Source organism: Carcharhinus amblyrhynchos, chromosome 6 (genome assembly GCF_965287045.1).
Source record: "Carcharhinus amblyrhynchos chromosome 6, sCarAmb.v2.hapA, whole genome shotgun sequence".
In the NCBI taxonomy this organism is placed as follows: domain Eukaryota; kingdom Metazoa; phylum Chordata; class Chondrichthyes; order Carcharhiniformes; family Carcharhinidae; genus Carcharhinus; species Carcharhinus amblyrhynchos.
In genome coordinates, this window is record NC_137329.1 from 32,531,308 (window position 1) to 32,600,354 (window position 69,047).

General features: G+C 42.1%; 1 protein-coding gene across 1 annotated transcript; it reads left to right on the forward strand.

Annotated features, from left to right (window-relative positions):
- The first annotated feature begins 27,937 nt into the window (after positions 1-27,937).
- cyp2r1 (cytochrome P450, family 2, subfamily R, polypeptide 1) lies at positions 27,938-40,293 on the forward strand. Its single transcript, XM_080190158.1, is given in 4 exon segments — positions 27,938-28,024; positions 35,693-35,915; positions 37,464-37,793; positions 40,118-40,293. Coding segments are annotated over 4 exon segments (816 nt in total).
- The last annotated feature ends 28,754 nt before the right edge of the window (positions 40,294-69,047 follow it).

Here is a 69,047-nt window from a genome sequence, read left to right on the forward strand (position 1 = left end):
TTGGTGAACTATAGTGGATCCAGGCAATCTGGGAGACCAGGATTGATTCATGCTATGACTAGCCTTTTGAAGCACTTCATAATGATGGATGTTAGAGCCACTGGACGATAGTCATTAAGGCACTTTACCTGACTTTTCTTTGGTACGAGATGATGATCATTTACTTGAAGCAGATAGGGCCCTCAGATTATGTAAAGAGAGGTTAAAAATATGTGAGTACCCCTGCCAGCTGACCACGCAGGATCTGAGTACTCATCCAAGTACCAGGTACCCCAACCCGGCAAGTCACTTTCTGTGGGTTGACTTTCAAAAAAGGCTGCAAGGACGTCTGTGGTGGTGACTTCACCAATAGGTTCGTCCAAAATTTCTTGGATGGAGGACATGCTCTCTCTGACATCTTGCTCAAAACGGGCATAGAATGCATTGAATTCAGCAGGGAATGGTGAATTGGTGCCAGCAATTTTTATACTTTATGTTTATACAAAATCCATAAAAATATAGAAGCATATGTTTTTACCATTTCTCCTTTTGTTTTAGTAGTTAATAAATTTACTGTATCTTAACATTGTCTTAAAGTCTGGTTGAGCTGATTCCTTTTTATATTTAACTATTGGGTCTGGAAAAAGTACCCTAAGAGGAAAAGAACTTGGTTAAATGAAACTTTTGTTGCTACCAACAGAGGGTGGGTTGAATGGAGACACTCAGCCAGTCATCCTTCCTCACCAAGGTTTGTGACACTGAGGGGTATCTATCGCTGAACAGTGACAAATCAGGGGGTCTTGCTCAGATCAATAATGTTTGGGGAACCCCACCTGGGGCTGGTCACAACAGTGCAATACTTCGGAAGGCAAAGGAAGTGTAAACTCAAATGGTAAATTAACTTATGCCCATTCCTGTGCATGTTATAAATGATGTGGAGATGCCAGCGTTGGATTGGGGTAAGTACAGTAAGAAATCTCACAACACCAGATTAAAATCCAACAGTTTATTTGGTAGCACAAGCTTCTTCAGGTGACGTTGTGTTCACAAACAGGACATATGGACTCAATTTACAAAATAATGGTTAGAATGCAAGTATTTACAGGTAATCAAGTCTTAAAGGTACAGACAGTTTGAGTGGAGAAGGGGTTTAGCACAGATTAAAGAGATGTGTATTGTCTCCAGCCAGGACAGTTAGTGAGATTTTGCAAGCCCAGATAAGCCATGGGGGTTACAGATAGTGTGACGTGAACCCAAGATCCTGGTTGAGGCCATCCTCATGTGTGCGAAACTTGGCTATCATTTCTCTTTCTGCCAGGGAACACAAGCAGTCACAGGCATTCAGCCTCTGATCTTCTGGTTAGTGTTCTCCAAGGCAGCCTTCACGACACATGACAACACAGAATCGCTGAGCAAAAACTGATAGCCAAGTTTCGTACACATGAGGATGGCGTCATTTGGGATCTTGGGTTCAAGTCACATTATCTGTAACCCCCACGACTTGCCTGGGCTTGCAAAATTTAGCTAACTGTCCTGGCTGGAGACAATACACATCTCTTTAAATTGTGCTTAACCCTCTCTCACTCACATTGTCTGTACCTTTAAGACATGATTACCTGTAAAGATTTGCATTCCAACCATTATCTTGTAAATTGAATTTGTGTCTATATATACCATATTTGTGAACACAACTCCTTACTCACCTGAAGAAGGAGCAACACTCCGAAAGCATGTGCAACCAAACAAACATGTTTACTTTAACCTGGTGGTGTGAAACTTCTTACCATGTTGTAAATCCCATTGCAGAACAGTTGTGGCATGAAAAGCAGAGGTCACCTGAATATATATTCCATTGCAAAGTCAAGGACAACCCCAGTAATTCAATTTCTTCCACACTTTCATTTTATAAATATTGGTATCACACATCTTTTACTGTAATAGTTTTTTTTATTTTAAATATAACTAGTTAATCTAGTTGTGTATCGTTAAATGGCAGCTAATTTGACAATTGGTTATTTAAGTTAGAATTAGTACAAAGCAACTGACTTGGGAGGTACAACGGTTGCTTGTTTTTAGAATGGAACAGAATATATGGAATAAAATGTATCACTTTTGCATTATGGTTATGCATACTGTACTGATCAACATACTTTGCCCAGCAGATGACAAACTTGAAACTAACTATCTCCATCTTTTGTCTAGCTCTTTTTACCCAGCCAACATTCAACCCCTTGGTTTTGCTTCGCAACTCTGTTGACTTCTTCATTCCAGTTCTCTGAGGCCAAATCTCACTGGCTGATGCCCTTGTACAACAGTTTAGGAAGAGTAAGCACTAGAACACCTTACCCTATAAACGCAGGAAGTTTTAAGTTTAAGTTTATTTGTTTGTGTCACAAGTAGGCTTACATTAACACTGCAATTAAGTTACTGTGAAAATCCCCTCATCGCCACACTCCGGCACCTATTCAGGTATCCTGAGGGAGAATTTAGCATGGCCAATGTGCCGAACCAGCAAATCTTTCGGACTGTGGGAGGAAACCACAGCACCCAGAGGAAACCCATGCAGAAATGGGGTGAATGTGCAGAATTTGCACAGACAATGACCCAAGCAGGGAATAAAACCCAGGTTCCTGGCACTGTGAGGTGGGAGTGCTAACCACTATGCCACCTAAACTGGAACACCTGCCCATTTACCCACCTTTCCTACTAACTGTCTAAGGTCATTCCCGGTAAAAGGGCAATGTAGTTAGACTTCTGTCAATCCGAGATCATAGAACATAGAACACCACAGCACAAACAGGCCTTTCGGCCCACAAGTTGCACCGATCATATCCATACCTACCAGGCCTATCTATAACTCTCAATCCCATTAAATCCCATGTACTCATCCAGAAGTCTCTTAAAAGACCCCAGAAAGTTTGCCTCTACCACAACCGATGGCAATCGATTCCACTCACTGACCACCCTCTGAGTGAAAAATTTACCCCTGACATCTCCTCTGTACCTGCTCCCCAGCACCTTAAACCTGTGTCCTCTCGTAGCAAGACACATGTAGGCTGTATGTTGTATAATAGAGCCACTATTTAAAAAGTGTCCATTGCTACCAACCAGGTTTACATATTAGGGATGTCAAAATTGGATTATAATTTTAGGAAAGATTGTTTCAAGTGGCAAATAAGTTCCAACTTTTTTTTCTTTTCCCTGTCCCATCCACTTCCAAGGTATCAGAGTTTCCACGAAAGTAGTTCTACTTCCATTGTGGAATTGCTAATTCCCAAAAAATGTTCATGCACGTGTGGAACACAAGAGGAGTCATGTCGATTGAGTGGAGTTTGCACTTTCTCCCAGCACCTGCCTGAGTTTCCTCTGGGTCCTCTGGTTTCCTGCCACTGTACCAGGTTGTGTGGCTTAGGTCGATTGGCCATGCTAAATTGCCTCTTAATGTCAGGGGGACTAGCAGGGTAAATATGTGGAGTTAGGGGGATAGGGCATGGATGGGATTGTGGTCGGTGCAGGCTAAAGGGCCGAATGGCCTTTTTTGGCCATGCTCGTCCTAAAACTGGAAAATCCTGCCTGAGGTCAGACTTTTTACTGTGTTTACCCCAGTCCAACGCCGGCATATCCACATCAGGTCAACGAACCTTTGCATGTTCTGTCCCCTCGCCCGCTATGATTCCCAAATCGGGCGGGAATAGAAATTTTTTTTAAAGACATTTTAAAAGTTTTTATTGGAAGACATCCCATATCACTAAACCATGAAATGCAATCTGATTTCAATTTCTCAGGTGTTGAGAGGTGCGCCCCCCCCCCCCAAGAATGCATAAGTGAAGAATGAATGGGGTTGCTCTGCTCCTTCGAGCGCAGTGAGCACGCTGCGCTGCAATGAGCGCTCAGGGATGAAATTCACCTGCCGCTGCTGACATGATGGGCCGAATGGCCTCATTCTGCTCCCTGACTATCATTCCCCCGGGCGGTGGAGAGAGAGTGACAACAATCTCAACCAATCAGAAAAGGGGACGGAGGTATCAGTCCAATGCGAGAGGAGATGGAGCTGGGATTGACAGCCCGGGGGAGGGGGGAGACACAGGAAAATGATTGCAGTGTGAACTGCAGCCAGTGGCGAAGTGATGTCGGTGTTGACAGCCTGGGCGCCCTTGCAGGCGGTTGCCTTGTCGGACGTGTGTGTGGCGCTGGGCACTGCCGCCCTGCTCTTGCTGGCTCTGCTCCTGATCCGGCAACTCCTGAAGCAGAAGAGACCGCGAGGCTTCCCACCTGGTCCCACCGCTCTGCCTCTGATCGGGAACCTCCTGTCACTCATCAATGAGCCGCACGTCTTCCTGAAGAAGCAGGGAGAAATTTATGGACAGGTACCGAAATCAAACAGCTCAGTAAAGATTGTACTATGTGCTTGATGTTCCAATTCCAACCAGGGCTCTATGATCACAATACATTAGTTAACCCCCTCTCCCCCTTCCATTGTTAAAGTTTGTTTCTCATTTGTGATTTTTGACTTTAAACGTTGACACTAACCCTGAGGCACTTTCGTCCGCTCCGATTTCAGCTGCCGTTGAGAATCAGTGCCTTTTTAACCTAACCTAATTGTAAACTGTGGAAAAATACAGTCGAGACCTTTGTACTTTACTTATCCTGCTGGCATTAATGACCAAGTGCATGGCATCCGTGACCATATTGGTGTGAAAAGAAAGGAGGATTTCTTGTAATTACTTAGAGCCTGCGTTTATGTAGTGCCTTTGAGAAAAATGAGGCGCAAAAAATGAATAAAGAGATATTAGGCAGGTGACTAAAGATTTGGCCAAAGTATAAGTTGTAAGCAGGAGAGTGAAGGAATGTTGAGGTGATGAGGTTTGGGCAGGTTTTCCACCAGGCTGAAGGAAGTGGGAAATAAGGAAGGCACCACAACTGAAGCTACAGAGTTCTCGCTGGATTGAAGGGATGATCTGAACGCCAGTGTTTGAAATTAGGCACATGGGGTGACAGGAGACACCACAAGTCAGCGGACAGAGGGGTGATGGATAAACTGACGTTTTATGGAGGATTGGAAGTGGTCCAGATGAGATTTGTAATGCTCAAGACTAGAGTTGACAAAGGCAGTTGGAGACTGGCCAGTGAAGAGAGTGGAAAGCAGGAAAAGACTGCAGCAGAAAGACATTTTTAGTGCCCCCCTCCCCACCACCGCCCCCCAGCTGTAAATTGTGTGGAACTATTGATTGGACCTTCACCCCACTTAAATATCTGATATGCCCAATTTTCTACTATGTTCCACATGGCTGAGCAACACTCTCTATTTCTTTTTGTTCATTGGTGGGACATGGGCATCACTGGCTGGCTAGCATTTATTGCCTATCTTTGCTGTGGCTCTGGAGTCACATGTAGGCCAGACCAGGAAAGGATGGGAGATTTTCTTCCCTAAAGGTCATTAGTGAACCAGATGGGTTTTTCCAATAATCAGCAACGGTTTCATGGTCAACAGGAATTCTTAATTCCAGATAGTTTTTATTGAATTCAAATTCCACCAACTGGTGTGGTGGGATTCAAATGTGGGTTCCAGAACATTAGCTGAGTTTCTGGATTAATAGTCCAGCGATAATACCATCAGGGCATTGCCTCCCCATTCCATTCGTGGTAAAATGATAAAAAGGAAAGGAAAGATAGACTATGAAGACTATGAAGCTAAACTAGCACTAAATATAAAAAAGGACAGTAAAAGTTTTTACAAATATATAAAGAAGAAAAGGCTGGCTAGAGTGAATGTTGGACCCTTAGAGGATAAGAGGGGGGACTTAGCAGCAGGAGATGAGGAAATGGCTGAGGCTTTAAATAAGTTTTTTGCCTCGGTCTTCACGGAGGAGGACAGAAATAGTTTGACGGATATTAAAGATAGAAAGATGGTAGGAGTTGAGGGCCTGAATGCGATTACTGTCACTAGAGAGGTAGCGCTTGATAGACTAACGGGACTGAAGGTGGACAAGTTCCCCAGGACCAGATGGAAAGCATCCCAGGGTTCTGAAAGAAATGGAAGAGGTGATGGTTATTTACCTTAATAACTATTTTATATGCCTTAATAATTATTTACCAAAATTCGCTGGATTCCGGGAAAGTGCCGGAAGATTGGAAAACGGCAATGTTACGCCGCTGTTTAAAAAAGGTAGCAGACAAAAGGCAGGGAATTATAGGCCGGTTAGTTTAACGTCTGTAGTTGGAAAAATGCTAGAATCCGTCATCAAAGAAGAAATAGCGAGGCACCTAGAAAAGAATGGTTTGATTGAGCAGACGCAGCACGGATTCATTAAGGGGAAGTCGTGTTTGACGAATTTATTGGATTTCTATGAGGATATGACTAGTGCGGTAGATAGAGGGGAACCGGTGGATGTGGTGTTTTTAGATTTCCAAAAGGCGTTTGATGAGGTGCCTCATAAAAGGTTGCTACAGAAGGTTAGGGTGCATGGAGTTGGGTGTAAAGTGTTAGCATGGATAGAGGATTGGTTGTCTAATAGGAAGCAGAGAGTTGGTATCAATGGGTGCTATTCTGATTGGCAGTTGGTGACTAGTGGAGTGCCGCAGGGAGCGGAGGATGATCTGGAGGAGGGGGCTGAGTGTAGGGTGACGAAATTTGCTGATGACACGAAGATGAGTGGAAAAGCAAATTGCGTGGAGGGTATAGAAAGTCTGCAGAGGGATCTGGATAGGCTAAGTGAGTGGGCGAGGACCTGGCAGATGGAGTATAATGTTAGCAAGTGTGCGGTTATAAGAACATAAGAACATAAGAAATAGGAGCAGGAGTAGGCCATCTAGCCCTTCGAGCCTGCCCTGCCATTCAATAAGATCATGGCTGATCTGTCGTGGCTCAGTTCCACATTCCCGCCCTCTCCCCATAACCCTTAATCCCCTCTCTTATCAAAAACCCATCAACCCGCGTCTTAAAAATACTTAGCGAGGTAGCCTCCACCACTTCAACGGGCAGAGAATTCCAGAGATTCACCACCCTTTGAGTGAAGAAGTTCTTCCTCAACTCCGTTCTAAACTGCCCCCCCTTTATCTTGAGGCTGTGCCCCCTAGTCCTACTGTCCTTTCTAAGCGGGAAGAATCTCTCCACCTCTATCCTATCCATCCCATTCATCATCTTATATGTCAGAAATAATAGTAGGAGGGATTATTATTTAAAAGGCAAAAGCTGCAGCATGCTACGGTGCAGAGGGACCTGAGGGTCCTTGTGCACGAGTCGCAAAAACCCAGTCTGCAGGTGCAGCAGGTGATCAAGAAGGCAAATGGAATACTGGCCTTTATAGCGAGGGGGATAGAATATAAAAGTAGGGAGGTCTTGCTGCAACTGTACAGGGTACTGGTGAGGCTGCAGCTGGAGTACTGTGTGCAGTTTTGGTCACTGCACTTGTGCAAGGATATTTTGGCCTTGAAGGGAGTGCAGAGGAGGTTCACTAGGCTGATACCGGAGATGAGGGGGGTTGGACTATGAAGAGAGACTAAATAGACTGGGTCTATACTCATTGGAGTTTAGAAGGATGAGGGGAGATCTTATAGAGACGTATGAGATAATGAAGGGGATGGTAGGGTAGAGGTAGACATATTCTTCCCGCTTAGAAAGGATAGCAGGACTAGAGGGCACAGCCTCAAGATAAGGGGGGTGGGGGGGCGCAGTTTAGATCAGAGTTGAGGAGGAACTTCTTCACTCAAAGGGTGGTGAATCTCTGGAATTCTCTGCCCGTTGAAGTGGTGGAGGCTACCTCACTAAATATATTTAAGTCACGGGTAGATAGGTTTTTTGATAAACAAGGGAATTAAGGGTTATGGGGAGAAAGCGGGAAAGTGGAACTGATCCACTTCAGATCAGCCATGATCTTATTGAATGGTGGGGCAGGCTTGAGGGGCTAGATGGCCTACTCCTGCTCCTATTATGTTCTTGTGTTCTAAAAAATGGAATGTCACACCATGATTATTGTCTCAGTTGAATAAACTATCCCTATATGGGTGGGTGCTTTGGGTTGATGATAAAATATCACTGTCATGCACCATTTTCCATCTCCATTTGCTCCAATACTGGCCTACCCAATCCTGCTGTGGAGATGCTGGCATTGAACTGGGGTTCCTCCAGTTGTGGTGCCTTCCTTATTTCCCACTTCGTTCAGCCTGGCAGAAAACCTGCCCAAACCTCGTTACCTGACGAAGGAGCAGTGCTCCGAAAACTAGTGGCTTTTGCTACCAAATAAACCTGTTGGACTTTAACCTGGCATTGAGAGACTTCTTACTGTGCTCACAATCCTGCTGACAGTCTAATTCCACTTTCCTGTTCACTTCCCATATCATTGTTGATATTCCTCTTCATAATATTTTTGAAAGCATGAATGGACTCTGCATCATTAAAGATTTGTGGCATAATTTCTACATTGCCTCAAAAGGTAAAGCACTTTTTTGAACCCCTCTATTTTTTTTCTCGTGATGACCTTTCATGACTATTTTTCTGAGTAATTGAACTATCACTATTTACACCATCAGAGCAGACACACTTAGATTTTTGTGGCATTTTCCCAAGTTCAATTACATCAACTGATTTACTAGGATACAACCAGGACTTGATGAGGAGAGGCTGGATAGACTAGGACATTTTCCTTTGGAGCATAGGAGACTTAGGGGTGGTCTTATAGAGGTCTATAATGAGGGGTATAGATCAGCTAGATAGTCAATACCTTTTCCTAAAGATGGGGGAGTCTAACACTAGAGGGTATAGGTTTAAGGTGAGAGGGCAAAGATATAAAAGGGTCCAGAGGGGCAACTTTTTCACACAGAGGGTGCTGAGTGTCGGGAACAAGCTGCCAGAGGTAGTAGTTGAGGCAAGTACAATTTTGTATTTTAGAAGGCATTTAGACGTTTCGTGATTAAGATGACTATCGAGGGTATGGAGCAAACACGGGCAACTGGGACTAGCTTAGTTGTTTAAAAAAAAGCAGCATGGAGAAGTTGGGCTGAAGGACCTGTTTCCATGCTGTAAGCTTCAATGACTCTATGACTCAATAACTGCTCCAGTAAGTGCTGCAATGCATAAATGAAGTCCAACGTAAGCTGGAGGAGCAGTACTCAGGACTCAACATTGAATTCTTTAGACTGTGACATTTCTTCTCCCTCTTAAACCCTGCTTTTCTTTCCCTACAGAAGCTGCCAGAACTGTTGACTTTTTCTAGCATTCTCTGTGCCTGTAGGTGGGTCTCCCCTATGATCCAGTGTTTTTTTTTCTTGCTCTATATGAAGATAAACAGCAGGGTAATAACAGAAGCCTTACTCTGTTTCTGCAAGATTCTCTTCGCTTCAGGAGTGCACCACATAGTTATCCTCACGAACTGTGTTTATACTTTGAATCACTGTGATTGTATTTATGTCAGATAGATAAATGGTGTACCATATATATATTTCTCTACCTTCCTTAATACATAAAATAATAAAGTTACCATATACTTAAAAAAGTTACCATATATTTGGGACGGAATTTTAAATGCCAAAGAAAGGCACTGGCTTAAATCTCTGAAAAGTGGCATTGGGTCAGGACGATCCTGCCCACTTTCAGACTTGGCCTAGCTAGGTTTGCAAGCAAGTGCAGAACCTCTGTGCAGCAGTTGAGTAAGTCAGTAAAATATTCAAACACTAAACCTTTCAATTTAACCCTGCATTCTGGCTTTAGCACCAGAGCACAGGTTCCCCAAGCTCTGTGCATCTTGTCTGGATTACCCAAGCCAAACGTACTGTTAGAGAGTGATTGTTCAGTAAAAAGGTGAGGAAACCTTTAAAGACAGGAATTGCTAAGCTTGTGTCCAGCTTCAGTGAAAAGGCTTTGTTTGAAGGATTAGTTCTGGGACCCTGAAATCACTGCCTGTACTTTAAATAGCAACTTCAACTTTTTGAAATTGCTATTTAAATTGCCTCGGAGTATAGTCACCTCTTCCCAATCACCTTGCTGTCAGCCTTGCATTATAGCAGGGAGCCTTTTGCAGTCATACTCAGAGCCTCTGATCTACAACAGCAGAAGCAACCATAGCAGCAGCTGAAAGAAGAGCAGCAACATTAACAGCAGCTGCCCTCTTTGCAGCAACTTGCTGCTCCATGTGACGGAGGGATGGACACAGAGCTCCAGCTGTAAAGAGATGATGCTCCCAGCACAGGATGAGCAGACAGTGATTTCATAGAATCTTAGAGTACATACATACAGAAAGAGGTCATTTGGCCCATCGAGTCTGTACTGAACACAATCCCACCCAGGCCCTATTCCCGTAACCCAACCCAAGTGAACTTCCTCAATATGATAAAAGTACCCCGGGAGGCTTACACTTTCATAATGGGTTCATAATATCTCTACAGAACAGAAGGATGCCATTCAGCCCATTGAGTCTCCACCGACCACAAATCCACCTAGACCCTATTCTCATAACCCCATTGGTTTGCTCAATATGCAGGTTCAGTTGGCTGGACAGATTTGGAGACTCTTTTTAGTATGCTTTATCAAGGATGGTTAAGGTCTGTTGTGTCCTTCACAATTTAAAGAGGAATGGAGGTGTAACATGAGGGAGAAGCACACTAGCTGACATCTTCCTCTGAGGAAAAGCCAAATCCTGCAGCCAAACACCTCATTCCCAGGGAAGTCTGCAATGGGCTCATCCAGGTATGCTTCACTTAAAGTGTGTTTATGAAGCTATTTGAACATGCCAACAGAAACCCTGCATACAACTACCTGCCAACCCTTAGGGTAATCTGGATTATTACCTGAGTGACATGAAAATTGGCATAAAGTCAAGCAAATTAGAGAATGAGTGGCTCAGAAAATAATATTGTGGGATGAAGGGATTTTATTTCCTTGTTGAGCTATGAGGAGAGGCTGAATAAACTAGGCTTGTACTCGTTGGAGTTTAGAAGAATGAGGGGAGATCTCATTGAGACATATAAGATGATGAATGGGATGGATAGGATAGAGGTGGAGAGACTCTTCCCGCTCAAAAAAGACAGTAGGACTAGGGGGCACAGCCTCAAGATAAAGCGGGGGCGTTTTAGAACGGAGTTGAGGAAGAACTTCTTCACTCAAAGGGTGGTGAATCTCTGGAATTCTCTGCCCATTGAAGTGGCGGAGGCTGCCTCGCTAAATATTTTCAAGAAGCAGGTTGATGGGTTTTTGATAAGAGAGGGGATTAAGGGTTATGGGGAGAGGGCCGGAAAGTGGAACTGAGCCACGACAGATCAGCCATGATCTTATTGAATGGCGGGGCAGGCTCGAAGGGCCAGATGGCCTACTCCTGCTCCTATTTCTTATGTTCTTATGTTCAAACGTACCAGGAAATGAAGATTCTATTGCGTTGGGGTCAGCTCCACTTAAACCAGGTTGGGATTAGTGTTGTGTAGAACTATAGGGCTGTAGATGTTTTGTATTTATTTACCTAAGCTTCTGCCAACATGCTTTGATGGTCTTTGGTACTGTTGTTGATCATATTGAGGTTTTACTGATATCAAGTGGTCTTGGTATCCTAACCTTAATGAGGCTTTGCTTTCCTTTGGACAGTTTAGAAATTGTTGGTAAGGTTTAATCTTCAAACCTTTTACTGAGAACTATTATGCTCTTGGAGCACTTGGTTATCTGTCTACTGATGTCACAGTTACATCACTAATATCATCATGTTCTCATTAACATATTTATTAAGCCATTACTCTACATCTTCCCCCCCGCAACCAACTATCATTTCAAACTGTTAAATATTTTGTTAAACTGTTTTTATTACATTTTCCAACCATTTGTACTGTTACAGATTCTACCCAACACTTACCCTTCTCCAAGTCTCTGTCACAAAGGGTTCAATGTCCAACAATGTTCTCAGCTCTCTTGGAGGGCATTATGGACATATGTGGTTGCTTGTCTTTTCCATGGAAGACTAAGACATTGGTGGAATTGGATAGCAGCTTTCCACCAAAGCTGGGAACCAGGCTGTCATCTCTATGATGCCTGAACTGCAAGGATTGTTTTAATGAAAGTCTGAATGATTGAAGAGAGAAGACTTCAGGATGGATAATCGCACACTCTCAAACAGGAAGAGGACTAACTAACATCCTTGGGAACTTTCTGCTTTCTGTTTGCATACTGGAGAAAGACCTGAGAAAATGAAAAATCTCGCAGGTGTTTCATTGCTACTGAGATGAGGGATAAAATACAGCATTCAATATCTGAGATTTGAGTAAGCTTTTTTTAAGCTTATTTATTAGTCACAAGTAAGGCTTACATTAACATTGCAATGAAGTTACTGTGAAATTTCCCTAGTTGCCAGTGCCTGTTCAGGGCAATTCACCGAACCAGCATGTCTTTCAGACTGTGGGAGGAAACCAGAGCATCCAGAGGAAACCCACAAAGACACAGGGAGAATGTGAAAGCTCCACACAGACAGTGACCCAAGCCAAGAATTGAACCCAGATCCCTGGCAATGTGAGGCAGCAGTGCTAACTGCTGTGTCTCCATGCCAGCCATCTGAAAGATGAGAGTAACGATGAAAATCCTGAAGACATTGCAGGATATGAAGAAAATACAGCTTCCCTACTAGGCTGAGGGACTACTACACTAGGTATACTTTCTGTAGGTATTGGTAACATTGCCACACTTACTTCAGTGCAAGACTGCTCTGTTGTAGGTAATGGGACAATGGTGTCAGCATTGGGCTGCATCATGGAATGAATCTCCAGAACTGGATATAGTTGCAATTCCTGCATTGGACTCTTCAGCTGCAGGAGTTCTGTATTTTAGGCCTCTGCTTCTGCAGGATGATTCAGGTATTAGAATGACTTGTTGATGAGATTGAATCATGAGTGTTAACTTACCTTCACCCAAACAATTTGGCTCTGCATTCTCTCTTGTGCAGTCTGATGCAACTTGAAATCAAGCATTTCATTCCCTCTATGTTCGATTCCCGGCTTTGGGTCACTATGCGAAGTCTGCACATTCTTCCCTTGGGTTTTTTCCAGGGTGCTCCAGTTTCGTCCCACAGTCTGAAAGACGTGCTGGTTAATCAGCTGGCGATTTATAATGCATCTCAGTGCTGGGTTCAGTGGGGCAAGTATACAAATTCAGCTCTTCTACACAAACACAGCTGCCTGCTCAGAAAAAGCAACAGAGACTTCATGTGCCTTGACAGTGGGTTCAAAGGATGCAACATCCAGGACCTCATCTTCCAAATGATCATCCATTGCTGTGACAGCCTCTTGCTCATAACTGTTGTCTGGACAGAGCCAGTGTAGGTCTAGTATACCTAGTGTAGTAGTCCCTTAGCCTAGTAGGGAAGCTGTATTTTCTTCATATCCTGCGATGTCCTCAGGATTTTCATCATTCCTCTCATCTTTCAGATGGGTGGCATGGTGACACAGAGGTTAGCACTGCTGCCTCACATTGCCAGGGACCCGGGTTCAATTCTCAGCTTGGGTCACTGTCTGTGTGGAGCTTTCACATTCTCCCTGTGTCTGTGTGGGTTTCCTCTGGATGCTCTGGTTTCCTCTCACAGTCTGAAAGACGTGCTGGTTAGGTGAATTGCCCCGAACAGGCACCAGACTGTGGCAACTAGGGAAATTTCTGTGGCAGGTGGTCACTGTCTTCTTCAGTGCCTTCTATCCTGTTTTCACCCCTTCTATCCTGTCTGCGAAAAGAATTGAGAGATTTGCAATCTTCTCCAGTGGATGGTTCTTCTGCTCACTGACTCACTGTTCAAGGAATAAACTTCACCAGCTGTGGTTGAATCAATCTGTCGGTCTTCTAACATTCTTTGGGATTCCCCCTTGATTGTCCTGAACTGAGACCTCGCTGTAAGAAACCAAGTCTTAAACATGTTGACCTGCTGAGCAAAGGACTTGGCTGATTATGCAAAAAATAGACAGTTTTATTAATTTAATTCTCTTCATGACAAAGGGTGGTGTTGAATTGAGTCTTCACTTGAAGGTTTATGCCCTCTGGCCCCTATAGCTTTAAAGCAGATGGTTGAAGTTTGACTTCTTCTTTAAGTTAATTTAGAAGTCAGTCTAATCTGTCTGATAAGACAAAGACTCCTGCACTGGTGTCAAGCTAAAATTCCATTCTGTAGTCTCAGATTTCTCATTCCACTAATCAGAACTATTAATTAGTTTCTTTGTTCTCTCCTTGAGATCACCTGGTTGGAAGGGTGAATCCCCTTTTTCCTGGACTTTAAACCAGCAGGGTACATGTTCTAATTTTAGGAGTAGATAGCCGGCTTTGATTCCCGGCTTGGGTGACTGTGCAGAGTCTGCACATTCTCCCTGTGGGTTTTCTATGGTTCTCCAGTTTTCTCCCCCAGTCCGAAAGACATGCTGGTTAAATGTATTAGCCATGCTAAATTCCCCTGAGTGTACCCGAACAGGCACTAGAATGTGCCATCTAGGAGAATTTCACAATAACTTTATTGCAATGTTAATGTAAGCCTACTTGTGACAATAGTAAAAAATAAATGAACTTCAAGTATTCTTGATTTACAGAACTGTTTTAAATGACCAGTCCTGCCACAATGAGAACACTCAGCTCCCCCTGCTGGACATCTTCATAGTAAGAAGTCTCACAAGACTAGGTTAAAGTCCAACAGGTTTATTTGGCAGCACTAGTTTTCGGAGCTTCAAACTCCTTCTTCAGGTGACATTCACTCACCTAAAGAAGGAGCGACATTCCGAAAGCTTGTAATGCCAAATAAACCTGTTGGATTTTAATCTGGTCTTGTGAGACTACTTACTGTGCTTACCCAAGTCCAACGCTGGTATTTCCATATCATGGACATTTTCATGGCAGCATTGTCTATTTATACCACATCTTGAGCATCTAACTATAGGGTTTGTCAGGTCTTTTTCAGTGAGCTATTCAGTGAACAGAGCTTATGGCCTTTTGACAGGCCTTATCACAAGTTTTTCAGTGATGGGGGTTCATTACTTTGGGTCTACAAACAGGATTGAGTCTCCACATTGCCCCAAATAACTCCCCAGTTTCAGTGTCTCAAATCTGCCTTATTGTCTGGTGATCTTGTTGGCCTTCTGTAGGGTCAAATCCTGTTTTAACTGCAAATATACTAAAAGCTCATTATCGAGCATGCCATCAATGGTGTAATTGTGAACAAGTTTGTATTTTAAAATTCCGTAACCACAGGTACTTGCTAACCAATATAGATCATTAATGAAAGAATTAATGGATTCCTCTCACCTCTTGGTCTGCTGATAAATTTTGCTCTTTCTATAACTAAATTCTTTCTGGAAGTGAAGTACTTTTCAAAGATCGACATTATCTCTTTATACAATGCCGTGTTTTCCTCAAAAGCCTGCCACCCAACTAACATCGTCAGTTATGGCCCCCATAGCATATAAAAGTGTACAGATCTGGTGTTTCTGAGATTTCCCATGCACCCTGAATTAATCTGTACTTTTCCAACTCCAGAGGTTCTACCTTTGTTCCTGATGTGATGTTGGAAAGGCTGTTGAAGGGATGGTGGTTCATCAGTGGATAGGGACATTGTGTATCTTCCACTGGCCCCTCACTGCAGTACATCTTGGGTTTCTTTTTGCTGTGAAATTGATTTAACCTGCATCTTGGTTGTCTTGCTTGGGCCAATGACCTGTGACCGCAACTTGCTAGACTGTGGCATCCAACCCTGCTATCATGTTTTAGCAGAGATTTACCTAAGCTTCTGCCACTGTGCTGTGGTAGTCTTAGGTGTTGCAGTCGATCTTAAGACAGTTTCACGAATACCCTGCAGTTTTGGCTTACCTAACCGTGATGACAGTTCCACTTGAATAAAGAGATAGTCAGTATGATTTAACTTCAAAGCTTTTCGTAAGAACTATCTCCAAAGACCTTTTAGTGAGCATATGGTTTCCAGGAGACAGACTGTTCTGCTGTTAGCTCTCTTGGAGCATCTTGGTCATCTGACCACTGATATCCCAGTTTCATCATTTATATATTTATGGTCTTATTAATATTCATTACATCATTATTCTACAATAGAAGTAGCTTTAGACTAAAGTGGGAGGGATCAGGTGAAGGCTTTGAGAAACCTAAAGAGGGAAGTTGAGGTCAGCAAGCAGTGTAATGATTTGGGGAAGAGCAAGCAAAGTCATAGGGTAAAGAACAGGAAATTAACAGTAATAATCCAAGGATGTGTGGATTAGGTGGATTGGCCATGCTAAATTGACCCTAGTGTCAGGGGGATTAGCAGGGTAAATATGTGAGGTTACAAGGCCTGGGTGGGATTGTGGTCAGCACAGACTCAGTGGACCGAATGGCCTCCTCTGCACTGTAAGGATTCTATGATACATCAGCAAATACAGTCCATGAAAAGAATTAAAGGTTATTTATTTGAAAGCACAAAGGATTTGTAACAAGATAAACAAATGAGTGACACAAATAGAGATACATGGTTTGATCGAATTGCTTTTACAAAGACACATTTGTAAGGTGACCAAGTTTGGAGAATAAATGTTTCAGGAGACTTAACATTTCAAAGGTGGAATGGAAAAGCAGGAGGAGTAGCCCTGAAAACAAAGGATGACAAGGACAATAGTAAGAAAGGATCTTGGCTAAGAAAGTCAGGAAGCAGAATCAGTACAACTGGAGATTGGAAATAAAAGAGGTTGGAAAACACTGTGAGAGTATAGTTTACAGGCCCACTGGAGTTGATGCAGAGGAGAAAGATGCTATTCCTGGAGGGTGGCAGGAGAAGGAGTCCTTCCCACACTGAGAAGACCTGGATGGAGATAGCTGACACCCTCAGCAGAAGGAGTGTCGTTCACAGAAACTTGATCCAGTGCAGGCAGAGGTTCAGTGACCTCATTCTGACTAGGTGGGTGCAATCCCCTATCATCAGGATGAGCCTTTGGGTACTCTCCCTCCAGAAGCCAGCTCAGGAGCTTCAGGGTGCCTGCTGCTTCTGGTCATGGAATGAGTGTATGCCCACAGCTCTTACTGATCCTTCAGAATGGCTCGGAGCCAGAGCACTGCTCAGGACTTGCCAGCACTGAAACATGCAGTTTCTGATGAATAGGAGCAACTGGCAATGGCCAGAGAGACCAGCAGTATTTTATCTATCTCTCTTTTGTCCTTGCAGGGGATACAGGCTCAGAATGCTTGTGAGAGGACCCTGATGGGAGGAATTAACTTAGGAAGATAAGAAATAGAAGCAGGGGAAGGCCATTTACCCCTTGAGTCTGCTCTACCATTCAACTTCATTATGGCTGATCTCCTATCTCAGGAACTCCATGCCTACACATTATCACCACCATGGATGAAGGAATAATGGACATTTCCAGGATTACTGGCAACAAAGAAGTCAGGCAAGGTAAAATAGGTATCCTGATGGAGATGGGAAATATGTACTGGAAAGCATACATTAATGGGGTGCAGTACAGAACACCGAGTTACATTGGGAAGCCTCTGTACTGCAGAGGCTTTGCGTCTCCAAGGCTAGTTCTAATGGCCTCTTCTTGTGTTTCCCGCAGGTTGCAGTGTCCAGAAGTAATGACCAACCCACCACTGGGTCTAGCACAGCCTGAGCAAACTTTGACTCAGGCAACATCCCACTTTACAAGCACATCCCCCAGCACTGTATTAACACTCACCTTGGTGAGTTCTCACACACACTAAATAGAGTGGCATTTGATGATGACTATGGGAGGTCCAAGAGGCAGAGGCAGCTCTGGACAGACCCCTCCGAGGATTGATGACAGGCACAGTGCCACTTAACTGAGCGTGGACTAAGGACCTCAGGAGTCACGGAAAAGGAGGCCCATATGTCAGAGTTTCCTGAGGCAGCGCGGGATTATGGGCTGAGAAAGAAGGATCCACCTGGCTTGTGTGTACCACTACGGCCAGAACATTGAGCACACAATCTCCTCCAATCAAAATGGCCAAACTCACAGAGCCACATATGGCAGCACTCTGAGTGCATGTAGGAACTGTGCTGATGTACAGAAGATGCATGTCACACTGGTTTGGATTAGACAGTGCACTGATGGCATAGGGATGCCTTGAGTGGATGCCATTTAATCCCCAGCTGATGCTCCCCTCCAGCCAACCACTGAGACAGTCACCAAGGAGGACGTTCATCAGAGAGGCTCAGGAGTCCAATCCATTGAGGACTCCTGAGCCTCTCTGACTGATGAAGCATCAATGCAGCGGGGCCCAGTGACAGAGGTTTCCCCCTCACTGATCCCCGTAACCCTGTACATTTACCATGGCTAATCCACCCTAACCCACTCATCTTTGGACAATAAGGAGCTTTTACCTTGGGCCTAATGTTTAGAGTGTGGAGGAAACCGGAGCACCTGGAGGAAGCCCACACAGGCACGGGGAGAAGGTGCAAACTCCACACAGACCCAAGGCCAGAATTGAACCCAGGTTCCTGGTGCTATGAGGCAGCAGTGCTAACCACTGTGCCACTGTGCCACCCCATGATGAGGATGATCAAATATATATTTCTGCCTCAGACAGAAACAAGTGAACTTCCTGCCTTCTACCCTCACCTTCTGTGAGACCAGAGAACACTGTGTAGAAGTGGTCAGGAGCAGGGGGCAAGGTGTCAGGGAGGCTTCTGAGTGGATCACTGGAGTGTCTTCTTCCTGAAACTATTTTGATGAGAACCACGAAATATTAACATGTGAAGCCAGATATGTGAGCATCCTTTTATTATTGGTGGTACATATACGGAGGCACAAAGTGATGAAGGTGAGGAAGGGTCCATGGTGAAACCCCTGGATAGATCTGCATCCTTCATTGGCAGTAAGAGTTTACATGTTCTAGATTGTATCTTCAATGGAAGTGTTCTGGTGCAGAGTGAATTCCAGGTGATGTCATTACTCTTGTGTCAGTGGAGCTCAATTAAAGTACACCTGAATGAGTTGGATGATACCTGACTTTAATGGCACTCTGGCAAAACCCTCAAGCCCTGCACTAGACTTGGCCACCATCCTGTGCAACCAGGACACATCCACGTTCTGTATCTTATGCCTGCTCTTGCTCTTAAGTTTAAGTTTATTTATTATTGTCACAAGTCGGCTTATATTAACAATACAATGAAGTTACTGTGAAAATCCCCGAGTCGCCGCACTCTGGCGCCTGTTCTGGTACAAAGAACAAAGAACAACCCAGCACAGGAAACAGGCCCTTTGGCCCAACGAGCCCGTGCCGCCGCATCCTCCTACACCTACTCTACCCTGCATGTCTACAAGTGGAACCCCTAACTTAGCCAGATTCAGGGGAGAATAGTGTCAATTTGGTAAACCAATCAGCCTAAGAGCACATCTTTGGGGTGTGGGAGGAAACCGGAGCGCCCAGAGGAAACCCACGCAACCACAGGGAGAATGCGCAAACTCCCACAGACACAGGCCCAAATCCATGTATTTGCACAGCTAGCAGTGCTAGTCACTGAGCTGTTGCGGCGCCCGTCTACCGGTCCAGGATCAAGCACACACACTGACACGAAGTACTAGGCCACTCCCGGAACCTCCAAGAGCAGCCCACGCACGACCCACCGTGTGCATGCCCCTCGTTTGACAACAAGGTGGACCTCCACCTGCGGAATAAAAAGACAAAAACGTTAACATACAACTCTGCATTTCCGGTGTCTCCCGAGGCTCTGACCCTATTTAATACCCCCTACTATAACCCTCCATCCCCGTTTCGCTCATGTGTCTATCTAAGTAAACCTTAAACGAGTCCAACATTCCTGCCTCCACCACCCTACTCGGTAGCACGTTCCATACCCCCACGACCCTCTGCGTGAAGAACCTTCCTCTCACATCCAAATTATACTTCTCCCCCCTCACCCTTAGATCATGACCTCTCGTAATTGTACCCAGTCTAGGGAGCAGTCTCTCACTATTGACTCTATCTATTCCCTTCAGTATCTTATATACCTCTATCATGTCTCCCCTCAATCTCTATCTTTCCAAGGAGAAAAGTCCCAGTTTCTCCAACCTTTCCTCGTAACTCAGTCCCTCCATGCCAGGCAACATCCTGGTAAACCTCCTCTGCACCCTCTCCAGAGTCTCCACATCCTTCTGGTAGTAAGGTGACCAGAACTGGACGCAGTACTCCAAATGCGGTCTAACCAACGTTCTAAGAACATAAGAACATAAGAAATAGGAGCAGGAGTAGGCCAACTAGCCCTTCGAGCCTGCCCCGCCATTCAATAAGATCATGGCTGATCTGTCGTGGCTCAGTTCCAAATTCCCGCCCTCTCCCCATAACCCTTAATCCCCTCTCTTATCAAAAACCCATCAACCCGCATCTTAAAAATATTTAGCAAGGTAGCTTCCACCACTTCAACGGGCAGAGAATTCCAGAGATTCACCACCCTTTGAGTGAAGAAGTTCCTCCTCAACTCCGTTCTAAACCGCCCCCCCCCTTTATCTTGAGGCTGTGCCCCCTAGTCCTACTATCATTTCTGAGCGGGAAGAGTCTCTCCACCACTATCCTATCCATCCCATTCATCATCTTATACGTCTCAATGAGATCTCCCCTCATTCTTCTAAACTCTAACGAGTACAAGCCTAATTTATTCAGCCTCTCCTCATAGCTCAACCCCCTCAACTCTGGCATCAGCCTAGTAAACCTCCTCTGCACTCCCTCCAAGGCCAAAATATCCTTGCGTAAGTACGGCGCCCAAAACTGCACACAGTACTCCAGCTGCGGCCTCACCAATGCCCTATACAGCCGCAGCAAGGCCTCCCTACTTTTATATTCAATCCCCCTCGCTATGAAGGCCAGCATCCCATTCACCTTCCTGACCACCTGCTGCACCTGCAAGCTGGGTTTTTGTGACTCATGCACAAGGACCCCGAGGTCCCTCTGCACCGTCGCCTGCTGCAGTTTTTTCTGGCGGTTTATATTGCTTTTCCTGATTACTCCCAGCTGATTGTGTCCCTTTGCACTTCTCTGTTAAATTTCACCTGCCACATGTCTGCTCATTTTACTAATCTGTCCGTGCCTTTCTGGACTCTGTTGATATTCGCCTTATTCTAGAAGTACGACTTTTGGATCACGTACAGACTTTGAAAGTATGCCCTGTATTCCAAAGTCCAAGTCATATACTTCCCTTCAGTCTGAAAAACAACCATCCACCACTGTTTTCCTTTCCGCCCCTGAGCCAGTTTTCCTATCACTGCTGCCATTATCCTCTTTAACATCATGGTTTTCAGTTTTTCCAACGTCTGGTCGTTGTCAGCTGCCCCGCAGTTCGAGGATGACATCCACTCAGAGTCGCAGGTTTGTGCCATGGGTCTTCATGTGATGGAACAGCTGATTCACAACCCACATATCACTGAGCGTAGGCTGCCATTGGCCCCCACTATAAGGAGGTGGGATCTGCAGTAGAGGATTTTCCTTCCTTCTCTGCCTCTGCACTGCTTCGTCATTAAGCCATTGGGTGGAATCTTAACATTATTTTTCAAAGTGTCAGACTCGGACTGAAAACCAGCCTGTAGCTCTTCAGCTCTGAAGTAAAAGTAAAATGATGGGCGGGGTTAATGCCCTCGCTTTGGCAGGACAGGGCCTGACAGAACCGCTATGCCCGGCTCTAAAGAAATCAAGGCACCCTCTTGAAAGGGCACCCAATCAGTGCTAAAGTGGAAGAACCCCTCCCCCCACACGGCAGCATATCACTGGGGGCTTCCCCCCACTTCCCCACGAACCCCAGAAATATCGCCAGCATTTTTCCCTCCACCCACTGTCCACTCCCTCCCCCCCACACCCGGTCGGCAAGTCCCCCCCTCACTGCCCACCCTTTCTCGCCCTTCTCCCACCACACATAACTGGAACTATCTCCCTCCAACCCCCACCCCCTCCCCCCATGGATTTCCCACAAGGGCCTTCCATGCACTGTTCCTGGCGTACATTAGTATTGCCAGGTTTAACCTCGCACTGCAAGGGCATGTCCCTTACCCTGGGGACTGTACTTATCTTTGTGCCCCCAGTGGATTCCCTCAACTGAGTCTTGTCTTTCAAAACCTGTTTTAAACCTGTTTGAATATTCAGTGAGGGAGATCATGTGGCAGAGAGGGTGGAGGAATTGGCTAATTATATTTAAGTGCATTAAAATCCATTAAAATGATCTCGCACTTTGTGGATGTGAACCTTGTGATGTCACCAGTGAGGGGCGTGAAAAATCAGGAAACGAGATCCTTCCGGAGAGAATACACTTCCTGATTCTCTCTGGATTTTCCACCCGTGTCGGCATTCTCTCTGATGGTGAACGTGGGCTGAAAATCGCCCTTTGTAACTCAAAACATGATGCAATTTTGCACAAGTTGCTGCCATTTTGAACAACTGCTCGCAACTTCCTCCTAGTCATTAATGTCGATGCTGTCATGTTTCAAGGAGAGCTTCACAGTGTCTTCAAAGCATTTTCTTCATCCATCCTTGGAACATTGGAAGAGAAGAGCAGGAATAGGTCATTCAGCTCATCGAGCCTTCTCTGCCATTCGTTACAACCATGGTTGATCATTCACTTCAATGCCTTTTTCCCCATACTATCCTTTTATGTCACAGGTATTTAGAAGTCTATCATTCTCCACTTTAAACATATTCAATGATTAAGCTTCCACTGCCCTCTAGGCTACACAATTCTGAAGATTCACAATGCACTGAGTGAAAAAAATTCTCCTCATCCCGGTATTTTCGGACTTCTGTTGACTAATGGAGGTTGTCATTGTCAAACACACACTGCTAATTTGTCAAACTCTGAGCTGCCACAGCTGATACAGTGTCAGTCTCTTCATCAATAGTGGCCTTTTGAGAGAGGTAGTTGCCAAGATTTGGGAAGTAATCAACATGTTCCAGAGTCTCTCCTTCAACATAGCTGGCGGTGGAATATTTGGCTGACCAGATGTGGGTTGATATGAATTTTGTTTCGGCAAAATTCGAGAACAGGTCAAATTCCTGCATGCGGAATTTGAGAGATTAAGAGTGGCTTGTAAATCTGGTGCAGACTGTAAATCATGCCTGTCTATTGTGGTCATTTTAGTTTTGGTATGGAGGTGACTGAGGTTAAAGAGTTTTCCATCTCGGCAGTATTCAATACCAACGCCAGAGGGCAGTTAATCTTTGATGAGGTGCATAGCCCCAATCAGGTAGATTGTAAATAGTATGGAAGACTGTCACCAGCCTTGTTTGAAGCTTGCTTTCATAATGAGGCAATTGCAGGATTATGATGAAATTTCTTGGATATCCAAATCATTGGAGCATTGCAATTTATTGAGCCAAATGTTTTGGTCAGGCTGGTGAATGCAATGAAGAGCTCCCAGTGTTGTCCTTGCTTTTTTTTTGTAACAGAGGCTATATCAGAGGTTCCTCTGCAAAGTCTAAAGCCACACTGTGTCTTTGGGAGGATTTCCTCAGGTAGTAAGCGATTCAGGGGAGCGTGAATTTTCCTTGATGTGGACACGAGGGAAATACCTCGCTTGTTTCCACAGCCTGATTTATCTCCTTCTTTGAAGGTAGTTATAAGTGTCACATTCCTGAAGTTGGTGTGAGAGGAGTTGGTGGAACGGGGTGAAGATGGGGGATTCTTTGTCGTCCTATAATTGTAGGACGAGTGCATGAATACTCAATGTAAGCAAGAGCTCATTAGCTTTAAAGGTCTCAATTGGAATATCAACAGAGCTGCAGATTTATTGAGTTTCATTAATTGTTACAGTTCTCCCAACAATGGTAGTTCACCTATGGATTCTGCATGGGGTATTGGAGAGTATTAGTTGGATCAGTGGGTTCACAGCTCAGGAATTTGGTGGCTACAAGATATTCTTGCATGTCGTGATGGTCAGCATACTGTTGGATCTTTTGGGTTTTCTCTTCTGATGCCATATCCTTTACCTTCCGGTCTTGACTTTGGGTGCCAGCCTTGAGAAGATCGAATGCTGCATCACTGGCTTGTGGCATTGGATTTTTCTGCCAGATGGTTTCTTGTTTTTTTTCTCGAAGGTCACACATTTCGGCATCCTTTTTGCCGAACTAGTTCTGGCGACGACAATGCTTGAACCCAATGTCTAGACACAGGACTCTAAAGATGGATAGGTTAGGTGGATTGGCCATGATATATGTGTGGGATTACAGGGAAAAGGCAGAGGAGATGGCCTGGGTGGGATGTTCTTTCAGAAAGTTAATGCAGATTCAATGGGCTGAATGGCCTTTTTCTGCATTGTTGGGATTCTATTTGATCTCACTGTTCGGGAATTGAGTTGAATATGTGAAGATTTTCCTGGATTGGTTTGTGAGCTGCATCTGGAATTCCTCTCTTCTGTTGGAAGGTTTGAGGGTTGAGATATTGATATTCCTCTGGAACTTTTGGGCCAGTGATGTATCGGTGCTATCTGGACATTCGTCACTGATCAAACAAGTCTATCAGTCGTCCACATGAATTGATACAGACATCACTTAGATCTTTGACCCAAATTTGTCTTATTCTTTCATGAGATGACATGGGTGTTGCTGACAAGGCCAGCATCTTTTGCCCTTGACCTGAATAGCTTGCTAGGTCATTAGGAGGGTCAACCAAATTGCTGAATGGCAGATTCCCTTCCCTAAAGGATATTAGTGAACCAGATGGGTTTTTACCATAATCGATGATAGTTGTCAATGTAGTCATTACTGAGGCTAGCTTTCAATTCCAGATTTATTATTTGAATTTAAATTTTACCAGCTACTATGGTGAGATTGAACCCATATCAGCAGAGCATTCACTTGGTGTCTCTGGATTACTCGTCCAGTGACATTACCACTGTGCTACCAACTCCTCATAAACAATGATATGTTCCAGAAAGTGTCAGTGCTTTGAGCTAGGGTGCCTCCATGTCATTTTGGAATTGTCCTTCTGGTTGAAGGTGGTGTTTGTTATAATAAAGACATAATGAACACACTTTGCCAGCAGGAGTACTGACTGCATTGGGTTTTCCCATCCAGTTTTTCCCAATGGTTCCATCCAGATATCACAATCATGACCAATCCTGGCATTAAAGTCTCCCAGAGGGATGATCTTTTCTTCTTTTGGAGTAGCAGTGAGAACTTCATGGGGGTCAGAATAGAACTTTCCCTTAAAATCTTCGTCAGAGTTGAGGTTCTGCTAATGATGGTGGCATATTGGTTATAGCTGAGCTGTGGATGATGTCTTTCACTTGTCCAACAAGGATCCTATTCCAGCTAGTTAAACAAACTCTGTGGATGCACAGGCCACTGTGAATTCTCTTCTTTTCCTGTTGAAGCTGTATCCACCCCCCCAACCTTTTTCCTTCAGGTGGCCTCACCAGAGAGATGCGTCTCACTGAGAACAGCAAAGTCAATTTGGAGTCTTGATAGCTCCCATGGTACAACTGCAGGTGTTCATTTGTACAATTGCCGAGATAATCCATGAGTGTTCTAACACAACACCTCGTGAGTGTTCTAACATAATAACATCAAAGTTTTCTTTCTTTGGCTGCAAAGGCGATGATTCCACGAGATGTGGTTCCCTAGCCAGGAGAAACAACAGTAATTTGTACAGCATCTTTTCTACCTCCCTCCATTCTGGGGTGAGCAAAGGCCATCCTGAAGAAGACTGCTCAGTTAAAGGCAAGATGTTTGACTAACTTGATTTGAAGAAGGGAAAGATTAATAAGGCTAGTATGGTTAATGTTGTGTACATATTTGACAAAGTGCAACAAAGTGGGTGATGCTGCCCAAAGACACTTCTGTGCCCAAAACTGGTGTCTAAAAACCTTCACACACGTGTCGCCTGAGTGTAGATTCTTGACTGGTGATTCCCAGGTTCACAGCCCTGTCACCATTGCCAATTCTTCATCGCCATGGGACTCGGCAAATGGACCTTTGGAAACGCCTGTGACTTTGTTTAATGTGGAAACCGTAGGGTGCCAGCATTGTCCACATGATCTTGACTGGTTGCTGGTCCCATTTTGATGATGAGTCGAGCTACAATGACCATAAACTCCTTGTCACTGTAGCCTTTGTCAACGTTTGCAGCCAGTGAGGTGCACAGGCTTCCTTGTACCTCTTTAATTTGAAGGCTTTTTGGACCACACTTTGTCTGGTACTTCATCCCAACTTTGCCACCATGGGTCGTCCTACCAGGAACACTGTTCTCCCGATGGCATCTCTCAAGGGATCATAAAGCACATAAGCTTCTCCACAGTGTCAATGGGACGATCCATAAGTCTATTATGTGGTACTTTGTCAAACATCTTGTAGAAGTCCATGTACACAACATTAACCATACTAGCCTTATTAATCTTTCCCTTATTCAAATCAAGTTAGTCAAACACCTTGACTTTGATAAAAACAAAATGCTGCAGATGAAGTAAATCCAAAACCAACATGAAATTAAATTTATAGATATGCATTCTTTCATGGGCTATGGGCATCAGTGGCAAGGTCAGCATTTGTTGCACATCCCTAATCAACCCCTTGAACTGCGTGGTTTGCTAGGCCATTGCAGAGGGCACTTAAGAGTCAACCGCATCGCTGTAGGTCTGTAGCCACATATATGCTGGATGAGGTAAGGACAGCAGATCTTCTTCCCTAACAAATATTAGTGATCCAAATGGATTTTTATGAGAATCAATGATGATTTGATGGTCACCATTCCTGAGGATAGCTTTGAATTCCAGATTTGTGTACTGAATTTAAATTCTACCAGCTGCCTTGGTGGGAACATACTGTCCCCACAGCATCACCACTATGCCACCATGCAGGAAATACTCAGTGTCTGGCAGCATTGGTGGAGGGAGAGAGAGATTAACTTTTCAGATCAATGATTGTTCACCAGAATTGGAAAGGTTTGAAAGATAACAGATCTTGTGCAGATGAAGGGTGGGGGAAAACAAGAAGGAAGCTCTGTGATTGGGTGGAGAACAGGAGAGTTTTAATGACACAGGATTGTAGTGTATGGTCAATGAGACAAGTATAAAACTTTAGAGAAGGTGTGAATGGCAAGATCCCAAATAACTGCTGCCCTAAAGCAAAGAGAAAATAGGAAACTGAAACAGGAGAGACAATCAAACCAGCAAACAAAGATGAAATCGGATGGAAGCAGCAGTCACCAGCTAAAACTGTTGAATTCAACAATATGTCTGGAATGGTGTAAAGGGGCCGTTGAAAAGATGAGTTGCTGTTCTTCAAGCTTGTGGAGAGCTTCATTGGAATACTTCAGCAGGACAAAGAGAGGGAGCAAGATGCAGAATTAAATTGGCAGATGGCTGGAAGTTTGAAATTGCACTTGAAAATTTCAAATATAAATTTCAAACAGACTTGTTCCACAAGACAGTCACCCCATCTACATTTGGTCTCTCCAGCATAGAGGAGACTACATCATGAGCAATGAATACAGTGTTGTTGTTTTCCTGAGGATAGATCCTATCAAATGCATCAGGATTTGTTGCTGAAGTTAAAACAAGCATGCATCTGTATCTGCTATACAGAACCTGGGTGCCCACAGCAGAGTATTAATTCCCCAGCTTTCACATCCCTTGCCTTGATGAATATACAATATCTCAAATTATAAGGAACACAGACATTTCATTTTCTGAAGAAGAGATGTCAAACTTTCATGGTTTGTAAGTAGCCTTATATTATTGATGTCAGGTTACTTGGGGAGTACTAAATTTTTGACTGCTGAGCAAAATTACAAAATATTTGGTGATCAGCTTGTGGAATAGTCCAAGTACTTAATTATATAGTGGATAAGCAGATAATGATTGTGTCTGCCCATTGAAAAAAAATCCAGACATTTCAATTTAGTTATTCCATATATATTGTATTTTGTGGTGGAATTCTTTACTGGTATCTCAATTTCATTGTTAAATGTCACTTTTTTGTTTAACAGATTTACAGCCTTGATCTTGGTGGTATATCAACTGTTATCGTTAATGGGTACGATGCAATCAAAGAATGCCTTGTTCGCCAGAGTGATATTTTTGCAGATAGGCCATCTCTACCTCTCTTCAAAAAGCTGACAAACATGGGAGGTAACCCAATGTGATAAATACCATTCACCATACATTATAGTTGGATATATCTTTTGTAGCCCTTTACTTTTAGATTTCAAAGCCACAAGAAAAGAGAGTCCATTCATAGGAATAACACAATGAAAGCAACATGTTTAGGAATGCACAGTGCTGTGAATATCTGATTGTAAGTCATATGTTTTAGAATATAACTTTTATTTTTAGGAATTGCTGTTTCAACTGTAGTAAATGGAACCATATAGTTGAGAAATTGATATGTATAAAACTCTGATGTAACTGCAACTTAAACAAGCCTGGCTTTATTACACTTAAAAAATAGCTTGTGTTTGTCTTGCAAGCTCAGAGTTGATAGTGAAATAATTTCAATAATGAATGGACAGTGAAGAAGGTCATCTAGGATTGCAATGGGATCTTGATCAATTAGCTAGTGGGCTGACAAATGGCAGATGGAGTTTTTAGATAAATGCGAGGTGATGCATTTTGATAGATCGAATCTGTGCAGGACGTATTCAGTTAATGGTTGGGGAGAGTTATAGAACAAAGAGATCTCAGGGTACAGATTCATAGCTCCTTGAAAGTGGAGTCACAGGTGGACAGAGTGGTGAAGAAGGCATTCCACATGCTTGCTTTTATTGGTCAGAACATTGAATACAGGAGTTGGAACATCTTGTTGAAGTTGTACAAGACATTGGTCACACTTGGAATACTGTACACAGTTCTGGTCAATCTATTACGAAAGAATATTATTAGACTAGATAGAGTGCAGTAAAGATTTACTAGAACGGTACCGGGACTTGATGGTTTGAGTTAAAAGGAGAGGCTGGATAGACTGGGACATTTTCCTCTGGAGTGTAGGAGGCTTAGGGGTGATCTTATAGAGGCCTATAAAATAATAAGGGGCATAGATCAGCTAGATAGTCAACATCTTTTCCCAAAGGAAGGGGAGACTAAAGCTGGAGGGCATATGTTTAAGGTCAGAGGGAAGAGATACAAAAGGGTCCAGAGGGGCAATTCTTTCATACAGAGGATGGTGAGTGTCTGGAATAAGCTGCCAAAGGTAGCAGAAGAGACGGGTACAATTTTGTCTTTTAAAAAGCATTTAGACAGTTACATGGGCAAGATGGCTATCGAAGGATATGAGCCAAATGTGGGAACTTGGGACTAGTTTATTTGTTAAAAAAGGGCAGTATGGACTGAAGGACATGTTTCCATGCTGTAAACCTCTATGACTTTATGACTCTATCTCTAAGCTTGTAATGAAGCCAGGAAGTCGGGAGAGATGGCAGTTACATCAATTAGCTATATATTCATATGGGTGGCAGAACCAGAGTTACGTTGAAGGTAAAATAAATTGTTTGCATTTTTGTTTGAATCATACCAAACAAAGCATGTGGAGATGGGATATGGAGAGGGTGGGGTGGAATGGAAAGTTAATTTGTTTCATTTTCTGTGTGTTCATTGACAGAAGTAAGCATTTCAATTTGTGTTTCATGAGAAAAAGACAGCTGCAAGATTTGTTCCTGCTTACGGCTACTGGAAGAAATCTACAGTGGTCCTCATTGAGTCTTGTAGCAGAAATCAGGCAGCTTAAATAGTTAGCTTGGAAAGACATGCACAAAAGCTGTAAAAGCCTGTTATAAATAAACAGTCTATATATTTTCAAAACCAGGAGAAGAAGTTGAAGTGTCCACTGCCAGGTCTTTCAATAAAAATTGAGAGTTGTACATTAAGGAGTAGCTGGATGAAAGGAGAGTCAAAGTAAATTCCAGAGGACTGTGACATATCTTTGGACTGGTCCCAGGAAAAGGGAATGAGCCTTCAAGATTTCCTAAGATAAGGGAAGCAGTAAAAAATAGAACTGACTTTATAGCATGAGTGTTAAGTTTGTGGTGCTTGCTTTGTTTAATTTCTTTTTGATATATATTAAAGTTTGTTCTTGTTTAAAATCTTGAATTCTTGTGGTGTAGCTCTGTTGGTTTTTGGATTTCTTCTTTAAACATCAATGATCTCTGATTGGATTGTAGTCATAGCTTTTTGTTTTCGAAAAAAAACAATTTGGGGAGATGATTTTGCCATTTGCAGGGCAGTATAGTACTTACATGTGAAGTCTAGCAATGAGTTCATTGCTGACTGAAAATTAGTGAATGCACGTTGCAAAATCCACTTACCCCTTTCTTTTAAAAATGTTATAATCAATTAGTATTTTTAAATAAGTTATTGTCAGCATCACAAGTATGGCTGAAACTACAAACTTTAATATGTTCTTTTGTTCCCTCTGATATTTGCCTACACTGATATGGGTGTGTCTTATTTAGCTGTATAGAAATTGCAGCTAGCTGTAAAATAAGTTTGCATTTTGCCACAATATAACACATTGATCATTAACATTTCAACATGTGTTGTGCCCACATAGAATGAACATAGAATCCCTACAGTGCAGAAGGAGGCCATTCGGCCCATCAAGCCTGAACCAAAACAACCCCACCCAGATCCTATGGCAGTAAATCCACATATTTACCCTGCTAATCCCTCTGAAACTAAGGGGCAATTTAGCATGGCGAATCCACCCAACCCATATTTTAATAGACTGTGGAAGAAAACTGAAGCATCCGGAGGAAACCCACGCAGACACAGGGAGAATGTGCAAACTCCACACAGATGGTGACCAGAGACCGGAATTGAACCAAGGTCCCTGACGTTGTGAGGCACCTGTGCTAACCACTGTGCCACCGTGCCGTCCCATGATTGAGTATGTTGCTTAAATATTATTTATTCAGCCTTCACTTTGCTTAATTGCTGTTGGAAATATCTCTCAGGCAATTTTCCTTTGTAAGCATGTATTTAAGAGGAAAACCTATATTAAATACAGAGTTCATAGAAATTCTTTGAGTTTAGCCCCCTCTACTGGTGCATTCTTAGAATTACAATGCACTGCACCACTCGCAGCGAGTTTGATGACTGCTTCTGTAGAACATGATTGTATTGATTAAAACTATTTTTTTAAATTACATATATTGAATTATCCTGAATAATTATTTTTGTGCTGTAAGGATCAGCTCAGTTTGCAGCCTTGGAAGTCTCTGATGTAAATCAAATTGCAGTTTTTTCTATCATCTTGACTAACAGAGCAAAAATTTTCTTTGGAAACGATATCATTCCTAATCACTGAACAATTCAGAAAGTGCTAACTTTGGATAATTGTGCTGGGCTGAATCACTAACGTAGGATGGTTCTGCCAGTTTTACAGTCATAGTTACTCGGAAAAAATTAAAAGGGCAAAAAGCACTTCTAACTTCACTAACTATTCAAGACCCAAACTGAACTTAGCACAGGAGACCCCCGATCCTCCAGGGGACCCCTCACACCTCCTCCAACTAAGCACTCCACACCACCACGTTCTCCACCCAAATGAGATTACGCCTCCACTCCCGTCCTTCCCCCAGCCAAACCCCCATCAGCCTGACCAACCCACTCAACCCGAATGACTGATATCCGTGCCCACCCCGCCCCCCCGCCCCATTCGACCCGATCGCATCCTCCCCTCATGACCAATGTCCAGATCTCCCCACCCCATCATCTCTCAGGTCAAGGGGATCTTTAAATTCACATGCTGCACTGCCGCTTGTGCCATAAAACGGGTTGTGTCCCCCTTCGATCTGCTGCTTATACACTTTGTTGTTGGAGTCGGGGATGCGCTACGTTGTCTAAGTCAGGGAGCTTAGGCAAGATAGAGGCTTTAGAATTTAAGTGCAGGTTTGTTCGTATGGAATGCTCGTCATCACCAATTGCCACTCTGAGGATGTTACAGCCCAACATTTCAGTAAAGGTTTGTTGAAACCTTTAAAGTTATCGAAGCTGCAGGTTTTAAATGCAAGGGTGAAGCTGGCAGGGGGAGGGATAAGTAAGAAGCAGAAAAGGTAGGATGGAAGGTAGGAATAATTAAATGATAACGAAATATTGATGCAATGCCTAAAGGAGCGATAATGGGCCAAGTAAAGAGAGAAGATGGATCGAGAGAAAGTGTAAATGGCAACAGTAGAATCATATCCCAAGTCCTTGTTTGAGAAAGTGGCAGTAGAGGCTGAGATCCAAAATTGTTAACTTTTTGTTAAGTCTGGAAGGTTGTGAAGTACTTACTTGAAATATGAAGTGCTATTAGTCAAGCTTCTGTTGAGCTTCAATGGAACAGTTTGGGAGACCATTGACAGAGTGAAGTGGGCAGTGAATTAAAATGACAAGCAGTCTGAATCCCAAAGTTATGCTTGCAGAATGAACAGAAGTGTTCAGCAGTGCAATTATATATTTGGCTATCAGATTTTGGATATTAGCTCCTCTCTTGTCACCAATGGTCAAATTTTTCTTGTCCAGATCAAGAACTAGAGTAGTTCATTATTCCGAAGCTGGTTATTGCCGCAGATCACATTGAGCAATGCAGACTGTTCCAGTCTCCTTTTCAGTGTCTTGACCATTTTTGCAAGCCCCTCCTCCTTCATTCTTGGGGTGGAATTTAATCCAGGTGATGGGGACTTAGTTCTTGACTGGAGCGTCATATTGCCTCATTTGGGGAAGGCCCACTGGTATGAACTGCCAATGTGGCACTTAGGTGGACAGTAGAGGACTTTCCCCAGGATCAAGGAGTCCAGGGAAGGAAATCCCCTGCCACACCCTGCCTGCCCCAAGTGCTACAGGCCAATCAGTTTGGCAGTTCCTTTTTGCTGTCAGTGTTAAGGGAATCCCAGATTGATCCTTGATCTTCTGCTCTTTCCTACCCAATAACTGGCCCTTGGCGAGGTCATCCATAAGTGCATGGTTAGCTTTCACGTGCACATTGACAACATCCAGTTCTAAGTCTCCGTCCCTTCTGTTGACCATTTGATATCTTCCATTCTGTTAAACTGCTTGTTTGACATTAAGTTAGTTGGTAAACGTGCAGAAGACAGAGCAGAAATAAAAGGATAATTTTCGTGTTGGGAGTTCAAGGATTCATGCTCGGACCTAAGCCATTTATAATCTATCTTGATGACTTAAGTGAGAATACCCAGAGTAATGTTTCCAGGTTTGCTGATGATAACAGTGGTTGATGAGAGGCGGATGTAAAACCCTCTGCCTTTTCCCTGTAGTCTTGCAGATCATTTCTCTTCAAGTGCTTAACCAATTCCCCATTGAAAGCCAAGATTGAATCTGTCTCTATCATTCTCTTAGGGATGATGTTCCAGATCCTAACCACTTGCTGTATAAAAAAGTCCTTCCTTCTGTTACTCTAGCTGAGGGTGAACCAGTGTTTTTTTCAAAATGTTCATTATAAGTTGCTTGCTTTTGTATCCTATACCTCTATTTATAAATTCTAGGGAGCTATATGCCTTAATAATTGCTTTTTCTACCTGCACTGCCATGTTCAGTGATCTGTGCATATAACCATCCTAGGTCTGTCTGATTCTGCACCCGCTTTATTTCATATTGCCTTACCTCTTTGTATTACTTCACACTCCTCTGCATCAAGTTTCATCTGATACGTGTGTCAATTCCACCGATCTATTTCTTCTTTCCTCCTCACAGTTCACAAGACTTCAAAGTTTTGTCACTGCAAATCACAGACCCGGTTATGTTTCTGATCGAAACTCCAGGATGGTGACAATGGGGAATTCAGTGATGGAAATGCCTTTCAACATTGAGGGGAAATAGTTAGATACTCTCATGTTGGAAATGGTCATTGCCTGATGCATGTACAATGCAAATGTAGTTTATCAGTTATCAGCCCAAGCCTGAAAATTGTCCAGATCTTGCTGTATGAATGCATTGATTGCTTCAGTATCTGAGGAGTTACAAATGGTACTGAACATCATGCAATCATCAGCAAACATCCCAAATTTTGATCTTATGTTGGAGGGAAGGTTATTGATGAAGCACGGTAGCACAGTGGTTAGCACTGCTGCTTCACAGTGCCGGGGACCGGGGTCGATTCCTGGCTTGGATCATTGTCTGTGTGGAGTTTGCACATTCTCTCCGTGTCTGTGTGAGTTTCCTCCCACATTCTGAAAGATGTGCTGGTTAGATGCATTGACTCGAACAGGCACTGGACTGTGGTGATTAGGGGAATTTCACAGTAACCTGATTGTAATGTTAATGTAAGCCTTACTTGTGACACTAATAAATAATCTTTTAAAAAGTTGAAGATGATTCAGTCTCGGGCACTATGCTGAGAGATTCTTGCAGCAAAGTCTTGAGGCTGATGATTGACCTCCAACAGGCTTATCTTTTACACTAATGTGCTGAGCTCTGCCATCAATGAGGTTGGGGTTGTTTGTGGAGCCTTCTCATTGTTGACTGGATGTGGCGGGCCATCTGAGCTTTGACCTAATCCATTGGTTGTGGAGTAACTCAGTTCTGTTTATGGCATACTGTTGCTGCTGTCCGGCAGGCAAGTAGTGCTGTATTGTAACTTCAGTAGGTTACCAATGCATCTTTAAATATACCTGGTGCTATTCCTGCCTTGCTCTCTGAGCAAGGGTTGATTCCCTCACTTCTTGGCAATATTACAGTGAGATATATGTTGTGTCACAAAGTTACATATTGTGGTTGAATACAAATTTGTTGTTGCTGGTGGCTTTCAATTCCTTGTGATTACCCAGTTATGAGTGGCTAGATCTGTCCTGGATCAATCCCATTTAGCAGAGTGGTAATGCCACACAACATAATCAAAAATACCCTTAGTGTGCAGATGGGACTTTGCCTCCATAAGCATCATGCAATGGTCACGCCTATCAATATTATCATGGGCAGATGGACATGTGGCAGGTAGATAGGTAAAGATATGGTGAACCTAGTGCAGGAGCAGTCTGTCAGGTATGTCCTTCAGGACTCGGCCAACTCAGTCAGTAGCAGTGCTACCAAGCTACTATTGGCTATGGACATTGAAGTCCCCCACCCACAGCATATTCTGTGCCCTTGATACTGTTGTGATTCATCAGTTGAGGGACGGCAGTGGGTGATGGTCAGCAGGAAGTTTCCATGCTTATGTTTCACTTAATACTGTGACACCTCATGGGGTCTGGAATCAATGGTGGGGATTCCCAGGGCCATCGTTGCTGAATATATATCTCAATGCTGCCACTTTTGGTGAGTCTGTCCAAGAGTGGGATGTAACATTAGAAAAGAGGTTGAACATGCTAATCAATTAAGTCATGTCTGAGTCCAATCCTAATTTTGATAACTTGTGTAGGTTGAATTGATGGTACTGAAAAGTTTTTTTTTGATTTGCCTATTTCTAGGGCTTTTGAACTCCAAATACGGACGTAATTGGACTGACCATCGAAAGATTGCAGTCAACAGTTTTCGCTGCTTTGGACCAGGTCAAAAGGGCTTTGAAAACAAAATATCCGAGGAATGTATGTTTTTTTTAGATGCCATTGACTCATACAAAGGAAAGCCATTTGATGCCAAGTGCCTTGTAACTAACGCAGTTTCCAACATTACAAACCTGATTATTTTTGGAGAGCGTTTCACATACGATGATACAGAGTTTCAGCATATGATTGAGATATTTAGTGAAAATATTGAATTGGCAGCCAGTGTATGGGCATTCTTGTACAATGCTTTCCCTTGGATTGGGATCCTGCCTTTTGGAAAACATCAGCGTTTGTTTAAAAATGCAGCAAAAGTGTATGACTTTCTGCAGAAGATTATACAAAGGTTTTCACAAAATAGAACATCACAGAAACCACGGCATCTTATTGACTCATATTTGGATGAATTGGAAAAGAACATTAATGACCCTGAATCTTCCTTGTCCACAGAAAACTTAATTTTTACTGTTGGGGAACTTATTATAGCTGGAACTGAGACGACAACTAATGCACTTAGATGGGCCATCTTGTACATGGCACTGTATCCAAATATTCAAGGTGAGAGAAACATTTCACATATTATGAGGTGATAACAGTATTTAATTACAGTTCTAATCACAGTTCCAAATGATAATTTCAACCTTTTTTTCATTCATTCAGGGGACATGGGCATCGTTGGCTGGCCAGCATTTATTGCCCATCCCTAGTTGCCTGAGGGAAGTTGAGAGTCATGCATATTGCTGAATTTCTGACTTCAGTTCTTATAGGAAAACTTTAACCCAACCTCAATTTGAACGATTAAATATCAAAACTTACTTGAATTCATTGGCAACATACAGTTGTTATTCGAGTAACTCTTGCCATTCAGTTCTATTAAAAAAAAGTCATAATTTGTTCAGTGCGGTTGGCTTGTTCTGCTTTGAAAGGCAAATTTCATCTTGCAGGCTTACTTTTGCCAGTGTATGAAAAGTCATTATAAATTACTGAATGCATAGAAATATTTATTCATGAGAACAATAGTGAATTCTTGAGGTCCACACCATTTATATAAGTGCCCATTGGAAATGAAAAATATGTCGTATCAATAATTCATTTATTTATTGTAGTATTAAACAGGATTAATATTAAGAAGAAAGGAATACAAGGAAACTTTAAGTTTATTTATTAATCACAAGTAGGCTTACATTAACACTGCAATGAAGTTACTGTGAAAATCCCCTAGTCGTCACACTCCGGCACATGTTCAGGTACACTGAGGGAGAATTTAGCATGGCCAATGCATCTAACCATCACGTCTTTCAGACTGTGGAAGGAAATCAGAGCACCCGGAGGAAACCCACACAGTCATGGAGAGAATGTGCAGAGTGCACACAGACAGTGACCCAAGCCAGGAATTAAGCCTAGGTCTCTGGCGCTGTGTTAACTACAGTGCCTCTGTGCAGTCCATCACGGCTTTGTTAAGAACATGGCTGATGGTAAATGCCAGGTTATTCCAAATCCCTGGATTTGGAAATTTGAAACTACTTCCCTCAACTGTATTTTTCAATTTTATGTAACGTGAGGGAAGTTTTTAAATCCAGAAAACAATGTTCAAGACTAATTTAATTACCTTCATTTTGTGAGTCTGTGTTTTAAAATGTCAAGGTAAAGTTCACACCTGGTCTCCTCTAACACCTTACTTAAACCCATTATGTTCCATTCCCCATTGTGAGCAGCTTGCCTTAGGTAAACATCTGTGTGCAGTCTTGCTAAACTCATCAACATATTAAAAGCACTAGCTCTGTTAGCACAACCAAACTGTCCCTGCTTTTAAGCATTTTACATTTTTCAAAATGTATAACCAGCAGAAAGCATTCCAACTTATTGGATTTCCTTGATATCTTCATGTCATCACTAGTTTTCCAGACAGCTTAAACAACTGAAAAGCTACTCAAGGTTTTCATCTAGAAGATTTAGAAGACATTTGAACACCTCAATCAGATTAGTACTTTCTTATCTATTCCCTCTCTAGAATTGTAATGTAAACGATAGTGCTCCTCGGTAAGTGTACTTTCTCAAATGTATTGTGCAAGAGCTCACTAAGATTTTTATTTGTTCTCTTTACAGAGAAAGTACATCAAGAAATTGATACTGTTGTGGGAAAAAATCAAATACCCTCTCTGGAAAACAGGCCAGAGATGCCTTACACAGAGGCAGTTCTGCATGAAGTTCTTAGATTTTGCAACATAGCACCACTCGGTATTTTCCATGCAACTGCCAAGAATACTGTCGTTCGTGGCTATGCCATTCCAAAGGGAACAACAGTTATAACAAACCTTTACTCTGTGCACTTTGATGAGAAATATTGGAGCACTCCTGACATATTTTGTCCTGAGCGATTTCTGGACAACAACAATCAATTTGCAAAGAGGGAAGCTTTTGTTCCATTTTCTATTGGTAAGTAATCAGTTGTGTGAAAGCAATGTTGCATTTTGATAAGGAAGTGGTGCGAGTGAATTAGAGCAATTTTTTCTGGCATCATTTCAATTTTTTTAAATCTTTTTCATTAGTGAATATTAAATAATTTATGGAATGCTTTCAAAATAAGAGTATTCCTTTAGTGGTGGTACAGCATTTATTATAAGGTGTCATGGAAAGAGGCATGCCTTACTGGGTTCTAGAAGAAACACGCATCTTGGAACTTTCCAAATGATTCAAGGGAAAAAGGAGCAAATATATAAACCAGAAACACTCCAGCTCAATATTAGCCGATTTCTAAGAGAAAATTTAGCCAAAGTTCCTGCTCCTGAAAACCATCAATTGGACGTTATTGTAAAGTAGATATATAAAGATGTAGAACAAGAACAGGATGCTCAATGTTTACTTTTGAGTGGGGCTTACTATCCAAGATTACACAACAGAAAATATGTTTGGGTGGTTACTAGAGGGCTACTTGCTTCTGCAAAATGATATCTCATTTAGCATGATACGGTAGCACAGTGGTTAGCACTGCTGCCTCGCAGCCCCAGGAACCCTGGTTCATTTCCAGCCTTGGGTGACTGTGTGGAGTTTGCAAGTTCTCCCCATGTCTGTGTGGGTTTCTTCTGGGTGCTCTGGTTTCCTCCCACACTCCAAACATATGTAGGTTAGGTTGATTAGCCATGCTAAATTGCCCCTTAGTGTCAGGGGAATTAGCAGGGTAAAGGTGTGGGGTTATGAGGTTAGGGTCGATTGTAGGATTGTTGTCAGTGCAAACTCGATGCGCCGCACGGCCTCTTTCTGCACTGTAGGGATTCTATGATGAGGTACGAGCTGTCACGGGGAACAAACTGGCTTTTAAAAAATGTGCAGTGTTTTTAGTTTTCCCTGGTTATGAATTGGGTGATGTTCTCATAGTATCCTAATATCCAATTTACAGCCTAATCACGTTCATAAGTGATCATTTGCATGCACCCGAGCATTTTAACACAATGGGGTAGACAGTGTTATGAGTTGTTTGTTAGATTTATATTTTCCCAGAGTCTTCCTATAGGATTTTGTAAGGTAAGTTGCAATCAGTGGAACACTTATGTCACGTAGCACCGTCTACAGGGTGACCGAAGCCTGGAGAACAGTGAAAGCAATCGTGTATCTCCATAACCACTCAAATTGAAGAACTGTTAATGAGTAACACAGATCAAAAGCAGGTTGTGTAAGTCAGAATTATAAATTCTGATAGTACATTTTGAATCATGCAAGTGGAACAGAGGGAAACACAAATAGATTGGGAGAGAAGACACAAAGTAAAAGTATACGTTTTTCAATAATCTCAAACAACAATTAAGAGCTACAGGATTGTGAATCCTACAAAACTTAATTTACAGTGCCAGAGAGGTTGTTTGTTAATAATTAAGATTTATCATAGAAATCATTGAATCCCTACAATGCAGAAGAAGGCCATTGAGCCTGCACTGACAACAATTCAACCCAGGCCCTATCCCCGTAGCCCCAAGCATTTATCCTGCTAATTCCCCTGATGCTAAGGGGCAATTTAGCATGATCAATCCACCAACCCACAAATCTTTGGACTGTGGGAAAAAACCGGAGGACCTGGAGGAAATACATGCAGACACGCCATTATAAGGATACATAGACTGGAAGGACAACTTCATTTTTTGAGATAAATTGAGTTTGCCTCTATGACCTGAATACAGAAATTTCACACTATTTTCATGCAGGGACACATTCTGGATTTGCACATTAGAAATTCACAATTTTAGAATTTGATATCTAGTTTCCACATTAAAACAAAATATTGAGTGCTGTTAACCTTGCTATCATTTTTATAGCCAAATCTCATACATAGGGCAGAATTTTCCGGCCAGGCTCAGAAAATCCTGCCCAAGATCAACGGACTTTTCCATGGTCTGCCCCTCGCCTGCTACAATTCCTGTGGCGGGCTGAATGGGAAAATTCACCCGATAGAGTGCGATTTGCTAGCAGTGGAAGCAGCTCACCATTGGCTGCCAGCGAGATCTTCTGGTCATGCCAATATCCATGGGGTTTTGCATGTCTCACCCATCGTACTGCAGGGAACTGGAAGATCCCACTGGTGGGAAGGACCAGAAAATCCCGCCCATAGAATACAATTTATGTTTGTATCATTGCTGATAGCATTGGGATGAACAGCACGGGGACAAATAGTTTTGAATACTTTGGGGAGGGAGAAGAATTATTAAACAGTAAGATGGTTTTTATTTTCGTGAAGTTGATTAACTAATTGTCAATTAATTCTATTACAGGACGAAGGCATTGTCTTGGGGAACAGCTTGCAAGAATGGAGCTCTTCCTATTTTTTACCATGTTATTGCAAAGGTTTCATCTTCATTTTCCACCAGGAACTATTCCAAATCTGAAACCTAAACTGGGAATGACATTGCAGCCTCATCCATATCTTATTTCAGCTGAAAGGCGGTGAAAATACAGGGAATTTTGATCTTGATAATCACATATTAAAACAAGTAGTTTCATAATGGTGTGGTGGTGGAGAAAATGGAATCTAGTGTTTTAAATGTTTGGTGAAGCTGAATTCTCTTTTGTTTTTCTGAATCTATGCTTTAATCCTGTGATAGAACTTACCCTATATTGAGATAGTGTGATATCTCCCCTTAAGGGAACAGAATCATGCAGAGTACAATGAGGCCATTTAACAAATAGTGCCTGACTCAGCACTTTCGAAACACAATACAAATCATCCACTCCTCTGCTCTTTCCCATAGTCCTGCAAATCTCTCCTTTTCAAGTATATAGACAATTACCTTTTGAAAGTTACTATTAAATCTGCTTCCACCACCCTTCAGGCAATGCATTCCAAACTATACCTATTTGCCTATTTCCCCCTTGGTTCTTTTGCCAGCTATCTTAAATCTCTAGTTTCCAATTCTCCTGCCAGCGCAAATAATTTATCCTCATTAATAGAGGGGTTTTGATCTAATACATTTTCCCCTTAAGCTTCTGTGTCTAAGGCTTCTCTAGTCTTTCCACATAATTGAAGTCTTTCATTGCTGTTTACGTTTCAGTAAATCTCCTCTTCACCCTTTCTCAAGCCTTGACCTAAGTTATAAACTGCAGTACCCAGAATTGGACACAGTACTGCAGATGAGACCGAATGAATAATTGCTGATGACTTGGCATCACTTTTTTGCTTTTGTATTCTGTGCTTTTACAAAGCCAAGCATCCCATATTTTTAACAGCCTTATCAACTGTTTGTCACTCTTCCAAAGAGCATAATGTGCCAACTAGTTCTGTCATTTAATGATTTATTCTAACTTGTCAATCCACCTTCAAAGAATTGTATATGTAAATTCCAAACTAGCTCTGTTCTTGCACACTCTTTAAATATCACTAGTTTGTTTACACAGCCTGTCCTTATTTTTTTCCATCTGAAGCACAATCACTTTACACATTTTTGCATTAGTCTGCAAAAGTCATTCATAGTATCTTTAAGCTATTAAGGCTAGCAGTTGCATTGCTGTATCAGCTATAACTGCAATGTAGAATATTAAATAGTTATGTTGGTTCACAGAAACAGAAACTACAAGACCAAGACGACATAGGAGCAGAATTAGGCCACTCGGCCCATAGCGTCTGCTCCACCATTCAATCATGGCGGTTATTTTTCTCATCCCCATTCTCCTGCCATTTCCCCATAATTTCTGATTCCCTTTTTAATCAAGAACCTACCTACCTCTGTCTTAAAAACACTCAATGACCTGGTCTCCACAGCCTTCTGTGGCAAAGAGTTCCACAGATTCATCACCATTCGTCCTCATCTCTGTTTTAAGGGATCATCCCTTTAGCCTGAGGTTGTGCCTAGTAGGTAAAACTAGAACCAGAGTGTACAAGTAAAGTAGACATGGAGAGGATGTTTCCACTAGTAGGTAAAACTAGAACCAGTGGAAACATCCTCTCCACGTCCACTTTATCCAGGCCTCGCAGTATCCTATAAGTTTCAATAAGATCCTTCTCATCCAACGAGTACAGACTCAAGAGTCCTTAACTGTTCCTCATAAGACAAGCTCTTCATTCCAGTAATCATTCTTGTGAACCTCCTGTGGACCCTTTCCAAGGTCAGCACATCCTTCCTTAGATGTGAGACCCAAAACTGCTCACAATACTCCAAATGGGGTCTGACCAAAGCTTTATACAGCCTCAGGAGTACATCCCTTCTCTTGTATTCTAGCCCTCTTGACATGAATACCTACATTGTAATTGGCTTCCTAACTGCTGAATGAACCTCACGTTAACCTTAAAAGAATCTTGAACAAGGATTCCCAAGTTCCTTTGTGCTTCTGGTTTCCTAAGCATTTCCCCGTTTAAAAAATAGTATTTACATAAGAACATAAGAAATAAGAGCAGGAGTAGGCCATTTAGCCCTTCAAGCCTGCCCCACCATTCAATAAGATCATGGCTGACCTGAAGTGGATCAGTTCCACTTTCCCGCCTGCTCCCCATAACCCTTAATTCCCTTGTCTATCAGAAATCTGGTAGCCTCCACCACTTCAATGGGCAGAGAATTCCAGAGATTCACCACCCTCTGAGTGAGGAAGTTCCTCCTCAACTCTGTTCTAAACTGCCCCCCCACCCCGCTTATTTTGAGGCTGTGCCCTCTAGTTCTGCTTTCCTTCCTAAGTGGAATCTCTCTACCTCTGTCCTATCTAGCCCCCTCATTATCTTGTAAGTCTCTATAAGATCCCCCCTCAGCCTTCTAAACTCCAATGAGTACAGGCCCAGTCTATTTAATATCTCCGCATAAGCTAACCCCCTCATCTCCGGTATCAGCCTGGTGAACCTTCTCTGTACTCCCTCCAAGGTCAATATATCCTTTCGCAAATAAGGGGACCAAAACTGCACACAGTACTCCAGCTACGGCCTCACCAGGGCCCTGTACAGTTGCAGCAAGACCTCCCTGCTTTTATATTCTATCCCCCTCGGGATAAAGGTCAACATTCTATTCGCCTTCTTGATCACCTGCTGCACCTGCAGACTGAGTTTTTGCACTTCATGCACAAGAACCCCCAGGTCCCTCTTCACAGTAGCATGCTGCAACTTTTCACCATTTAAATAATATTCCATCTTACTAGTATTTCTTCCAAAGTGGATAACCTCACATTTGTTAACATTATACTCCATCTGTCATGTCCTCGCCCACTCAGCCTATCCAGGTCTCTCTGCGGACTTTCCGCGTCCTCCACACAATTTGCTCCATTCCTCCATTAGCCTCCATTCCTCCTTCCAAAGCATAACCTCGCATTTTAAAAAAAATTGAACAAAACAAAATAACTAAAATAAACATTAACTAGAAGCATTTGGCCCTTCAAGCCAGTCCCGCCTTTCATTTTGATCATGATTGATCGTCGAATTCAACATCCTGATTCCCCCTTCCCTCCATATCCCTTTAGCATCTAGATCTATCTAATTTCTTCCTGAAATCAAACCACGTTTTGATCTCAACTACATTCTGTGGTACTGAATTCCACATATTCACCACTTTCTGGGTGAAGAAATTTCTCCTCACCTCAATTTTAAAAGGTTTACCCCTTATCCTCAAACTATGACCCCTAGTTCTGGATTCCCTGACTATTGAGAACATTCTTTCCGAATCTACCCTGTCTAACCCTGTTAGAATTTTATAAATTTCTATGAAATCCCCTCTCACTCTTCTAAACTCCAGTGAATGTAATCCTAACCAGCTAAATTTCTCCTCATATGACAGATGTGTCATCCCAGGAATCAGCTTGGTAAACCTTTGCTGTACTCTCTCCATAGCAAGGACATCTTTCCTCAGATAAGGACAACAAAACTGCACACAATACTCCAGGTGTGGCCTCACCAAAGCCCTATATAATTGCAGCAAAACATCTCTTTCCCTGTACTCAAATCCCCTTGCTTTGAAGGCCAACATACCATTTGCCTTCTTTACTGCCTCCTGTACCTGCAACACTTACCTTCAGCAACTGATGCACAAGGACATCAAGGTTTCATTGAGTATCCACTTCTCTCAATTTACACCCATTCAAGTAATAATCTGTCTTCCTATTATTGCTACCAAAGTGGATAATCTCACCTTCATCCACATTATTCCGCATCTGTCATACATATGCCCACACAGTCAGTTTGTCCAAATCATGCTGAAGCATCTCTGCATCCTCCTCACAACTCACCTTCCCACCCAACTTTGTATCATCTGCAAATTTGGAGGTAATACATTCAGTTCCCTCTTCCAAATCATTAATGTGAACAGTTGGGGTTCTAGCACAGATCCCTGAGGAACCCCACTAGTCACTGACTGCCAATCAGAAAAAGATTAATTTATGCCAACTCTTTGCTTTCTATCCACTAACCAGCTTTCTATCCATCTCAAGACATTACCTGCAATCTCATGTGCTTTACTGTCTGTAGTTTCCTGTTTTCTCTCTACCTCCCTTTTCTGAATAGCAGTCTTACATTAGCTACCCTCCAACCTGTAGGAACCTGTCCAGAGTCCGAAGAATTTTGGAAAATAACCACCAATGGCTCTATCCAGTTTGCATTCCAGAAATTCGTCCTCTATTGTACTGTGACTAATTTGACTCTCCCAATCTATATGCTGATTAAAGTCAACCATGATCACAGATGTTCTTTTACAACATGTATCTGTGATTTCCTAACAAATGTTTTTCCCAACATTATCATCCCCACCAATGTTTTTTGTTCCTTATTGTTTCGTAACTTGACCTCATCATTTCCACATCATCTATGCTAATATCTTTCCTCAATATTGTATCAGTATCATCGTTGATCAACAATACAACTCCACCACCTTTCCTTTCTGTCTGTCCTTCCTAATCACTGAATAGTTGTCAATATTTAGTTCCCATCCTTGGTCACCTTGGAATCACATCTCCGTAATGCCAACTATATCATACACATTTATATCCATCTGTGAAACTAATTCATCCATTATATTTCAAATGCTGCGAGCATTCAGATACAAAACCTCAAGCTGAGCACTTTTAACATTTCTTTTCTCTATCCCATTATTTTTTAATGTAAGAAAATATCCTTATGCCCAAGTTTTAACAGTTTCCGGTAGGCACATGTCCCTCTCTACCTTCTGTACTCAATTTAATACAGGTGATCAGCTGCGAAGCCTCAGCCAGTCATGCTCTATTAGCAACTGCTCTACAATACACAAGTATGATCCCTTGATGACTAGACCACCTTTCTTTCTAAAAGGAAGCACTTTATTTTGTTACCCAGTGAAGAATGAATGCAATATGCTTTGGGCACGTGGGGAAGGATTTCCCATAAGGTGGTGGGATCTAAAGAGCAGGATCTGATTCCTTTTTTCCCTTCTCTGCCTCTGCGTCATCATTAAAGCAGTTGGACTCAAAGTATGACAAACTTTTGTCTTTATGAACAAATTGGTAGCAAGCTTCTCCCAGTCATTAATGTCAATGCTACTTCACTTCAAGGAGAGCTCCATAATGTCTTGAAGCATTTTCTTCCTCTCCTGGAACACTGGCCATTTGAAGATTTGATAGAACAGGACTTGGGAGTGCAGACAATTTTCGGCCATCTGGCCAGTCCATCGAAGTTGATTTTTGTTGGAGTTTTGCTTGAATGCTTGTGAACCTGTCTTCAAGAAGAACATTAGCTTTTGTTTGACCATCCACCCATTAAATCAAACAGATATGAATCACATGTGGAAAAGCAATGCACTCCCATTCACAATCATCCTTCCAGCAAAAGTATTTTCATATTGTCTAGACTAGCAACTCTTGTTCTGAATAGTAATTAACAGGATGATTGTGGAATTGACTACAGAACTTTTCAAATCAAGTTGTTTGATAATTTAGTAGTTAAAGCAAAGTGAGAACAAAAAATATGTGTAATCTTTGAAATTAAGTACAATATGGTTGTAGTAGTCAGAATTTTGTTTTACTTCTTACACTCTATTCTTGGCATTGTTGTTAGAGTTTACATGTTTTGCTTCCAATTAGTTTGTTATAGTTTGCATTATTATATGTATGAAGCACTTTTTGTATCAGAATTTATTTCTAGAAGATCTAAGAACATGTGTGCATACAACACAAGTGTGAAATGTAAGAGATCGGTAACAGAAAGCAAGAAGACGCCATGGAATGAAATTCCAGCATTGGAACTAAAACAGAAACCAAAATCGAAGTATCTGGGTGGCATGGAGGATCAGGGGATTAAGATGACAGTTTGTGTGAAAGTAAGCACATAACAAATGGGATTGGGAGTAGGCTATTGGGCCCTTCCAACCTTCTCCATCACAGAGATGAGAAATTTCTTCACACAGAGTGGTCAGCCTGTGGAATTCACTACCACAGAAAGTAGTTGCGATCAAAACATTGAATGCTTTCAAGAAGCAGTTAGATATGGCACTTGAAATGAAGGTGATCAAAGGATATGGGGGAAGGCAGGATCAGACTATTGAGTTGGATCATCAGCCATGATCATAAGGAATAGCAGAACAGGCTCAAAAGGCCTTCATCTATTTTCTATGTTTTTATGATATGACCATGGTGATCTTCCATCTCAACTCCACGTTCCCACACAATTCCCAAGTCCCTTAAATGAACACAGACATGGGTTGAGGTGTCATAATTTCTATGAATGTAATTCTATGATTCCGCATGATCTATCAGCTATTTACATGCAAATTGTTTTATACAGTATTTTTTAAAAGGTTTTGCTTTTTGAGAAGATTTAAATATACAATATAGAATAAAATAAGATTATTCATGTTCATCATTCAGGTGGTTTCTTTTAGTTTCCCTTTTCTTCCTCTTTGTGAACTAAGTTGATTAATCACATCTCACAACTACTGCTGAATATAGCAGCAGTAAACTGAAACTGAAAAATACTGAAACACCACCTGTCTCCTTACTTCCATTTTTTAATAGTTGCTGCAGATGATGTAAATATTTAGCCGTATTTTTGCAGCAGGGAGACTGCAAGTATTTTGATGATAGTAATTATACAACTAGCATCTTACTGTGGAGGTGATTGCCTAGTGGTATTATTGCTAGATTACTAATCCAGAAACTCAGGTAATGTTCCGCGGACCCAAGTTCAAATCCTGCCATGGCAGATGATAGAATTTGAATTCAACAAAAATATCTGGAATTAAGAATCAACTGATGACGATGAAACCATTGTCAACTGATGGAAAATCCCATCTGATTCACTAATGTCCTGCAGGGAAGGAAATCTGCCACCCTTATCTGGTCTGGCCTACGTGTGATTCCAGGGCCACAGCAATGCGGTTGACCTTCAATTACCCTTTGAAATGGCCTAGCAAGCCATTCAGATGAAGGGCAACTAAGGATGGGCAATAAATTTTGGCCTGCCAGCAATGTCCATGACCCACAAATAAAATAAAATAAGTGGAAATGCTTTCCATTGTAATGTCTGTCCAAATTCAGATCACCTGCTGAATACAACCAACACCCAGGTCTGCTTGCAATTATTAACAATGCCCAACTAGGTATTAGCCCAAAATGGCAACGTGTTGGATTGCTTTCTCTGTGAGAATTAGGAAGTATAGCTAAATGTACTTTAACATTTCCTCCTTGCTTTCCCTAGCTCTTTGATTGATCAGAAGGTGTTGCGGTTGCAAAGCTATGCATTGAATGAGTTTCAACTCACGAGCAGTGGATATAAATGTCTCAGTGCCAATTTTTAAAGAATGCTGATCAATTCCATAAGCTTGCTCAAATGTCTGTGTTTCAAAAGACAATCTTCTATTGGATTTTAAAGGACATTAAAATTTCCAAGTTTCACTTCCTAAAAGGTAGAAATTTAAAGGAGACTGGAAAGCAAGTTTAAGATTGGTGCAGAATCCACGTTGGTGTCCAATTATTCATTCATGATATTTCAAACAGCGGGGGTTTTAGAAGTTGCCATACATTGTGATTATGATGATTTTTCAGCTAGCAAGTTTGCTAAATAATATTGACTCTCACCACCAAAACACTGATTCAATAGAAATTATTTTTGTTTGTACAAACTGAGACAAATAACACTACTTCCCATTTGAGTGCCATTTATTATGACTTTTGATGTCCGGCAGGTAACTTAGCATTTTGTGTAGTCTGGTTAATGCTTGGAGGTGATAGATTTGTAAATATAGCTTCTGTCACATGCTCCAACTTTTTCCTACCTGTCTTTTTGGACTGAAAGGGAGCAAAGGAGGAAATGGGTGGAGGATTAAGGGTGAGGGGAAAGAAGAATGCTTGAGGTAGTTCAAAGGAGGCAGCAGATGTAGCAAATGAGGTGAGGAAATATAGAACATGATGTTTAAGATGACAAAGCAAAGCATTGGGTGCAAGTTCTGCAGGCTTGAATGTAGCCACTTCATCATCAAATGGAATATAAATTTTTTTGGAAAATACAGTTCCTACTGGAAAGGTTCTGACAGTTAACAAAATTTAAAACTGAGACGAGGAGGAATTTCTTCAACCAGAGGTTGATGAATCTGTGGAACCCATTGCCACAGAGGGCTGTGGAGGCCAGGTCATTGAGTGCCTTTAAGAGAGAGATAGATAGGTTGTTGATCAATAAGGGGGATCAAAGATTACTGGGAGAAGGCAGGGGAATGGGGATGACAATCATAGCAGCCACGATTGAATGGCAGACTAGATCTGATGGGCCTAAGGGCCTAGTTCTGCTCCTATATCTTATGGTCTAATTAGTCACGTCTGGTAAATGAAAATTTGATGTGGAGATGCCGACGTTGGACTGGGGTAAACACAGTAAGAAGTCTTACAACACCAGGTTAAAGTATTAACATCTGACATCGGTGTCTATTGCAAAATCACATTGATTCACAATAACTAAAAGTTTGCACTATTACCCTGCTAATTACAAAAGGATTATTACATCACTGGGTAGTGTTGAAAAACATGAAATTATCGTTGTTGTAACTTTTTTTCGATTGTTCGTTGTGGCTCAATTGGTAAAATTGCCTGTGAGTCAAACTGTTGCAAGTTCAAGTCCTATTCCAAAGTCCTGAGTGCAAATCTTTTTTAAAAATTTTGTTCATGGGATGTGGACCTCGCTGGTTGAATCAGCATTTATTGTACATCCCCAAGGATATTTAAGAATCACTTGTCGGGCAGACTGGGTAATTATTTCTGGGCAGATTTCCCTCCCTAAACAGGTAATAGTGAACCAGATGGGTTTTTAAGACAATCAACAATGGTTTTATTGTCATCATTAGACTTTTAATTCCAGATTTTTATTGAATTCAAATTTCACTATCTGCCATGGTGGGATTCAAATTCAGGTCCTCAGAGCATTACAGTGGGACCCTGGATTACTAGTTCAGTGACAATAACACTGCACCAAAACCTCCCATACCAAGTCTGACATTGCAAGGCAGTACTGAAGGAGTGCTACGTGACTAGAGGTGCCATCTTTTGAATGTGATGTTGCCCTTACAAGTGGATATAAAAGGACCTGACACTTTTTCAAAGTTGAGCAGAAATATCTTGGGCAATGTTTATCCCTGAACAAATATATCTTAAGTAGATTATCTAGTCAATGAGGGTGATCTTGAACCCACAGTCTCCATCTGCAGGAAAAGTAGCACACTTTCAAAATACAGAAAGTGTGATTCACACCAACGAGTTTCCGATTTCCAATCTTCCCGGGCCCTCACCAGCAAAGTAGCATTCAACACACTATGGGACCTCAAAGTTCATTTTAATACTTAAACATGTCAGTCAGGAGTACTCTCTCTGAGACCTCCACCCTCACCGGATATTCAGTGTGTTCCAGCTTGACGTCATCCCAGCACCATTTACAACTCCACATAAGCATGAGCCTGGAGCCTTCACCTCCGAGGGAGAGTTTGAAGGTTAGCAATCTGCTAGCCAGCACCCTCCGGGATGTTCACTGTTCAGAGGGCATGGGGGACACAGATAAGTGTAACTCGGGGCTGGGGATGGGGGTCCCACAATTTTCATATCAGGAGAGGGACGAGGGGGCCACTTAGAGGCCTCACCTCTTCATTTTGGAGCGCCCCTTATTTTAAAGGGGTTGTGAAGACTGGTATGCAGGCAGTGTTTCCCCTTTCCTCCTTCCTGGGTTCCTGTCTATATCATAGCTGAGGGAGTGCCCTTCCTTAATGGGAGTTGGCCAGAAGGTGAGAGAGCTTGAAAACTAGAGGCTCAGCACTTGGGGCAACAGTGAATTAACCAGGTGCGGCTGCATGAGAGTTGGGCTGTTAAACCATTCCTAATTTCCCTATTGTGCACTATGTGCCGCAGCTGGAGTACTGTGTGCAGTTTTGGGCGCCGCACCTGCGCAAGGATATTTTGGCCCTGGAGGGAGTGCAGAGGAGGTTTACTAGGCTGATACCGGAGTTGAGGGGGTTGAGCTATGAGGAGAGGCTGAATAAACTAGGCTTGTACTCGTTAGAGTTTAGAAGAATGAGGGGAGATCTCATTGAGACGTATAAGATGATGAATGGGATGGATAGGATAGAGGTGGAGAGACTCTTCCCGCTCAAAAAAGACAGTAGGACTAGGGGGCACAGCCTCAAGATAAAGGGGAGGCGGTTTAGAACGGAGTTGAGGAGGAACTTCTTCACTCAAAGGGTGGTGAATCTCTGGAATTCTCTGCCCGTTGAAGTGGTGGAGGCTGCCTCGCTAAATATTTTTAAAAAGCGGGTTGATGGGTTCTTGATAAGAGAGGGGATTAAGGGTTATGGGGAGAGGGCGGGAAAGTGGAACTGAGCCACGACAGATCAGCCATGATCTTATTGAATGGCGGGGCAGGCTCGAAGGGCTAGATGGCCTACTCCTGCTCCTATTTCTTATGTTCTTATGTTCTTATGTTTCCACTCACGCAGCCTGAAGGACCTCACACCCAGGGGAGGATAACTGCAATATGATTGGAACACTCACTCAGGCAGCAGCGTGAGGACAAAGGAAGACAAAACGAACTGACAGGGGTGTCGACATGCAACAGTAGATTGCAATAGGTCATGGAAGGCTGCTCAACTCTGCACCTTGTGACCTGGGAGAAACAGGGTGCCCTCTAGGAATGAAATGGATATGCTCATTGTTGGCCCCTCATGACTCATCTGTGCCGTGTCTGCTACAAGGGGCAGACACTTGGCTGAACAGCCACCCCAGCATCCTTTCACTCGTGATTATGCCATTAAATGGAGTGCAGCCAAAAAACACTGCCATTTAGTGGAGGTCAACAGTTAACTCTTCGCAAGGCGACGTCCCTGACATTCCCAGGAAGGCTATAAACATCACACAGATTACACTAATGTACTCTCATGCAAGACACGATGCTGCTGTGTATCATGCACCCCAATCAAGGTCATAACACGAAGCATCGAGCAAGGTCCCCCATTATCTGTCATATACAGCCACAGAACTGTCTTCTAACATGACCCCAGATTTCTTTGGGGGGGGGGGGGGGGGGGGGAGTGGTTAGGTGTTGGGGGTATTTGCCCTTTTGGTGCCACTGAGACTGAGACCCTGGTGATTCAACACACTGCAACCTGGAGTTGACAGGGGCCAACGTGGAGATATGGCTACAGTGTCAGAGTGGAGGGTGTGAGGGATGACATTGAAGCACCTACTGAGTGTGCTGCCACTGGGTGGTAGACCCAGATGAATTGATGGAGGAGGATCAGGTCTCTCTCATGAACCCTTATAGCAGACTGGTGTTTTCTTTACAGTGCATGGTCTGGAGGATCATGGAGTCTGTCAAGTTGGCTATTCTACTTATTGCCAGTGACAGAGACACCAACGTGCCAGGGCATGGGCATCGGACCAGGGCCAGCACCCTGCAGAGGAGGGAGAAGTTGGGCCTGTCACCATTCCAAAAGCAGCACCGCAGATGCTTAGGTACGGTCTGAGGGTTTTCCAATGTCAAGTATCATACTGGCATTGGACCACCTCAGCCAGACCTGGTACAACATTGAATTGGAAAACACTCACTGCCTGTGGCCCTTAAGCTCACAGCCATGCTGAATTTCTACATGAGTGGCTCATTCCAGAACAGCAGATGTGACCAGTGTGGCATCTTCTAATTGGTCACACACAAATGCGTCCAGATGTCAACGATAACTTTTATGCAAGGGCTCACATGTTTGATTTATTATTGTCACATGTATTAGCATAGTGAAAAGTTTCTTGCATGCTATACAGACAAAATATACTGCTCATTGAGAAGGAAATGAGACAGTGTAGAATGTAGAGTGACAGTCATAGCTAGGGTGTAGAGAAAGATCAACTTAATGCAAGGTAAGTCCATTCAAAAGTCTGACAGCAGCAGGGAAGAACCTGTTCTTGAGTCGGTTGGTATGTGACCTCAGACTTTTGTATCTTTTTCCCGAAGGAAGAAGATGGAAGAGAGCATGTCCGGGGTGCATGGGGTCCTTAATATGCTGACAGCTTTGCCGAGACAGTGGGAAGTGTAGAGTCAATGGACGGGAGGCTGGTTTGCATGATGGATTGGGCTACATTCATGACCTTTTGTCATTCCTCGTGGTCTTGGGTAGAGCAGGAGCCATACCAAGCTGTGATACAATCAGAATGAGTGCTTTTTATGGTGCATCTATAAAAATTGGTGAGAGTCGTAGCTGACACATTAAACTTCCTTCATCTTCTGAGAAAGTAGAGGAATTGGTGGGCTTTCTTAACTGTAGTGTTAGCATGGGGGGACAAGGGGATGCTGTTAATGATTTGGACATATAAAAACTTGAAGCTCTGGACCCTTTCTACTTTGTCCCCATTGATGTAGACAGGAGCATGTTCTCCTTTATGCTTCCTGAAGTCGATGACAATCTACTTCATTTTGTTGATATTGAAGGAGAGATTATTATTGCCACACCAGTTCACCAGATTCTGTAACTTATTCCTGTACTCTGTCTCATCATTTTTTGAGATCGGACCCACTGCAGAGTATATCAACTTGGACTGGGACCAAGTGAGCCAACACACCAGGACCATGGACTTCACCAGCTTTGCAGGCTTTCCCCAGGTGCAAGGTTTGATTGCCAGCACAGACATGGCCATGCACACTCCAGGATTCATAAATCCCAAGGTATATTCATTGCTCAATGGGAAGCTCATTGTGACCACAGGATGTACTTTATGCAGGTGTGTTCCCCAGGCAGTTAGATCTTGGAGCACTCTCAGATCCCAGCCATCTTTGTGGGAGAGTGGCAGCTGGAGGGATGGCTTCTCAGAGACCAATTGGCATGTTGAAGATGTAGTTCCAGTGCCTGGATTACACCTGGCTATCATGCCCGTTGGGTTTCACACATCATCGTAGTCTGCTGTGCTCTCCACAACTTGGTGCTGTTGAGTGGAGACTAGCTGGATCTGGAGAAGCGCCACATCTCCTCAGATGGAGGATGTCAAGGAGGCCAGTGAGGGTGACCACACAGAAGAGGCAGAAGAAGCCCATGCAATGGTCAAGAGTTTGTAAGTGACCCCCAGATCTCTCCTGATACGCCTTTAAGAGATGTACTTGTCATGTTTCTTGTGCAGGATCTGCTTTAGCAGTTTTTTTTTTATTAATGGTGCTGTTGGGTTGGTAGCTGGTAGTGGTGCTTTATTACCACAACAGTGTAATTGTTCCTAATGGCTAGAAAAATGTTTTAAACAGAATTTATGTTGTTTTGCTGCTTTCACTGTTTTCCCATAGGATTTTGGCTTGATTGACAATAATATCAGGTGACTGGGTGGAGCTAGGCTTACACAGAGTATTGAAGTTCAGTTTTTTTGGGGGGGCTGTGGAAAGAAGTGGCTCTGAATCTCTGAAATCTAGAGATGGGCATCTGCTAGAGACTATATTTATTTCTCTGAAGTTCTGTTTGAGGATCTAGCCTTCTCTAGAAACTGTCTGGAGCTCTGTCCAAAGATGTTAAAAAGCTAAAAATGTAACATCGACCTGAGCATATGAAGAAGGGATTTATGTCCATAGGATACTGCTTATAATTGGAACTTTGCAGATTACTAGCTATCAAGAATTATACTTTGTCATGTTTAAGTATTTTAATCAGTAAAGTTATGCTAATTTGTTTTATTATATTCCAACAGTGTTCTTAAATAAAGTTCGTTTTGATAAAAGCTTCCTGTCATACCTGAAACAAAGTGTTTTATGCTTACCCTAATGCCAAAATCAAAGATAAAAGTTAGGTTCTAGGCTAAGTTTATAACATACCCTGGAGTTTCTAATTTGGCCCCTAGCTTCTTGCTTCAGGGACAAACAGGATCAACTGGTTCTCCCATCATGAGGACTAACATCTGACCAGTTATGTGGTGCCAGCAGTGTGCTCACATGCTGTTGTCAGACATCATCAGCAGGGCACTGAAGCCACTGGTCAGGCTCTGTGGGAGAAAGATGACGAGCTACATTGAGGATAGTATGATGTCTTGATTGTATAATGGGAACAGTTGTCTTGATTGTATAATGGGATGTCAGTGGGATCAATTTTGAGGTGCAGACTTTGTGACCAAAAGAGGGAAGTTGATTCACCAAGTGAGTCCTCAGCAATGTCTGTTTCAGAAGAAATATCCTCCCTCCACCCCTTCAATTAGCATTTTCAAACTCCTGTGAAGTCTACGGTCATCCATTCACCATACTTTTAAAGAACAAAGAAAAGTACAACACAGGAACAGAGCCTTTGGCTCTCCCAGTCCATAGCAATCACGATGCCCTAACTGAACTAAAAAATAAACATTCTGCACTTAGTCAGTATCCCTCTACTCCCTCACTATTCACGTACCCATCCAGATGCCTCTTAAATATTGCTACTGTGTCTGCTTCCATCACCTTCTCAGGTAGCGCATTCCAGGCACCCCCCACACTCTCGTGAAAAACTTCCCCCACAATCTCCCTTAAACTTGCCCCCTCTCACTTTGAACCTATTACCCCTTATAATTGACACTTCCACCCTGAGAAAACTGCCTGTCTACCCAACCATTCCCTCAGTTCTAACTTTGATCTTAACCCCATAACATTATTGCAATCCTGGTCATTCATTGTGTTATGGCCTTTGATACTCCCTCCTTAGGAGTGCAGGGTTGCAAGGACATCATGCGCAACTGGCTGAGCTTTCATTATGTCTCAAGCATTTATGAGCTGTATTGTCTGCCAAAACCATCCACCGCTCCACAAATATGCTGGCTATTTTGCCCCTCCAAACTCATCTCAGAGATCCATCTGCTATTCTCGGTGAATTTCCCACTGACTAGCTGACCACTCGACTTCCCTCTTTTGGTCACAAAGTCCGCATCTCAAAATTGATCCCACTGACATCCCATTGTACAATCAAGACAACTGGGGAAATTAAATTAATTAAATCTAGCTTCATTAAAAATGATCATGAAATAAACCAACTATCATAAAAACCCATCTAGTTCATTAACATCCATCTGGTGAAGGAATCAGTTGTCCTTAGCCAGTCTGACCTACACCTGATTCCAGACTGAAAGCAATGTGATTGACTGTAATCTGTCATCTGAAATAGATCAGGAAGCCACTCAGTTGTACCAGGAGAGTTTTTTTTTTACTTATTTGTGGGACATGGGTATCATTGGCTGGCCAGCTTTTATCGCCCACTCCTAGGTGCCTTTGGATGGCAGTTCTGTGTCAATCACATTGGTCTCGATCTCGAGTTACACGTCAGCCAGACCAGGTAAGGATGGCAGATTTCCTCTCCTAAAGGACATCAGTGAACCAGATGGATTTTTCCAACATTCAACAATGGTTTCATCGTCATCAGTAGATTCGTAATTCCAGATAATATTTATTGACTTCAAATTCCACCATCTGCTGTCTGGGTTCCCCAGAACATTAGCTGAGTTTCTGGATTAACATTCTAGCAATAATTCCACTAGGCCATCGACTCCCCTGTCAATGGAGGAGGGAGGAGGCCCCAGGGAACTCTTGACATTTTAAAAAACAAGACAAAGTGCACTTTTGGGGCATTGGTATCACTGGCTGGGCAGCATTTATTGCCCATCCCTAATTGCCCTTAGAGAGCAGTTGAGAGTCAATCATGCTGCTGTGGCTCTGGAGTCACATGTAGGCCAGGCCAGGAAAGGATGGCAGATTTCCTTCCCTAAAAGGACATGAGTGAACCAGATGAGTTTTTCCAACAATGGTTTCATAGTCTTCAGTAGATTCTTACTTCCAGATACTGCTAGTGAATTTAAATTCCACCATCTGCCATAGCTGGATTTGAGTCCAGATCCCCAGAACATTAGCTGAGTTTCTGGATTAATAGTCTAATGACAATCGACATTAGGGAAGAACAAAGTATTCGAGTTATTGGCAACCTTGAAAGTGGATAAATCTCCAGGTCCAGATGAATTGTGCCCTAGTCTGCTGTGGGAGGCAAGGGAGGAGATTGCAGGGGTTCTGACCAAAATTTTCAGTTCCTCTCTGGCCACAGGGGCAATGCTAGATGACTGGAGAACAGCAAGTGTAGTGATAAACCAGGAAACCAACAGACCAGTGAGTCTCACATCAATGGTAGGGAAACTGTTAAGAGAAACTTCTGAAGAGCAGCATCTATTTGCACTTGGAGAGGTAAAAGCTTGTTCAGGGATAGTCAGCATGGCTTAATCAGAGGGAGTCATGCCTAACAAATTTGAGTTTTTTTTAAGTGACCACGTGTGTAGTCAAGGGTAACACAGTCAATGTAGTTTACATGAATTTCAGCAAAGCCTTTGACAAGGGGCCACACGGGAGATTTGTAAACAAGGTAAATTCATATGGGATACAGGATAATTTGATAAAGTTGATTCAAAATTGGCTTAATTGTAGGAGATTGTGTGATGACAGAAGGCTGCTTTAGTGATTGGAAGCCAGTGTCCAGTGGTATACCACAGGGATCTGTGCTGGACTCTATTATTCATCATTTATATAAATGACATTGACGACTGTGTGTGGGGTAGGATTAGTAAGTTTGCAGGTGACACAAAGATTGGACGGGTGTTAATAGTGAGGCAGTATCTTGGGCTACAAGAAGATATAGACGTAATGGGCAGGTAACTGGCAGATAGAATTTAACCCTGAAAATGCAAAGAGTAATTTGACAAAAGTATTCAATGAATTGTTGGAAACTAGGAAGTTCTGTGGAACAAAGGGAACTTGGTGTGTTTGTCCATAGATCTCTGAAAGCGGAAGGTCATGTTAGTAGGGTGGTGAAAAAGGCATATGGCACACTTGCCTTTATCAATTGAGGCACAGATTACAAAAGCAGGTAAGTCATGTTCGATTTAACTAGATCTTTGGTGAGACCACAGCTAGAGTAGTGTGCGCAGTTTTGGTCACCATATTATCGATGTAATTTCACTGGAGTGAATGCAGAAGAGATTCACCAGGATTCTACCTGGGATGGAACACGCAAGTTATGAAGAGAGGTTGAAAATGCTTGGGTCATCAGAGCAAAGACTGAGGGGTAACCTGATTGAGGTGTACCAGGTGACAAGAGGCATGACAGAATGGATAAGGAGCAACTGTTCCCCTTATCACGACTTATAGGACAATCTTCTCATCCTAGGAGTCAGTTTAGTGAATCTTCATTGCACAACTTCCATGGCAAATATATTCCTTTTTAGATACAGTGTACAGTTATCCAGCTATGTCAAAGTCCTGTACTTAGTCCAGGACCTCCATGCAATAAAAGAAAACTATTTGCATTCTTAATTGCTTGGTATACTTGCATACTGTTTCATGCATGACATTCAAATTTCTCTGATCACTAACATTTAATAGTTTATATTATTTAAAAAAGTACTTCCAATTTTTCCTTCCAAAGTATACTCCACTTGTTGCCTTCTTACCCACTCATTCATCCCATCTGCATCCCTTTGCAGACTTATACCATCTTCACACCTTATTTTCCTACCAAGCATTGGACACATTACATTTTGTTCATTCATTTATGCATGAGGATACATGTTTTAAAAATATTTTTCAGGAATATTGTGTTATTCTATGAAGAATGCGGTGTATGTATGTACTTAAGCTGAGGAAAGGTTAATGGAGGCAGCTTGTCTTGGAGAATAAAAGAGGTAGAGGCATAAAATTGTAATCAAGCTGTAGTTAAATGGATTTTAAGTACATTAGTTTAGAAATTTGCATGAGGAGACAAAGAGAAACTTTCTTTTTCAGATGTTAAATTTCACAAAGGGGGTAAGGCTTTTCCAGCTTGCAAAGATTTCATAAGTAAACAAAGGAAGGTTATTAAATTTTATCTTACCTGAAAGGGAAAGCAATCAGAAAAACATGAAAGCTATTTTGGCAAAGTTAAATTCAAAGGGATGCTGAGGACAATGGAATCAAAGATACAAGAGAAAAAAGAATACTTCAGGAAAGATGTTGAGCTGAGTTGTGTTGCAGTGTGAGGAAGACATCCTGGAAAGTTTTGCTTTGAAAGAAGGTACAAAGTCTGGAGAGTTGTTTTGGGTTTCAGAAAGCAGTCTTATTTCTAAAATTTCCACAGCAGAGTGGAAATGAGTTTGAGAGGTTGTATGGTATATCTTCACTACAGTGATCACAGTTTTGCCTTGGGTAATATTACTAGATTTTTATAGTTAAACATCTGTTTGGGAATGTTGTCTGTAAGGTGTTTATTTGTGGGTCTGACCAAGTAGCTTTTTTGGGATGATGCTTTGTAAGACTATAAACATGTGACTGTAATCTTGTGTGCTTAAGTCTTTTTAATACAACTTTTCATTTTTAAACTCACAAAACTGTTACATCTTTTCATTTTTAAACTCCCAAAACTTACTGGAATTCTACATTTCCACAATCAGTAGATTTCTTTGCATTTTCATATGGTCTGTAAGTCAGGTTTCCTCTGGGATTTGGCTTGATCAGCTATGGCCATCACAAGTCATTAATATAGATTGTAAATATCTGAGCCCACAGCACCCCACTAGTAACAACTGGTCAAACTAAAAATAATTCAATCATTCTTACTCTCTGCTTTCTATCCTTTGACAGTCAAACCACTCCTACTCTTATCTTGGGCAACAATCTTTTGAATGCCTTTTAAAAATCTAAATGTACAACATCCTCACTAAACTAGCTTTTGTCAAAAGACTAATTTTTTTAAACAAAATCATGTTGACTCCAACTCTGCCTAATCGTATGATTTTCTAAATGCATTGTTACCATTTCCTTAATAATGGGTTCCAGTATTTTCCTAACAATATGTGTCAGGCTAACTAGCGTGCAGTTCCGTTTTCACTCTCCCTCCTTTAATTAATAGCATTGTTATATTTTCTGTCTTCCAATCCTACTGAGACAGTCCAAAATATAGGCAATTTTAAATGTTTATAACTAATGCACCTACCACTGTGCAGCTACCTCTTTCACAACACTAGCATGTAGATCATCAGGACCAGAAAATGCCAATTTTAGCCCAATTATTTGCTCCAGTACTTCTGCTTCATTACTATTTATTATAGCTGAAGAGACACATTGCCAAAGCTTTGCATCTTGTACTCATCAGGACAATGGCAGGAATGCCACATTTTACATTATCACAATTTATACTAAAGAGAGAAAAGGGTGGGCAAGGTGAGTTTGAGATGTTGTCATGGACAAAGAAACATGAACAACAGATCCTCTAAGCTCCAGGGTAATTCAAAAAAGATGCAAGGCTTGAACATATTACTTTTGTTTGCAGAGAATAGGTCCATGCATATGTACAAACATAAATGAGCTATATTACTTGGCCATATTATGAGCCATATTATAAAGCCATAAGCTTTAAGCATACTCAGGAATATTCAATAAGTAATACCCAACTATGGAGTCACATTAAATTTTTATATTGAGTGGTCAGTACTCTGCCTATTGCAAGCAACCAAAGGAATATACTGTTTGATTTAATCAGCTAATCTTTGGGATCTACAGCCTACATACCTGGCTTTGCACTGATTTTGAAATTCATACACAATTTGCTCAGTTGTGTAGTAGATAAAACATCTCTTTGGACTGAATGCATATCCCATTAATGGAAAATGCCACTCAGGTAGCCACTGACTGTAAATGGCTTGCTGGTCGACAGAAGAGTCGTGATACCCACAGTACAGGTAAATAAGGCGGTTAAGAAGGTATATAGGATACTTGCCTTCATTAGCCAAGACATAGAATATAAGAGCAGGACGATTATAACGGAACTGCCTAAAACACTTGTTTTGCAGCTAGAGTACTTTGTGCAGTGCTGGTTGCCACACTATAGGAAGAACATGATTGAGCTAGAAAGGGTTGCAGAGCAGATTCAGCAGGAAGTTGCCTGACCTGGAGTGTTTCAGTTATGAAAAGATGCTGGGGTTGTTTTCTTAAGAGGAGAGAAGGTGGCAAAGTGTGCGCGCACTGGGGGACATAAATCGGGTAGACAGGAAGAAAACTTTTCCTGGAGGCAAAAGTTTAAGGTCAGGGGAAGGAGATTTAGAGAGGATTTGAGAAAAAGCTTTTTCACCCAGAGGGCAATGGGAATCTGGAGCTCTCTGCCTGAAAGAGTGACAGTGGCAGGAACCCTCAAAGAAAAATTTGGATGAACACTTGGAACACCATTGCATAATAGGCTACAGAACAAGAGCTAGAAAATTGCAGGACAGCACTTGGTGGCCTGCTCAGACATCACAGGCCTAAGTACTTCTTTCAGTGCTGAAAAACACGTCCTGTTGACATTTTTGAGATACATTAAGGGCTGAAGGTGGCAGCCTTTGGCCCTTGCTATTAACTTCGTAAAAGAGGATCCTAGCCATCTGGTTGCCTTGTAAGCTTGTTGCATCAAAACTATCCAGAGGGACAATGGCTTATCTAATTGGATCACTGTTCGCTGTGTATCATGCAAATTTGCAAATAAGCCTAACGCCACCAACATTCAAACCCCAGACGTGCCCAATCAACTTCAAATTGGAAAGACAAAGTCTCTCAAAAAATTGAACAACAATTTAAGCAAGCTGTTTTACATTGCTTTAATTGTGTCCAATTCAATAATACTTTCCATTAACAGGATGCTGCAATCAGTCTTCAAGACATTTTCCTCTTCACAATTGAGCAATGTTATGTATGAAATTCAGTACAGGTAGGTAAGTCATATGTCCCAATGATTGGCAGAGGGCATCAAACAGCATGTTCCATTGTTGTTTATAATAGGCCGACCATGCTCAACCAGCCTGCTCTTGCAAAATACAAAATAAAACAGTAGATATGATTCTGCTATTGGACATTTGCTTAACAATCCTGAGTGTGATGAAAGCTACACTGACAACACAGTTAAGATAATCAGTTAAGTTTGTAATAACGCTCATTTATTATGAGCGTTATGTCGACAAAAGCGACATGCAATCATATACAGGGACCTGTTCTCAACTAACAGAAGGAAGATGTTCCAGCTTTGCATCTTTTTTGAATTACTTGGAGTTTGGGGAGCGTATAACTCCCTGTTGCTTTCTCCATGGAAACATCTCAGCTGGAGTTGACTTGCTAACCAATCAGCATCTTTTCCCTGTAGGATAAACTGCATGTTTGTTTAAAATTTAGCGTGTGTGTTTGGCCTGATGATTTCAAGATGAAAACTAAAGCAAAATATTCTCTTCTCAGCAATATTGAAGTTCTGTACAATTAAATACTTAAAGTTCCCACTGTTTTTAATATAATTCTGCAAGATGGAGCATCCAATGGCACACAGTTGTGAGAAATAGTGACCAACTACAAAATATAAGTCTTTTTTTTAATGTGACAAGAAATCATGCAAATATAGCACTTCCTGTAATCAATGCAATTGCTTCTAGGTCACTTCAAACAGATGGAATCGTGAGACTTCATGTGGGTAAAAGCATTAGTTTTTCCTTTTTTATGGTCAAGGTTGTGGATCAATGCATTTCAGTCAAATCAGCATTGTGACCTCAGCATTTCAACATAGAGAACATAGAGCAGCACAGCACAATACAGGCCCTTCGGCCGTCAATGTTGTGCCGAGCTAAGTCTATACCCAAGATCAAGCTATCCCACTCCCTATAATTCTGGTGTGCTCCATGTGCCCATGCAATAACCTCTTGAAAGTTCCTAAAGTGTCCGACGCCATTATCACAGCAGGCAGTGCATTCCACACCCCAACCACTCTCCATGTAAAGAATCTACCTCGGACATCCCTCCTTTATCTCCCACCATGAACCTTATAGTTATGCCCCCTAGAAACAGCTACATCCACCCATGGAAATGGTCTCTGCACGTCCACTCTATCAATCCTTCTCATCATCTTATAAATCTCTATTAAGTCGCCTCTCATCCTTCTCCGCTCTAAAGAGAAAAGCCCCAGCTCCCTCAATCTTTCCTTGTAAGACCTACCCTCCAAACCAGGCAGCATCCTGGTAAATCTCCTCTGCACTCTCTCCAAAGCTTCCACATCCTTCTTATAATGAGGTGACCAGAACTGAACAAAATATTCCAAATGTGGTCTCACCAACATCCGGTATAGTTGCAGCATTAGCCCACAGCTCTTAAACTCAAACCCCCCGTTAATAAATGCTAACACACTATAAGCCTTCTTCAAACCCCATCCACTTGAGTGGCAACCTTGAGAGATCTGTGGATATGAACCCCAAAAATCTCTCTGTTCCTCCACATTCCTCAGAACACTGCCAATGACCCTGTAATCCGCATTCAAGTTTGTCCTACCAAAATGAATCACCTTGCACTTATCAGGTTAAACTCCATCTGCCACTTTTCTGCCCAGCTCTGCATCCTATCAATGTCTCTTTGCAGCCTGCAAGAGCCCTCCACCTTATCCATTACTCCACCAATCTTGGTGTCTTCAGCAAATTTACTAACCCATCCTTCAGCCCCCTCTTCCAAGTCATTGATAAAAATCACAAATAGCAGAGGACCCAGCACTGACCGCTGCGGTACACCGCTGGTAACTGGCCTACAGTCTAAAAAATTTCCATTCACCACCACCTTCTATGAGGCAGCCAATTACTTACCCAATCAGCCAAATTTCCTTCTATCCCACACCTCCTTGTCTTCTTCATGAGCCTACCATGGGGAACCTTATCAAACACCTTACTAAAATCCTTGGCTATGACATCAACTACTCTCCCTTTGTCTATATACTTAGCTACCTCCTCAAATAATTCAATCAAATTTGTGAGGCAGGACTTACCCCTCACAAAACTGTGCTATCCCGGATTAAACTGCATCTTTCCAAATGGACATAAATCTGATCTCTCAGGACTCTTTCCCTTAGCTTACCGACGACCAAAGTAAGATTAACTGGCCTATAATTAACAGAGTCACTTCTATTTCCTTTCTTGAAGACAGGAACAACATTCGCCACTCTCCAGTCCTCTGGCACAATCCCCGTGGACGAGGACCCAAAGATCAAAGCTAAAGGCTCCACAAACTCATCTCTTGCCTCCCAAGGTATCCTAGGATGTATCCCATCTGGCCCAGGGGACTTATCAACCCTCAGGTTTTTCAAAATTGCTAATACGCCTTCCCTCAGAACATCTACTTCCTCCATCCTATCAGCCTATATCACACACATTTATTTAATGCAGTTAATTCAGTCAACTGAATGAAATAAACAGAACATGACCTATTTCTATCTATCATGTACACAAATGATGGTTAAATGATTTGAAACTTACATTTTCATAAGAAATACATGGAGTGAATTTTGTGCTTTCCTTGAGCTCCAATTGTTTAACTTGATTTGCATTCATTTTAAAGTTCAATGTAATCCAACGGGATTGGTATAATATGGCAGTAACTTCACATGGGCAAAATGGATGTCAACAATGGGGGCATTTTTGAATCAAACTTCCCAACTGTGTTCATGGAAGGAACTCCAGACCATGATTGAATGCTAGGAATTTGATTGTGTGTAGCTCAGCTTTCAGCTAAACATACTCCAGTTTCACAGGCAAGATGGTGTTAATTGAAAGCTTAAATTAAATTTCACATCAATATATGTTAATTTCCAGATGTACACGAAAAGCAGCCATTTCTCTCATGATCACTCTCTCAATCACTCCACTGTCTTTAAACTCTGACATCTAGTTACAGGATGAGCAGAAATTTCCTCCAATTAAATACTGTGATGATTGAAGCCATTGTCTTTGGTCCCCATGATAAATGCTGATCCCTAGCCACTAGAAATGCTCATCCCTCTGAGGCTGGAACAGACTGCTGTGACTCAAGATGAGCTTCTAACCACCTGCATCATCACAAAGATTGTCTATTTCCACCTATATAACACTGCCCAATTCCACCTCTGCTCATCTGCTGCTGAAAGTCTCAGCTATGACTTTGTTATCTCTAGATGGCATTCCTGGCCAGCATTCCACATGCTATTTGTTGCAACCTTGAGGTTCTTTGAAACTCTGTCTGTACCCTTATCATACCAAGTATCGTAGTCTCTGAGCTACATTCATTGCTGTTTAAGCAACACCTCTGCTTTAAACTAATCATCCTTCTTCTCAAATTCCTCCATGGCCTCATCCTCCCTACATCTACAATCTTTGACAGCTCCACAACCCTTCAAGATATCTGCGTTCCTTAAATTCCAGACTCTTGACCGTTATTGATTTTAATCACTCCACCATTGGTTACCATGTGTTCAGCTACCAAGTCCTAAACTCTGGAAAAGCCTACCAAGGTTGCTCCACCTTCTTCTCTCACATTCTTCTTAAAATATTCCTTAAAACCAAACCTCTTTGACCAAGGTTTTGGGCATCTAACCAAATAACTTACTCTGTGGCTGAGTGTCATACTTCATTTTACAATGCTCCTGCGAAGCACTTTGGGATGTTTTATGACATTAAATTTCCTTTCAATATAAATTGCTGCTATGTACACAGGAACTTCGAACTAATTTCTCCAAACATTTGGTGGCAGTCACAATGTTGTAACAAATTTAAGCTACTTTTCTAAAATTAATATTCATGTCACACATTGCAAGATTTACTAAAAGAAAATTAAAAGTTGAATGTTGTATCTTTTGGTAATGCAATTGTTTATGCTAATTTTCAATGATGCAATAGTTTTGAACTTTCCTTGTTGGTTGATAAGGCTAAGTAGTTTAGAGAACAGAGAGATTAGGGCACAAAGAGGAAAGGACTACTTTCTAATGCTTTATAACATAAGAACATAAGAAATAGGAGCAGGAGTAGGCCATCTAGCCCTTCAAGCCTGCCCTGCCATTCAATAAGATCATGGCTGATCTGTCGTGGCTCAGTTCCACATTCCCGCCCTCTCCCCATAACCCTTAATCCCCTCTCTTATCAAAAACCCATCAACCTGCGTCTTAAAAATATTTAGCAAGGTAGCCTCCACCACTTCAACGGGCAGAGAATTCCAGAGATTCACCACCCTTTGAGTGAAGAAGTTCCTCCTCAACTCCGTTCTAAACCGCGCCCCCCCCCCCACTTTATCTTGAGGCTGTGTCCCCTAGTCCTATTATCCTTTCTGAGCGGGAAGAGCCTCTCCACCTCTATCCTATCCATCCCATTCATCATCTTATACGTCTCAATGAGATCTCCCCTCATTCTTCTAAACTCTAACGAATACAAGCCTAGTTTATTCAGCCTCTCATAGATCAACCCCCTCAACTTCGGCATCAGCCTAGTAAACCTCCTCTGCACTCCCTCCAAGGCCAAAATATCCTTGCGTAAGTACGGCGCCCAAAACTGCACACAGTACTCCAGCTGCGGCCTCACCAATGCCCTATACAGCCGCAGCAAGACTGTATAGGGCATTGGTGAGGCCGCAGCTGGAGTACTGTGTGCAGTTTTGGGCGCTGGACTTACGCAAGGATATTTTGGCCTTGGAGGGAGGGCAGAGGAGGTTTACTAGGCTGATTTTCAATGATTTTCAATAACCGAAGAACAAATAAAATTCCAGCACAGGAACAGGCCCTTCAGCCCTCCAACTCTGCACTAACAACACTGTCCAACTTAACTAAAACCCCCTATCCTTCCGGGGACCATATCCCTCTGTTCCCATCCTAGTCATGTACTTGTCATGGCGCCCCTTAAAACTCACTACCGTATCTACTTTCATTACCTCCCCCAGCAACAAGTTCCAGGCACCCACTACTGTGTAAAAAATCTGCCTCGTACATCTTCTTTAAATTTTGCCCCTCGCACCTTAAATCTATGCCCCCTAGTAACTGACTCTTTCATCGTGGGAAAAAGCTTCTGACTATCCACTCTGTCCATGCCTCTCATAATCTTGTAAACTTCAATCAGACCTCAACCTCCGTCACTCTAGTGAGAACAAACCAAGTTTCTCCAACCTCTCCTCAACCAAGAAAATGAGTTTGGTACAGTAAGTTCAGGAAAACTGAAATGTCATAACATTCAAGGCTAAGAGTCAACTGCTAGCAAGTAGAATTCGTGCAGATTTAGTATAGTTTTGTCAATATAGACTTGATAGTGCAAAGGGTCTCTTGGGTACTGTATGCTCCATAATGGTCAAGACGGGGAACTCTGCTTTCTCAAGCTTGGGCACACTGAATCCCAGCTGACGTCATCTAATTGATTAAAGTCCAATGATTGAATTTTGGAGTCTTTTGATGTGCAGAATTTGCTCTCGGAAACAGTAGTCCATTGAGGTTTTTACTGGAGAATTACTTAAAGATTTTTGAATCAGGTTGTTACTTGTAACTGCATAGGCTTTGGAAATGGATGACGCTTCCAAGTAACATTTCATTGAAGACACCCAAAGCAGAAAAATAAATTCATCAATGTTATGGTGTTATTGTTCAGTATATAACTTAAAAATATTTTACTGCATTGCTGATCTTAAAGTGGGTGCCATCTTCAGGAGAAAGTGAAAAAGCTATACAGTTGTAGCTCTGCATGGTGGTTATACACTGCGTTTTAAATTGGCTATGATGTGGAGATGCCAGCATTGGACTGGGGTAAGCACAGTAAGAAGTCTCACAACACCAGGTTAAAATCCAGCAGGTTTATTTGGTAGCACAAGCTTTCAGTAGCTTGTGCTACCAAACAAACCTGTTGGACTTTAACCTGGTGTTGTGAGGCTTTTTAAATCGGCTGCCAGCCCTCTGATTTCCTCTCGGTCTGCAGCCATATGCAACATGAGAACTGCCTCAGTGCTTTGTGATATTCATACGCCATCTTTAATCCCACCTAGCAGCTTGCCCTCGGACATCCTGTCTCACAAAATCTCTCAGTCATGGGTCATTTATAAAATACATGTTTAAAGTACAATATGTTGAAATACATCTCTTCAGGGCCAGAAGTAGCAAAAAATTAAAAGGGCAGTGATTTCATGATGCCAAATTGGAATTCCAATAAATTACAGAATTTCTCTTTGTGTCTTATATTGTGAAATAAGATGCAGAACATTGACATTTGTACCATTTCTGTTTTCACCACTATGGTACTTTGTATCAGTCTCTAAGGGACTCACAGTTTACTACTTAAAAAACGTATTTGAAGAAGGCCTTACAATCTGTTTTTATATTTCACCCATAAAGCTCACCCATATATTCTATGTTCTTTAGCAATTTTTTGGTCAACCTCTACCCAACACTTTCCTAATCCTCAGGTTTACTCCGATTCTTGGCAATATTTTAAGTCCATGTTGGCATGACAACATTGTGCCTTAAGATTATTTTTAAAAGCTACACTTAAAAGGCTGAAATTCAACATAGCTTATGGAGATCACCTGATGCCAACATTATCTCACTTCCAGAGAGAACAAAGAGGATTTTCTTTTAAATACTGACTCAATGTTTATCACACCAGGAGATAAATGAAAACCCACCGACACCTTCATTGTTAAAAAGTGTTACTTTGTCTTTTCAAGCACAAAAGACTATTGAAACCACAGGTGGGAGAAAGATCCAACTGCTTAATGGGATTATCACAATATCTTATTTGTACCATGACTGGACATTGATGGGAGGTCACACACAATGCTATAGCTATCTTTAGTCCTTGCTATCAGATATTAAAAGAAAATTCAAATTGTTTTGCAGAGAAATACCTTCAGGCTTCAAGGCTGGCTTCCTCATTGAAAGAAAGTCTCCTGCAGAGCCATTTATATCTACAATACCTTGCAAGATGAACAAGGACTCTCTCCTGTAACTTGTTCCAAGTTCACCTGCATTCTCAACATCTGGCAGATCTACCACAAGAGTCTTCACTACTACAAAGAAATCCCTGCTTCGAGATCTTCATTTCCAGCCAATTATTCAACTTAACCAAGAAATATTGAGCCCATAACAAAATAGAGACCAAGTTAAATCCTGTTTTACTTCAAACATTTAGTTCAATATATGGATGCATTATGCAGTTGAGGCATCAAGCATCTGTTTAGCCTTCAAGGCAAATGTATGCAAGAGATAACATAACTTCATTTTTAATGCATTAAAGTTTGCTGCTGAGTTAAATTGATTGAAACATTCCAATCATAAGGAAATACACACATCCACACACACACAATTCGAATAAAGGGCAATAAAAGGTAACACCTTACTGTGGTGAAACTGATGAATTAGACACAGGTGGATTTCTTTTTCCAAGACTTCAATTTTCAAGGGAAATTTTCTGATAGAAAATTGTAAAATATTTCCTTAAATGTTCATCTTCGCTTACCTAGCATCATACCCTTTATTCTAATTTCCAATCCATTTTAACTATCATCTTCATGTTACTGGCTTTACTAAAATTTAATATTCTAGTCTCAGACTTGTGTATGTGACTGCCAAACTTGATACAAAGTTCTATGACATTCCTTACTATGATTATTAATTTACTGTCTCAGTGCATAAGACAAGATCTGAAATGACCTCTTCCTTGTTGGTGCACAGTGAATTGATATTGGAAACTGTCTCAAATGCACTCCATTAGCTCATCCTCCAAGCTACATATCAATTTGACTCGTCCAGCCTCTGCAAAGATTAAAGGCCTGCACATTTATTGTATTCCCTTCATCACAAACATCTATAAATTTATTCAATACGGCTCCTGTTTGAGGGTCAGTAAATTCCTCCCACCAAGTTTTTCATCCTTGTTATTTCTCACTACCACTCACACAGATTATATTTTTGCTCTCCTGAGCCAATATTCTTCCTCCTTTATATCATCCTTTCAACCCTGCTTTGACTGACACACACA